The 67,127-nt window shown below is 36.8% G+C and overlaps 10 protein-coding genes and 4 non-coding genes across 27 annotated transcripts in view; 9 read left to right on the top strand and 5 right to left on the bottom strand.

The window, feature by feature from the left end:
• The window catches only part of LOC126634157 (APO protein 4, mitochondrial), a 4,709-nt gene extending 10 nt beyond the window's left edge, over nucleotides 1-4,699 (top strand). The window contains exons 1-7 of one of the 7 annotated variants that reach the window (XM_050304645.1): nucleotides 1-154; nucleotides 411-481; nucleotides 577-641; nucleotides 735-803; nucleotides 2,198-2,352; nucleotides 2,911-3,207; nucleotides 3,545-4,699. The exon at nucleotides 1-154 is cut by the window's left edge and continues 8 nt beyond it. In XM_050304645.1, the coding sequence (XP_050160602.1) occupies nucleotides 2,954-3,207; nucleotides 3,545-4,322 (1,032 nt within the window). In that variant the 5' untranslated portion in view covers nucleotides 1-154; nucleotides 411-481; nucleotides 577-641; ... (1 more) ...; nucleotides 2,198-2,352; nucleotides 2,911-2,953 and the 3' untranslated portion in view covers nucleotides 4,323-4,699. The other 6 variants (XM_050304648.1, XM_050304644.1, XM_050304646.1 and 3 more) reach the window with 6 other exon arrangements.
• Nucleotides 4,700-13,104: 8,405 nt separating this feature from the next.
• LOC126582936 (peroxidase 27-like) lies at nucleotides 13,105-15,094 on the top strand. Its single transcript, XM_050247176.1, has 4 exons — nucleotides 13,105-13,331; nucleotides 13,505-13,693; nucleotides 14,036-14,201; nucleotides 14,307-15,094. Exons 1-4 carry the CDS (start codon nucleotides 13,110-13,112, stop codon nucleotides 14,711-14,713), a joined length of 984 nt encoding a protein of 327 aa, XP_050103133.1. The 5' UTR covers nucleotides 13,105-13,109; the 3' UTR covers nucleotides 14,714-15,094.
• A 2,352-nt stretch (nucleotides 15,095-17,446) lies between these two features.
• LOC126634279 (peroxidase 3) lies at nucleotides 17,447-19,151 on the top strand. The gene is made up of 4 exons (XM_050304785.1): nucleotides 17,447-17,738; nucleotides 17,842-18,033; nucleotides 18,139-18,301; nucleotides 18,595-19,151. Exons 1-4 carry the CDS (start codon nucleotides 17,529-17,531, stop codon nucleotides 19,008-19,010), a joined length of 981 nt encoding a protein of 326 aa, XP_050160742.1. The 5' UTR covers nucleotides 17,447-17,528; the 3' UTR covers nucleotides 19,011-19,151.
• Nucleotides 19,152-19,906: 755 nt separating this feature from the next.
• LOC126584055 (small nucleolar RNA Z157/R69/R10) lies at nucleotides 19,907-20,005 on the top strand. The gene has a single exon (XR_007609973.1). It is a non-coding gene; the product is annotated as a small nucleolar RNA Z157/R69/R10 (small nucleolar RNA).
• Nucleotides 20,006-20,196: 191 nt separating this feature from the next.
• Nucleotides 20,197-20,284, top strand: LOC126584057 (small nucleolar RNA R11/Z151). The gene has a single exon (XR_007609975.1). It is a non-coding gene; the product is annotated as a small nucleolar RNA R11/Z151 (small nucleolar RNA).
• Nucleotides 20,285-20,378: 94 nt separating this feature from the next.
• Nucleotides 20,379-20,492, top strand: LOC126584058 (small nucleolar RNA Z152/R70/R12). The gene has a single exon (XR_007609976.1). It is a non-coding gene; the product is annotated as a small nucleolar RNA Z152/R70/R12 (small nucleolar RNA).
• Nucleotides 20,493-20,582: 90 nt separating this feature from the next.
• Nucleotides 20,583-20,706, top strand: LOC126584067 (small nucleolar RNA snoR80). Its single transcript, XR_007609984.1, has one exon. It is a non-coding gene; the product is annotated as a small nucleolar RNA snoR80 (small nucleolar RNA).
• A 382-nt stretch (nucleotides 20,707-21,088) lies between these two features.
• LOC126634662 (uncharacterized) lies at nucleotides 21,089-24,424 on the bottom strand. Its single transcript, XM_050305199.1, has 9 exons — nucleotides 23,921-24,424; nucleotides 23,791-23,838; nucleotides 23,611-23,670; nucleotides 23,452-23,535; nucleotides 23,250-23,354; nucleotides 22,619-22,732; nucleotides 22,422-22,522; nucleotides 21,828-21,939; nucleotides 21,089-21,589 (listed from the first exon to the last, which is right to left on the bottom strand). Exons 1-9 carry the CDS (start codon nucleotides 24,422-24,424, stop codon nucleotides 21,458-21,460), a joined length of 1,260 nt encoding a protein of 419 aa, XP_050161156.1. The 3' UTR covers nucleotides 21,089-21,457.
• Nucleotides 24,425-24,537: 113 nt separating this feature from the next.
• LOC126634661 (zinc finger CCCH domain-containing protein 13) lies at nucleotides 24,538-29,749 on the top strand. 3 transcript variants are annotated; one of them, XM_050305197.1, is made up of 11 exons: nucleotides 24,538-24,681; nucleotides 26,127-26,237; nucleotides 26,468-26,501; nucleotides 26,709-26,832; nucleotides 26,939-26,995; nucleotides 27,513-27,610; nucleotides 27,724-27,795; nucleotides 27,903-28,117; nucleotides 28,514-28,710; nucleotides 29,037-29,246; nucleotides 29,445-29,749. In XM_050305197.1, exons 1-11 carry the CDS (start codon nucleotides 24,552-24,554, stop codon nucleotides 29,487-29,489), a joined length of 1,293 nt encoding a protein of 430 aa, XP_050161154.1. In that variant the 5' UTR covers nucleotides 24,538-24,551; the 3' UTR covers nucleotides 29,490-29,749. The 3 variants fall into 3 exon arrangements, with proteins under 3 accessions (XP_050161154.1, XP_050161152.1, XP_050161155.1); XM_050305195.1 differs by having other exon boundaries at nucleotides 26,709-26,838; XM_050305198.1 differs by lacking the exon at nucleotides 29,445-29,749 and having other exon boundaries at nucleotides 26,709-26,838; nucleotides 28,959-29,106.
• Nucleotides 29,750-29,911: 162 nt separating this feature from the next.
• LOC126634660 (histone-lysine N-methyltransferase ATXR2) lies at nucleotides 29,912-33,957 on the bottom strand. The gene is made up of 14 exons (XM_050305194.1): nucleotides 33,701-33,957; nucleotides 33,548-33,633; nucleotides 33,027-33,340; nucleotides 32,763-32,875; nucleotides 32,621-32,652; nucleotides 32,183-32,328; nucleotides 31,833-31,920; nucleotides 31,550-31,598; nucleotides 31,399-31,453; nucleotides 31,148-31,217; nucleotides 31,001-31,070; nucleotides 30,515-30,591; nucleotides 30,316-30,372; nucleotides 29,912-30,208 (listed from the first exon to the last, which is right to left on the bottom strand). The coding sequence occupies exons 1-14, from the start codon at nucleotides 33,864-33,866 to the stop codon at nucleotides 30,086-30,088; spliced, it is 1,446 nt and encodes a 481-aa protein (XP_050161151.1). The 5' UTR covers nucleotides 33,867-33,957; the 3' UTR covers nucleotides 29,912-30,085.
• Nucleotides 33,958-39,892: 5,935 nt separating this feature from the next.
• Nucleotides 39,893-43,721, bottom strand: LOC126583141 (peroxisome biogenesis protein 22). Its single transcript, XM_050247436.1, has 8 exons — nucleotides 43,421-43,721; nucleotides 42,464-42,697; nucleotides 42,326-42,373; nucleotides 42,008-42,064; nucleotides 41,804-41,905; nucleotides 41,570-41,635; nucleotides 40,417-40,518; nucleotides 39,893-40,291 (listed from the first exon to the last, which is right to left on the bottom strand). The coding sequence occupies exons 1-8, from the start codon at nucleotides 43,523-43,525 to the stop codon at nucleotides 40,187-40,189; spliced, it is 819 nt and encodes a 272-aa protein (XP_050103393.1). The 5' UTR covers nucleotides 43,526-43,721; the 3' UTR covers nucleotides 39,893-40,186.
• Nucleotides 43,722-45,694: 1,973 nt separating this feature from the next.
• On the bottom strand, nucleotides 45,695-47,130 carry LOC126583157 (cyclin-U1-1). The gene is made up of 2 exons (XM_050247459.1): nucleotides 46,450-47,130; nucleotides 45,695-46,153 (listed from the first exon to the last, which is right to left on the bottom strand). The coding sequence occupies exons 1-2, from the start codon at nucleotides 46,848-46,850 to the stop codon at nucleotides 45,841-45,843; spliced, it is 714 nt and encodes a 237-aa protein (XP_050103416.1). The 5' UTR covers nucleotides 46,851-47,130; the 3' UTR covers nucleotides 45,695-45,840.
• Nucleotides 47,131-47,262: 132 nt separating this feature from the next.
• LOC126583156 (uncharacterized) lies at nucleotides 47,263-53,189 on the bottom strand. 5 transcript variants are annotated; one of them, XM_050247454.1, is made up of 14 exons: nucleotides 52,994-53,189; nucleotides 51,973-52,104; nucleotides 51,712-51,854; nucleotides 51,363-51,401; nucleotides 51,134-51,226; nucleotides 50,924-51,040; nucleotides 50,375-50,470; nucleotides 49,959-50,072; nucleotides 49,673-49,726; nucleotides 49,393-49,440; nucleotides 48,663-48,813; nucleotides 48,130-48,295; nucleotides 47,810-47,879; nucleotides 47,263-47,718 (listed from the first exon to the last, which is right to left on the bottom strand). In XM_050247454.1, the coding sequence occupies exons 2-14, from the start codon at nucleotides 52,052-52,054 to the stop codon at nucleotides 47,461-47,463; spliced, it is 1,431 nt and encodes a 476-aa protein (XP_050103411.1). In that variant the 5' UTR covers nucleotides 52,055-52,104; nucleotides 52,994-53,189; the 3' UTR covers nucleotides 47,263-47,460. The 5 variants fall into 5 exon arrangements, with proteins under 5 accessions (XP_050103411.1, XP_050103413.1, XP_050103412.1 ...); XM_050247456.1 differs by having other exon boundaries at nucleotides 52,000-52,104; nucleotides 52,994-53,188; XM_050247455.1 differs by lacking the exon at nucleotides 52,994-53,189 and adding an exon at nucleotides 52,729-52,941.
• Nucleotides 53,190-56,371: 3,182 nt separating this feature from the next.
• LOC126634202 (putative zinc finger protein CONSTANS-LIKE 11) lies at nucleotides 56,372-60,997 on the top strand. Of its 2 annotated transcripts, none has more exons than XM_050304698.1 (5): nucleotides 56,372-56,661; nucleotides 57,920-58,819; nucleotides 59,577-59,765; nucleotides 60,435-60,772; nucleotides 60,871-60,997. In XM_050304698.1, exons 2-5 carry the CDS (start codon nucleotides 58,136-58,138, stop codon nucleotides 60,995-60,997), a joined length of 1,338 nt encoding a protein of 445 aa, XP_050160655.1. In that variant the 5' UTR covers nucleotides 56,372-56,661; nucleotides 57,920-58,135. The 2 variants fall into 2 exon arrangements, with proteins under 2 accessions (XP_050160655.1, XP_050160654.1); XM_050304697.1 differs by having other exon boundaries at nucleotides 59,544-59,765.
• The last annotated feature ends 6,130 nt before the right edge of the window (nucleotides 60,998-67,127 follow it).

The raw sequence follows: 67,127 nt of genomic DNA, 5'->3' as shown, positions 1-67,127 counted from the left end.
TCGTCGCTCTCTCTTCGTTTTTCAGTTCCTTTTCACTGCTTTTAGTCGAATTTTTTCCCCATTGCATTTGGTTCCCTTCTTTTCCAGCCGTTCGCTCTCTCTCTTCCTCTCTTCTCTCTGCGCCTCGCTTAGTCTCAGAGTGGATAGTTTTGCGGTGAGTTCTTCTAATCTCGCATCTGTGACTGTTTTCTTCTGACTGTATAGATTGTGTTTCCTTGATTTTTAAATGGTAGAAGCTTTTTGGGTTCAATTTAAATGGGTTGTTATCAACCATTGAATTGCTTTTTCGCTTTCTTCTCTGGGATACCTCGACTTCATTGGTTTTTAGCCCTCTATTTTTCTTCGTCTTATATTTTGTTCTCTGTCGCTCTGCCGATTCATCGGTTTCTTGCTTTGTTCTTCTTTGTCAGAGTTCTTAATTTCTACCCGTTTTTAATTCGATTCGAATTATTTGTGGGCTGATCTGATTGACCATTTTGAGGTAAGTTTTGTGTGTTTGTTATCGCGTGTGGTTTCGGTTTCGTGTGTTTCCTAGTTTTTTTTGCATGTCTGATGTCGTTTGGTTCTCGATTTCAGAGATTTTTCCCCATTTTTTATTCGATTGGAAATTGGTTTGGACTGATCTAATCCGGCGTTTCGAGGTAAGTATTGCATGTTTATCAGTCTATATGGTTTCGATTTTCTGTGTTTGGTTTGATAGTTTCTCTAAATGTCTGATGCAAATTGGTTTTCAGTTTCTGGAAACGGTGCCTTTGAAAATTTGGGAGTTTCGATTTCGATTTCCCAAGTTCTCTGTGTTGAAGGTATTTGAATGTGTTTTAATTTAGTTTCCTTTGTTTTGCTTGCACCTGGGTTTTATTTTTAATTTTGTTTTGCTTATTTGGAAAGATTTTCTGTCATGTTTTTTCTATGTGTTTCGGTTGTGGGTGTGTTCATAGTATTTTTCTTTGTAGAATTTCAGGATTAAACACCGGTGGATTTAATCTTTTTGCTTAAAATTGCTGCTGTTGTGATACAATAAAATTTATATTCACAATTTCCAATTTGACAAAATACTTTATTGCCCTGTGTTATTTTTTGTGATAAACATATGAAGACACAAAAACAACCACACATGCCTTACCCATTTAGATAAGCATTTGTATCCATGTTTACACATCTATCTTAAATGCTGTCTTGTAAAATCCAGTGGTTAATTCCAAGTTTACCATCTAATGTGCCATTAGATACTTTTTTTTTTTGTGAAATTGGATACTTTGTTTACAACTTAATAATTTGATTGCCCCTTTGGTTGCATAAACTCAGTAAAATTTTGAGGTTTTAGACACTTAACTGCTGAATCTCTACGGTTTCTTTTGTTTTGTTCAATTGTTGTCACTATTCTAATTGGGTAATTTAAGGTTTTTTACTGTGTTTATTTATTTACTGATTAGTTAGTGGGTCTAAACTCTTAATTGAATTGAGGAAAACAGAGAACTAGCAAAGCTTTGTAGAGAACATGCACCAGTTTCCTGTCATCCTATATTTATTCCTTCATTTGGGTAACACTATGAAATAAAATTTCAAAAATATGTTAATTTCACGCTTTTGATTCGAGTTTAACAATAACATTTACATTCACAGTGTATCTTTTGCTCAGTGGATAAACAGCTATAAATGAGCTTGACTATGTCAAATTGAATGTTTTAGTTCCCACCACCTATTTGATCAAAGATAGTGTCAAAACTCCTGCAATATGTGTTCAAGCTCTCCCCCTTCTCTTTCTAATTTATATTGTTTCCATACGCTGAAACCATAACACTAAATTCCCAATTTATTGCCCACAATGATGTGTCTTATATCTCATCGAGAAGCTCTCAAGTCCACTGCACTGTCCAACTTTTTTGCCCACTTCAGGTACTGCTTTTAGCATCAAAATCCTATGTATGTCTAACCTTTATTCGCATTTTCAGTTGTTTTAGTGAAATGATGTGCATGAATTAATACAACATAAACTTACATAGTTTGTGAATTCAACCATTGAGGCTTCTAACTGGGTTTTGATTGTTTCACTGAACTTTTATACGTTTCAAATGTTTAAACATTGACGCTTCTAGCTAAATTTTCATTGTTTGGCTAAACTTTTATGCTTCATGGTGCCTGTGAAATATAAGTTCACCATTGGTACATAATTAAGATTTGATTTGATATCATTCAGGTTTGATTCGTTCAACGCTCTTGATTGTTTTTTTCAAGCCAACTACTACATTTTCCAACAAATTTACAAAGAACAACCAAGCTGGATTACAGCCAGATTCCGTCAAATTATATCACTATTGGTATTGCAGCTGCCCACCTTACAGAAATTACAAGGTTTGCTCCACTCTATTCTTCTTTGATACATTTCATTCAAATTCGTATATTTCGGTAAGAAACAAACTTTTATCTATTCCTTGAGTTAGGCAGAGTTGTAAATATAACTTTCTACATGTTGTATGCTGTTTAAAAACCCGCAGCATCGCGCGGGCACCTTTACTAGTGATATTCTAAACTACAATGATTTATGTGGAAAAGGGATTCAAACTCGGGCGGCTAATGTGGTTGCTTTCTGTTCTTTTGGGCAATATGGGTTGTCTATGGATTTTGTTCACCGGAGGATTTCATTTTTATGATAATGAGTGGAAAATTCAAGTAGATAGTGATTCGAACTCGAGCGCATGCAGGGGATGGAACCGTTGGAAGGCGTTTTTTTTTTTGAAGCAGTGGTTTTGGGTTGATTAAAGAGTTCTTCTTTGGTTGTTAATGTAGCTGTTTTCTGTTCTTATGTAAAAATATTGGTTTTGCTCTAAAAGAATCTCTGAATATGTTGTACTTGTTGTTATGTTTGCTGGATTGACTCATGGGCTTTTTGTCTACCCTTTTGTGGAGCAGATGTGATTTATTTGTGTAAAATTTTTGGCACCAAAAAGAAATTATGGCACTGAGGAAGAAATTGTGCGAGAGATCCAATTTCAATGGCAAAATTATGGACAGCTTTGCAAGGTATTACAGGTCAAAGATGGACTTAAGGAAGCTAAAGCCTATGATTCAAAAGAGAATCCAAAATCGAGCTAAAGATTACCCAGTGCCAGCCATGGTACCAGTTGCCCAGGAGGTCCTTGATTCCCGGAGGCTTGTTTTGCAAGGTGTCTCTACTCTCCTCAAAATGGTACCAGTTTTGGCCTGCAAGTAAATCCCTCATCTGCCAAGTATTTTTTTACTTGTAAAATAAATTCTTTTTAAGCTTTGAACTACTAGGCACTCTATTGTTCCATCGCATAGTTACTGACATGTCCTGGAATAATACCGACTTTGAAGCTCTAGAGTTTATGTTCTGTATTTCTTGTTTAGGAATAATTAGACCACTTTATCTGCATGTTCCTGGCTCCTGAGCTCCCTAAATGTTATTTTTAGTAGCAGTACAAGCTATGTTTTCCAAACTAGATTTATCTAATTGACCTTCCGTTCTCCATACAGCTCTTTTTGAACAATTTCTGTGACTCAACGAAAGACCTACTTTTTGCAGGTTCTGTCCAGAAGTATATATAGGTGAGAAAGGCCACTTAATTCAGACTTGTTGTGGCTTCAAACGTCGTGGCAAAAATCGAGTTCATGAATGGATAGTTGGTGGTTTGAAAGATGTGCTTGTTCCAGTAGAGACATTTCACCTCAAGCACATGTTCCAGGATGTTATAAAACACCATCAGAGGTTTGACTTTGAACGTGTTCCTGCAGTTGTCGAGCTATGCTGGCAAGCAGGGGCTAATGATGGAAATCATTTAAATTGGAACTCTGAAAGTGATTGTGTTGGCGTTGATGGAGCTGAGTCTTTGTCATCTGATGAACTGATTCTGGTTGCCAGTGGAACTTTGAGGGCATGGGATATACTTAGAAATGGCGTGGAGAAGTTGCTGATGGTTTATCCAGCAAAAGTCTGTAAACATTGTTCAGAAATTCATGTTGGGCCATCTGGGCATAAGGCTAGGCTTTGCGGAATTTTTAAGTATGAGAGTTGGCAGGGAACCCATTTTTGGAGGAAGGCGAATGTAGATGATCTTGTACCTCCAAAGACTGTATGGCGGCGGCGTCCTCAGGATCCTCAAGTACTTTTGAATGAAGGGAGGGGATTTTATGGGCATGCTCCGGCAGTAGTAGAACTATGTACACAGGCAGGTGCCATTGCACCTCCAAAGTATCACTGCATGATGAAACTGCAGGGTGTAAGTACCACACTTGGAGATCAAAGGTTGCTCCACCCGAATGATCAAATGAAAATGCCGGTTGATTCGAAGGTAGAATATTGAACCTAGCAGAAGCTCCCCAGGACCGTTGGATCACAGATGGGTGTAGAATTGCTTATAGCTGTAATGCTTGATGATCTGAAATGGGAAAACGAAACACCTCAAAAGCTCCCTTTAGATGGTCTGTTCTTCAATCTTGAGAATGATTGTAACATCAGATGACTGACAACGGAGTTCAAGATGGGTCGCAAAATCAACTGAACGCGTATTGCCCCTTTCAGTTGGAGCATGAAAGAGCTGATCGAATTTGTAGCTTTGCTTTAGCAATGCACGCAGAAACAGGAACGTGGAAATTTAATTAAGCTTTTCTTGTATTTAATGATGTTTTTAGATGGGTAATTCAACTTAATAAATCATTGGAACGCTTATTACTTATGCTTCTCTGTAGATCTTCGGTACTATGACTAGTTTACGATTGATTTTCAGCTATAGGATTACTGTTCTTGTGCATATCAATGTTTACTGCGATAGACTGTCCCCAGATGCCTCAGAAGCAATTGCCTCTACTCATCGACTGTGCTCGAGTCTTCAGTTTCACCAGAATGCTCATCGCATCGAGCAAACTCGAGGCAGTTTGTACCACAAGACTCAATCTCCTCGACGGAGGGTCGCTCTTTATTTCATTCATGGTCTTGAGGAACAAAAGGATCTCGGAAAATTGACAAATGCCGTACTCGCTCAAGTTGCGAAATTCGTTTTCCAACTCGATTCCACAGAAAAAAAAGTGACATTCTTTTGATGGGTGTGCCATCACCCGCACACAGTTTCTGTTCTATTCTATTCAATATGATACTCCTTTTCGATGATTCGAATCAAACTTTTGACCTAACTTAATCCGAATTTATTCTTATGTTCAAATAACTTTTAAAATATGCAGTCTTGGTTATATCAAATGATCATATCAGCGTGTCCGCACTCTTGGGTTATGTCAATTGACCATAGCAGTGTGTCCGCCCTCTTGCACTCATATTCAAATCTATCTCCAGGTACATGGATTAGAATATTACCTTATACATTATAGAAAAATTTATTTCAAAAAATACCAAGCAGTTGAAACAGAACGTACATGTAGTGTATACTGTTTGAAATGGTACCAGGCATATCGATTAGGTTGAAAAAAGATTTAAACTTTGAGCAAGAGTTTGAAGAAATTTGTTTCTTTCAAGAGAGAGAAGGAAGAGCAAGAGTCTATGTATTTCATATATCTCAAAATGACAGATTACTAAAGACTATATCTTTTTACCAGCCGGTCTAAAACAGATCCTACATCTAGGGACCTAGAACTCCTCTCCAACCATAAATGGTTATTGGAGGATATCATCCATCCACTTGGAAGAAGATGGGAAGACTCAGATCAATTAACAAAACAAAAGAAAAACACCAGCTGTAACTTTCTAAAACTGGAAAAAAGAACTAGCCGTTGAAATTCAATGGCTCCTCCTGATTTAGTAAAGCCTTCATTTCTTCACATTTCTCAGCTCCTTTTTGATTTCATCTGCAGGTTTAGCTTCTGCAGGGTAACTTCTAAAGCAAGAATGCAGCTTAATTCTCAACAGCCTCTCCTAAGCTGCTTACTGGCTTTACTCCTAACTTCATCCTCAAGTAATTGAATCGATCTTTAGGCAAAGCTTTTGTAAATATATCTGCCAACTGCTCTTCACTTCTGCAGTACTTCACATCAATGGATCCTTGCTGCAATGCTTCTCGAATGAAATGATATTTCCTGTTTATGTGTCTGGTTCTCTGATGAAAAACAGGATTTTTGACCATTGATATTGCAGACATGTTATCACAAAACAATGGTGTTGCATCAGCTTGCAATTCACCAAAATCATCCAAAACAAATCTTAGCCAGATGGCTTGAGCTGTTGCTCCTGCTGCTGAGACATACTCAGCTTCTGCAGTTGACAATGCAACTGTGTTTTGCTTGACTGAGGCCCATGAAAATGTACCACTACCAAAACTGAATGCATACCCGGATGTGCTCCTACTGTCATCTTCACTGCCAGCCCAATCTGAGTCACAAAATCCAATCAAAACAGCACCCTGGTCCCTTGTGAACTCAATGCCATAACTTAGAGTTCCTTGAATGTATCTGAGAACCCTTTTAGCTATTCCCATATGTTTCTTTGTAGGGCCATGCATGAACCTTGATAGCAAACTAGCTGCATACATTATATCAGGCCTAGTTGCAGTTAAATATAGCAAACTGCCAACTATTTTCCTGAATAAACCTTCATCAGTTAACTCACTTCCATCCACCTTCTTTAGTCTCTCACCAGTGGGAAGAGGGATTGACACTGACTTACAATCCTCGAGACCAAACTTTACAAGTAAGGACTTTGCATATTTGCTTTGATGAATAAAAACCCCCCTTTCAGTTTGTAGAACTCCCATTCCCAAGAAATGATGTAAGAGTCCTAAGTCAGTCATCTCATATTTCTGCATCATGTCTCTTTTAAACTCACTGAGCAGTGTATTGCTACCTCCAGTGTATACTATATCATCAACATATATAGAGACTATGATCATATTTCCTTCATCATCAGTTCTAGTGTATAAGGTAGCCTCACTTATGCTTCTTTTGAAATTGCAGTTTGTGAGATAAGTGTCAATCTCACTGTACCAGGCTCTAGGAGCCTGCTTCAAACCATAGAGAGCCTTCTTCAACTTATAGACCTTGTGACTTGCATTTTTTACTTCAAAACCCTCGGGTTGCTCAGTGTAAACCTCCTCCTCAAGCACTCCATTTAAGAAGGCTGACTTAACATCTAGTTGGAACAATTTCCAACCCTTTTGTGCTGCAAGTGCAATCAAAGTTCGAATTGTATCCAACCTTGCCACTGGGGCAAAGGTTTCATTGTAGTCAATACCAGGTTTCTGAGCAAACCCTTTTGCCACAAGTCTAGCCTTGTGTTTTTGAACTGATCCATCGAGATTCAGTTTGGTTTTGAACACCCATTTGACTCCTATGACAGGCTTGTCTGTAGGTCTTTCCACCAGCTCCCAAGTTCCATTTTTCTCAATAGTTTCAATCTCAGCATTCATTGCTTCCTTCCATGCATTGTCTTCAATAGCTTCATGATAGGTTTCAGGCTCAATGATGGTCATGTTACATCTTGCATAAATGTCCTCCAAGCTTCTCAGCTTTACTGGTGTATTGCTTGGTGTTGAGCCTTGACTTGTACTGACAATGTTGCTTCCAGAAACATGTTCATCATCTGAGATTAATTGAGTAGGATTTGAAGAGTCAATACTATGAGGTTCATGAAAATGTTCTTCAGTTTCTGTCATCTCAGTGTTTTCATTTCCAATAGTGAGAGGTATGTAGACAGATTCATCTTGCTTGCTTTGCCAGTTCCAGGTCTTATTCTCATCAAACACTACACTTCTTGAGAGAATAATCTTCTCTGTTTGAAGATTATAAATCCTGTAACCTTTCTCACAACTGCCATACCCCATAAAAATTCCTTTGCTTGCTTTGTCATCAAACTTCTGTCTAAGCTTGGATGGAATGTGACTATAACAGATACATCCGAACATTCTCATGTGTTTTACACCTGGCTTTCTTCCTGTAAAGGCTTCAAATGGAGTCTTGCCCTTTACAGAGATTGTAGGACATCTATTTTGCAGATATACTGAAGTTCCAACTGCTTCAGCCCAGAAAATCACAGGAATGTTCTTCTCAGCCATCATAGATTTTGCCATTTCACAAATGGTTCTATTTCTTCTCTCAGCAACTCCATTTTGCTGAGGAGAATATGCTACTGTCAATTGCCTCTCCATTCCAGTGCTGGAATAGAAGTCTGAGAATTCATGGGATGTATATTCACCTCCTCTGTCACTTCTCAGCTTCTTGAGCTTAAAACCACTTTGTAGTTCCACAAGGACTTTGAATTTTTTAAACACATTGAACACATCAGATTTGTTTCTAAGAAAGTACACCCAACACATTCTTGAGAAATCATCTATGAATGTTATGAAATATCTGTTGCCACCAATGGATTCATTCTGCATTGGTCCACAAACATCTGTGTGTACCAGTTCTAATGGATTACTAGCTCTCCAAGCTTTCTCTTTATCAAATGGTTCCCTATGCATCTTCCCAGACACACAACTCTCACAGATTTCTTTCATTTCAGATAGTTCAGGCAAACCAAGCACCAACCCTTCTTTCTGCATTCTTTTCAGACTTGCAAAGTTCAAGTGACCTAGCCTTTTATGCCAGATCCAAGACTCTTCTTCAATTGATGCTTTTCTGGCCACTGGATTTATAGATTCAAGAGACAATGGAAAGCATCTGTTCCCTGTCATTACTACCTTGGCTACCACATTCTCAAGGTTGCTGTCATCGAAGATCACAGCCATGTTGCCTCCAAACAGAACATAGTAGCCGTGTTCCATCATTTGACCAACACTCAGCAGGTTTTCATCTAATCCTGGAACCAACAGGACTTCATTGATGTATCTCTTCCCATGCTTTGTATTTACTACCAGTGTTCCCTTGCCTGTTGCTTGAACCAAATCTCCAGTCCCCATTTTAACTCTACAAGTAACTGATCTGTCAAGATTCAATAGAAGAGACTCTTGAGAAGTCATGTGATTGCTGCAAGCGCTATCCACAAACCACACAGATTTATCTTGTTCTATTGATGCTGAGTGACAAGCATAGAACATTGTACCAGTGGTTACATCTTCTTTCTTGGCACAGTTAGCCACTTGTCTGTTGTTATCACAGTCTTTTGCCATATGACCAAACCTATTGCACTTTCCACACTTAGCTTTTCCTTTATATCTACACACACCAAAATGGTATTTCTCGCAGACTTGACACTGTGGTTTCACACCACTTTGACTATTACTCCCTTGCTTGTTCTGTGGATTGAACTTATTGTTCCAACTTCCTCCAGAGTTGTTGTTCCAGTTTGATCCACTGGTATTGCTCCAGTTCCCATTCTGAGACCAGTTCTTCCCCTTTTTATATTGAGTCCATTTTGAGTTTGTCTTATACTGAGAGCCTTTGAAATTTCCATTACTGCTTCCGTTTCCTCCAACCTTGAGACTGCTGAATGCCATCTCTGTACCAGTGTATTTATCTCTTTCATCATGCAAGTCTTCTCTTTTATCATAGACTTTTACTGAGGCTAGGACTTCTTCAACTCTAATACTGTCCAGATCTCTGGTTTCCTCAATGATTGACACTATGGACTTATATCTCCTATTTAGACTCATCAACAGCTTTTGAACAATCCTTTTTTCGGTTACATCTTCTCCTAGAGATTTCAGGTTGTTTACTATCTTAAAGAACCGAGCCAAATAGTCATCCAGAGATTCAACATCATTCATCCTTAAATATTCAAAATCTGCTCTAATGGCTTGTAATTTCACAGCTCGTACCTTTTTATCTCCTCTGAACTCTCTTCTCAAGATTTCCCAGGCACCCTTTGCAGTCTTCTCATTTCGGATTCTGGGAAAAAGCTCATCAGTGATTGCACTTTGGATGAGACTCAACGCCTTGGCATTCTTGATCCTCTCCTCTTTTGTAACAACAGGAGCTTCAACCGGAATGTTTTCCGTCTCGCTTTCTCCTTCTTCCTCAGAACCTTCTTCTCTGGGAGTTTGTTGTTCAGGTAACCCAGCTTCAACCACATCCCATAGATTGTAGGCTATGAGAATGGTTTCCATTTTAATGGCCCAAAAATCGTAGTTTGATCCATTAAATTGTGGTGTTCGTAAATCACCACCAGATGTGCTCGATCCAGCCATTTCTTGAGCTAGAATACGAAGAGTCACAATAAAAGAACCACCTTTAAGGTTTTCTGGTTTTTTTTTTTCGGAGTTGGATTTCTCTCACAGTATAACGCCCTTTCTTCGGAATCAGACCAATAGCTCTGATACCATGTTTGAAATGGTACCAGGCATATCGATTAGGTTGAAAAAAGATTTAAACTTTGAGCAAGAGTTTGAAGAAATTTGTTTCTTTCAAGAGAGAGAAGGAAGAGCAAGAGTCTATGTATTTCATATATCTCAAAATGACAGATTACTAAAGACTATATCTTTTTACCAGCCGGTCTAAAACAGATCCTACATCTAGGGACCTAGAACTCCTCTCCAACCATAAATGGTTATTGGAGGATATCATCCATCCACTTGGAAGAAGATGGGAAGACTCAGATCAATTAACAAAACAAAAGAAAAACACCAGCTGTAACTTTCTAAAACTGGAAAAAAGAACTAGCCGTTGAAATTCAATGGCTCCTCCTGATTTAGTAAAGCCTTCATTTCTTCACATTTCTCAGCTCCTTTTTGATTTCATCTGCAGGTTTAGCTTCTGCAGGGTAACTTCTAAAGCAAGGATGCAGCTTAATTCTCAACATATACTACGAGCCTACGAGGCTGTCACCACCCAAGAAAACTAGTAAGATCTAGCTGGTAGAACATGTCTAACTCTCTACTGGATGAATTGTAGGATCGCAGAGCTTAGACATCGTCAAATACTTGAAAATACATATTGTCCCGTTTACAGTTTCATTCGAAGAAGCTGGACCTTGGCTGGAGGTAGCAGAAACTTTGTTTATTTTTGTAGTTCCTCAATGAAAATTATATTTTTGTGTGTATTTTTTGGGTCATGATTGCCACTCGTCGCCCTCTGTGAGACCGTGTCCAAACTCCCATACAACTTGAGACATTAATAAGCTTGACAACGCGGTAGGACGAGCACGACCTTGAGACAATGAGAATCTTGCTAGTTCAAATTCATGACTACGTCTTTGTATGTTGCATTATCTTATATATATATATATAGCTGTATCCTACCGGTTTTGACTTTTATTTATTAAGCGAGTAATTTCTTTAAGGAAGTAATTTTCGCACTCAATTTTTACCTTTTTAATTCTTGTTCTATTTCAGTTAGTCAGCTTTATAATCAGAAATAAGAGGAGAATTGTCGAAGGAGAAAAAGACCAAAATAAGTGGAGGATCACAAAACGAAAAATTGAGAGTGTAAAAATTACTACCCTTAATCTTCTCGACAAGATACTTGATTATTAAGAATTTTTTTTAGATTCGACAGAAACATGTTGAACTAGTTTATCACTATATTAGAGAGATCAATTTGCAGTTAATCATATATATCCTTGCCTAATTAAACTCGTTTTCAGCTCGAGGGATCACGTTAAGGACACCTAATATATATATATATATATATATATGATCATCAATTGTCAAAGTAAAAAACAGAACAATGCCATTGTATACATCATATTTTATTATGTTATACTGTAACAAGTTAAGAGTATTAATAATTAGTTAGTGATTGAAGAGTCATGGGCCATTTATTTTTTCATGGGCAATTTTTTTTTCTTAAAAAAGAAAAAGAGAATAGTTGGTGGTGTTGCTAAGGCAATCTACTTTTTTGGAGATGGAAAAACTTACAAAGGCATTTCAATCATCCTATCTGATAACCATCATGTAATTCACCAGCGCCAGAATCAAACGCACGACATGTATATGTGTTCAGAGAGCTTATTAATGATCAAAATCATAAGGAATTGATTTTCACACACTATTTTTAGATTCTCATGCACTCATTTTTATTTATGGCCATCAAATTGAACAAATCAAACAGATCCTGATTAAACAAGAGTGTATAAAAGGCTAAAACAAGTATGAAATTACTTTCCAAACCATATATTTGTTTGATGATTGTCATCAACCTTCATTTGCGTCATGGGAAATTAAATAGTGTCTAATGCAAATTGTATTATTTAATAATGCGGTGCCTTATCTGAAAGCCCTAAATCATCTGCATGAAAGAGCTAGCTGCACAATCATAACCTAACTCTATACATTATTGTTTAATTTGATTCTAATACTGTGCAAGCAATCGATTTTTTAACATGTGGGCGGTTCTTAATGCTTTTGAATTATTCTCGGGTTTTTTCCCCGATCAAAGGCATTCTGTTTGAAACATTTAACTTTATATTTGGGAAATGACTTACACAAACTCGTTTTCTTCTTCTGCACAATTATATTTATTTTTGGCACATGATTTTTTTTGTCACTTAATTCAAAAGTCAAAATAGCTAAGAGTGTACAAGTGAAAAAAATAAGAGTATGAAAATTATTTCCCATTGAGTGAAGGGATGCTTTCAAAAATCATCTCAACCTCCACTTAAGAAGCATAAACAAATCTTCATATGATGGTATCTCTCAACGAAAACTGCTCAATTGACTGAATGCTAAGATTTGCCTGTAAATTAAAAACTGACATATACCGAACCGACTTATTAAAATACAAAAGAAAAATATATACATACATGTCAAATTGTGATTGGTAAAGAGAAATTGCTCCTTGCATATAAGGAGCCAAGTATTGTCTCTCTTTAACTGTAATTTCTGTTGCCTTCAAGTGACTGCGAAAGAAGTTGTTCACTTCTATATGGAAGGTGAAGATGAAAGCTACAAACACATTAGATGGTGGTGCAAATAAAATATTTTATGAGTTTATAAAGAAAGCAGAAATTAGGGTATTAATTATTTGTCAACTCGTTTTTTCGGTTCTTATTATTATTATTTTTTCCATCATTTGTCAACTCGTTTTTTCGGTTCATATTATTATTATTTTTGTATGAGGACGTTGTCAACTCGATTGTTTGCTGAAGCCTTAACAAACGTTTTAGATAATATAAAGTTCATAAAATAACTTAACGATGACAAGTTCAAAGGCCTAAACATAACTATAAAAACCAGACATGCCTAGCTTCAATTCCATCCATCTCTCTAAAGACAATGGCTTTTCAAAAGATCATCTCAGTCTTTCTTCTTCAGGTTCTGCTTGTTTTGTTGGCCTTAGACTCGAGCAATGCGCAGAAATTGAAAGTCGGGTTCTACTACAAAACATGCCCTGATTTAGAGGCTATTGTGGCAAGGACTACTTATCAATACATATCTAGGGCATCAACTCTTGCTGCTCCTATTCTAAGGATGCATTTTCATGATTGTTTTGTTAGGGTAAGTGATATGTCGTTTGGTTGTGTTACTTGTCTCATGTAATCCATCAAGTCCTGCTAATGACACAACAGTTTCTGTTGAAAACTGTCCTTCAAATTATTTTTTAATTGCACAACAATTGCTAATTACCGAATTTTGCAAAGCAACTAATTCCTTTAAATTTTAATTTTCAGGGATGTGATGGTTCTGTGCTATTGAATTCCACACCAAACAGTCAAGCTGAGAAAGAAGCCATCCCCAACCAAAGCTTAAGAGGGTTCCATGTCATTGATGCAGTAAAATCTGCAGTAGAAAAGAAGTGTCCTGGTGTCGTTTCTTGTGCTGATATCTTGGCCTTAGTAGCTCGTGACGCAGTTAGAATGGTAATAAATTAAACTCAATCCACATAAATCAATAGTTCTTAAATGTATTATTAGATTAAGAATAGTTATTCAATGTATCATTAGATTAAGAATGGATGTCTGTTCTTTAATTAAGAAACGGACATCATGTGTAAGTGACTTGTAGTTCAAGGGCTAATTATTAGGGATTTTTTACTAAACCCCAGATCTTAGGTTCGATTCCTTTATCTCTCGCTATCATTGCTTTCATTTTTATAAATAAAAAGAATAAACATCAATCATGCTTCATGCATGCACATAAGATTTTTAGCTCTTAAATAATCATATATTTGGCTTAAAATGAATGAATATTTTTTTTTCCAGGTTCATGGTTCATTTTGGGAGGTTCCGACTGGACGAAGAGATGGAAGAGTGTCATTAGCCTCAGAGGCCAATAGAGGCTTACCTCCTCCTTTTGCTGACATAACTCAACTCAAAGCAATATTTGCAGCCAAGGGTTTAAGTGCTAAAGACCTAGCGGTTCTGTCAGGTGAATATTATTACGTTTACATGCAAGTTTTATTTATATATTTGTTTTTGCTTCATGAAACCCTAATCAACATGATCTGATCTCACTTTTCTTCATTGTTCTTAGGAGGACACACCATAGGCACATCTCACTGCCCGTCCTTCACAAATCGCTTGTATAACTTCACCGGAAAAGGCGACACAGACCCGAAATTGGACAAAAATTACATAGCTCAGCTGAAGACAAAATGCAAGCCAGGGGACACGACTAGCCTGGTTGAGATGGATCCTGGAAGCTTCAAAACGTTTGATGAAGATTACTACACTCTAGTAGCTCAAAGAAGAGGACTTTTCCAGTCTGACTCAGCTCTTCTTGATGATACTGAGACAAAAGCCTATGTGACAAAGCAAGCCACAACTCGTGGATCCACCTTTCTAACAGATTTCGGTGTCTCAATGGTGAATATGGGTAATATTGGAGTCCTCACAGGCAAAAACGGTGAAATAAGGAAGCAATGTGCTTTTGTTAATTGAAGGCAATTAACTTCTATATACATTGGGAAATGATTTTTGTGCACTTATTTTTCTCATTTGTTTTCTCCTTTGATTTCTACAATTCGAAAGCTAGAATAAGAAAGGGTGAGTAGAAAGAGAAAAATAGTTTGAGGAAATCACTTCCCGTGGACATTTTTATTCAGCTGGTGATTTGAATTTGCAATTGTGAGTATGAATGTTTGCATAATTGATAATGCATGTATGTGTTGTGTGTTCCAAAAAGGGTTGCAACCAAAATTGGTTAACAAGTCGTGTGATGATTTTGGACTGCCATGGTGGGAGCCTTTCAACACCATATCCTGTAAATGTTTTATTATTTCGTTTTTATAAATATTTCAAATCAATAAGGCTTGAACATTATTCGATTGAGACAGAACATTGGTTTCTATACAAGAAGGGTCGGGCATAATTGATGGCCAACTTTCATCAACGTGTTCTGTTGTGCTAATTATTATATCATATGGTCCGGCGTTCACCAATTAGATATGGGATAATTTAATATCACAACTAGAACATTTACACATTGATAAATTAAAAAAATAAACAACTAAAATTCATCAACTTTTGAGAAGAACATGGATTGCAATTCGAAAACTGAAAGAGAATAAGCTTGCTGTAATTTGTATGGGAATTGTTATTAGTACTCCAAAAATCTCATTTGGCATTCCAAATTTTCTATAATTAGAAAGAAAAATAGACTTGTGAATAGTGTAAAATGAAAATTTTGAAGTGCTAATAACAATTCCCTTGTGTATATTCATTCATTTGTCTATTTCCATATAAAACTAGTGACACGAGAATATCTCCACCTAGATAGAAATAATTAATAAATTAAAACAAAATTTCCTTCAAAAATACATAATAACAAACCTCTTTCTATGCATGAAAGTAATAAATTAGAGCAATTATTATTCCTTCAAAAATCATAATATACTAATTTATAACCAACTCTTGTATGTATGCTTAAAAGTCCTCACTTTTAGTACTACTTTTTTTAACTTTAATTTTCATTATTGAAACCCTAAAGCGGATTCTCGTAAATTGTTTTCCAGTGAAATGTCTAAACCCCTAGAGATACATCTTTCCATGAAAGGATTAAAGAGCTACAGATATGCTAGATTTTACTAATTTGCCTTGCATTGTTACTCCGATAGAATCTTAGGCCCGAAACTTCATAGAGATATGGACAGGGATTAAAGAAGTGACTTCAGCGATTGCCCCAGCTAGCATATATAACTAGATCCAGGCTTCGTGCATTTACCCGCATTTCGCTACATCTAAACCGTTATAACAATCTATCATTTAAAACATGACATGTCAACCTAAAATTGAGTTCAGTTTTTCTTTTAAAAAAAAAATATTCATAAGGACGTTTATTATTTGCAGTTTGTGTATCCTTTTTCTTGCGTTAACGACTTTGTCTTTCTGTGAATTTCTGCGCTCCCTTCATTGTGGCTCAATAGAAAGTTTCCCATGATTAATCCAATTGCAAGTGAAAATGTAATTCTATCCAGATGCGTAGTCCCCTGTGTGTTCTTTATTCATAAATTGTTTTCGTGCATGTTTTGGAGAGGAAGCAAACTATGCAACTGCTTGTAGTGGCCAGCTCCTCCATCTCCTTCTCTCTATGATCTCCTTATTTCTGCTTCTTTCACATGATGTGACATGACATTGGAGAACCAGTAAGGCCTTCCTTCCCAATAAATAATCAAGGCCCTCTTTCTATTCGAAACACACGCGGGAAAATAGGCGCCATGATTAATTAAAAGAAAAAGCCTATGTTTACTTGATTGAATTTGAAGATTCCTTCAACCATGAGCGAATTTCCAGTGAGCCACAAACAGGAGACGGAACACTAGTGAAGAAGGAACACGACGAAGATGCACAAAAGCAACAATTGATGAAGGGGAACAAAACCTAACTTCTCAGTTTGAAATACTTTTTAGAAATTGTTATTGACACTTTAAAATTTTTATTTTAAACTTTAATTTTTTATAATCAGAAAGAAAAATATGTTTGTGAGAAGTGCATAATTAGATATTGAGACACTGAGGAGGCCTAAGGTTCATCAGCTCGACTCGATTGATTTGTTCTTTGCCATTTTGTCATTCATTGCTTAATATATATTTTACTTTCTGTAACAAGGGCAGATAGCCAATCATTGATAAGAAAATTGGATAGGTTGGAAGAATGATGAAATTAAAAACGCCAGTATATATATATATGTGTGTGTGTGTGTGTGTATAAAAGCCGTCATCATTGAATATTAAAATTTTTATGTACAAAGTTAATCCAATTTCCATATGATGATGACATTGTTAAATGATGTTGTGAAACCGTGTATCATAATATGGGTAAACGACAATCAGACCGAAAAATTGATACTCATTTGTAATTAAGGCACAATTAGTTTAATCTCCAACTACCATGAAAAATGACATGAAATTTGGTGGCAACGAGACCAAAAAAATATGTGCTGTCACACGCTAGCTTCAAACATAATCCATCACCAAAGTACAAAAACATTCCAGATATGGGATTTTCTTTACTTGTCTTACGAGGAACAACTTTAACTGCTAGTACTAGTTATAATATTAAGGAAAGGATATAGAATCGCCAAAAAGCATGGTAGTTGGACGTCACCTTGCAATTTCTTATCTTGCACTAGGCCCACAAAGTTGAAGTTGGGGGTGGAGGCCTATAAATTTCAAATCACAGTTATGTAATTGCCAACACATTCAAATCAAGTTTCTTCCTCTAAATTACTACAAGTTGAAGATCAGTTGCAACGAAAATGGGGTTGATTCGATTTTCTGGGATTTTGGTTTCATGTCTTCTGGTGATCATAGGCTTCAGTGAAGCTCAGTTGCAATTGGGATTTTATTCCAAGAACTGCCCAAAAGCAGAGAAGATTGTGAAAGACTACATCGAGAAGCATATCCACAATGCACCCTCACTTGCAGCTGCTCTCATAAGATTGCACTTCCATGATTGCTTTGTCAGGGTATGTGACCATCTTCTTCTCTTTACAGACCAACATTCTCTGCAACTGTATTAATAGGGTTAGAATTGTAATTTGGAACTAATGAATGCTTGTTGCTTATTAGGGTTGTGATGCATCCGTTCTTCTGAACTCGACTTCAAGTAACCAAGCTGAAAAAGATGCTCCCCCAAATCTAACCGTCAGAGGATTTGACTTCATTGACAGAATAAAGAGCCGACTTGAAGCTCAATGCCCTGGAGTAGTTTCCTGCGCAGATGTTATTGCTTTGGCAGCAAGAGATTCCATTGTTGCAACAGTAAGACCTACCATCAAAGTTCAAAAACCAAAATAATCAAATGTAGTCCCAATTCTTCATTAGATTTTCATCTTTGTTTATTTATTTTCTTGGCATGGTGTGTAGGGAGGTCCAACTTGGAAGGTTCCAAAAGGTAGAAGAGATGGGGTGATCGCAAGGAGGGCAGAAGCCTTAGCCAACATCCCACCCCCATTGTCGAACTTCAGCACTCTCCAAAGAACTTTTGCCAACGTGGGTCTTGATTTGAAGGACTTGGTCTTGCTATCTGGTAAAGCTAATTCTTGAAATATACAGGACAATGTTCTCTTATCAGACTTATGTTGTCACACTATGAATCAAGATCACACATTATAAACGATAGTTAACTTGATCAATAGGTCAAATTTTATAGTCTTACTAACATACAATAACTAGTGGCATTAGTTGCACGGAATAAAATGGATAAAAAAAATCAATTAGTAGTTAATAGGTTGCTAAAGGCATATCAGTGGCTAATGGGCTTATGCACCTAATCACACCACATGGGTTAATTTGCTCCTTTTTTTTTTTTTTTTTTTTCAGGTGCTCACACAATTGGGGTCTCTCATTGCCTATCATTTTCAAACCGCCTTTACAATTTCACCGGAGTGGGTGACCAGGACCCGGCTTTGAACGCCCAATACGCAGCCAATCTCAAGGCCAACAAGTGCAAAACTCCAACTGATAACACCACAATTGTTGAGATGGACCCTGGAAGCGTCCGTACTTTTGACCTAAGCTACTACACACTTTTGCTCAAACGGAGAGGGTTGTTTGAATCCGATGCTGCTTTGACAAGCAGCTCAACCACTCTTAATTATATCAACCAGCTGCTCAAAGGTTCACCGCAGAACTTCTACGACGAGTTTGGAAAGTCCATGGAGAAAATGGGTCGGATTAACGTTAAGACTGGATCGGCTGGTGAGATTAGGAAGCAGTGTTCAGTTGTGAATAGCTAGAAAACGGAAATCTTTGGTTAATTTTCAGTGTTTTTTTTTTTTTTTTTTTGGTGTAATAAAAATGGCAATTTTCGTGAACTGCATGCATGTAATGCTTTCTGATATTATATTGTTTTGTATTAATAAAGTTGAGGCTTGTCATTGTCTTCGTGTACGTAAATACCAAATCATTATAAAAAGGGGATACTAGGGAGAATAAGGTCTTTGTATCTTAGTCAAACCACAAATTGTGACTAATCACTACTTCAACGACGTGATTTGTTCACTACTTTAATGGCTAATCACGAAAAAAAATATAACTTAGTATTGTTTAGCCATAATAAATTTAGAATTTTGGTGAAATGACTATGCATCATTCTATATGCTTAATCTGGTAAAGACTTCTTAAACGCTAGTTAGTAACTTAATACGACGCTAATTAATTACATGTTTGGGCTCATTTCCACAATAATTTCCATTATATGACTTTTTTTTTTATTTGTATGTATAGATCATTGTTAAAAAAATTCGTCCAAATCGAAAAACATTTATACAGCCATTTGATTATTACAGTGAAATAATATTTATACTATAATTTCACAAATAAGAAAAATACGAATGCTAGAACTGACACTGGGCTTTTAGGTTTCGGTTAACTTAAAATGGGCTTGAACTCTTTCATTTGGCCCATTTTTGGTATAGCCGTCAAAACCCTAAACCCCACCCCTAATTTCCATCTCTCACATAAACCCTAAGCCTATATATACAACCAACTTTCATCTCCTATCTCTGCAACCTCCCATCCCTTCGCTTCGCCTCCGCCGCCATTACTGGCCGAAGTTTTCTTAGATACCAAAATCTGGGGTTTTGAATCGAATTCGAATTTGTGCAATTCCTCTGTGTTTCTGTCAAGTGAGAAGTGTGCGGTGATGAGGCAATTTTGTGGACTAGAGTTTATGATCTGGGTTCTTCTCCCAAAAGTTTGATTACAAACCCTTGGCTGTCTGAGCACACCTTCATCTCCTCTCTTCTTTTCCCAATCCAATTTCGAATTTAAAAAATTGCTTTTCAAAGATTACCCATCTCATCTTTTTGGATTTTATCAATAACCCATAAATTTGTTTTGTCTAATCCTGCAAAAAAATTAGGGTTTTTGGTATGATTTGTTTTGTCTAATCCTGCAAAGTTAGGGTTTTTGGTGAAATTGGGGCTTATGATGATAACATACAATTATCTTAGCGGATTTCAGTGAGCCCTCTTGGTCAATGATCTGATTGTTACACACACTGAGGCTCAAATTCAATTTTTTTGTTTTTTTTTTCATATAATTTTTTTTATTTTAGATTAATTAATTTTGGAAATTGTGAATGTTTTGATTGATGGGTTGTGGTTGCAATGATGAGATTAAACACTTGGACGTGTTTTGGGCAGTGGACGAGGCCTCTTTTGGGGTTCTTGCCGTGAGCTCATCTAACAGAACGACTTCTCCTTCCACTGAGCTCCCACTCCCCCACATTATTTTTGAATTTATATTAAATATTTTTGTTAATTTTTGGATGAAATTGTAAGAAAGATTTGAAACTTGCGTCCATTACCAATTCTAGAGGATTTTCTGGTTCCTCCTGATGTAATGGCTCGGACGCCAAATTCATTATTGTGGCTATTCTGATCAGTGGATTCGCAATGCCATTGGATCCGGGAAACTCCACATACATTCATACATCCGAAAAAGTGCTTTTAGTGATTAGCGAAAGTGCTTTTAGTGATGAGCGAAGTGCTTTTGCATTCTTATAAAAGAACGATGAACAAATTATCCTGAACAAATCAACCAATAAAAGTGCTTTTGACTAATGGTCTTAAAGATTTTAACTTTGTAAACTGAGAGGGGCTTTTCTCCTTTTGTACATTACCAATAGAAGGATTCAAAACAAAACTCGGTGTCCTTGATCTTCATTTTGGCCAAAACGGTGTAGCCAGATGGAAGTAACCGAGAAGTTTACCGTCCGGTCGTAGTTTTTCGTCGACAAATCTGCTTACCGAACCCCATCACCGGCGATTAAACTTGAGGTTTTAGGGCCGGACCGTGAGACGATTGAAAATTTTGGACCAAAAGTTTAAGAGCCATGGTAATTACTTGAACTTGTATTTACAAAATCAGAAAAACATTCTGTTGATTGAAGGGCAAAAACGGCTTAAAAGTACAGGTAAAGCAACACAAACTGTATAAAACGAAAATAACAAAGGCAGTTGCCGGCCTCCAACGGGCAACTGCGAAAATCCACACCAATTGATTGGGAGTAAAATGGATGGATTCAGATATTTGGTGGGAGGAAAAAAAAAAGGCTCCAACTTCTAGTACGTTTTCCCTCGGGTAATTGGTAGTATTGCTCAACAAAAAAGAATCACATGGTGTATATTGGCTGACCTTCAACCTCTCATTCAGTTGTTCAGTATCCATTTTCCGAGCTTTACTTCCTCTTGGATGCGAGATAGATGCCTGATACTATGGCCGCCCCAGTTACCGCGACACCCAAAGATTTAAGGATCCTCGCGGTGGTAAAAAAGGACTTTTGTGATGGAATTACCATAAGATCCTTCATCTGCAATACATGGTAAAACACAGAGCACCGAAGTTTAGAGACTAATTGTAGGAAATACTTGTCAAAAAATGCAAACACATACTTTCTATTCTAGAAACCATCAACGATAAATCGGATCCAGAAAGCAAATCTAAGGAGCATTATTGGGAAAGGAACTGATTTTCCTGTACAATCACTACCGACGAGTTGGGATAAGATACAAACTATAAAATTTATTCAAAAGGAAGGATTCACCAACCACAACAGGCTGCTGCCAATGCTTCTTAATTCCTTGGAGGTGCCCCTTTCCCACTACTGCAACTACTGAACGATGCTCGCTGGCAATTCTCAGTAATGTAGACGACATGTACCTAAATATTCAACAATTAAAATCAAGCAATCAGATCAACAAAACAATAAGACTCCACAAAATTCAGTTATCTAAGGTCTTTGGAGGTGTCCTATGTTTTAATTGAATAGGTGCCCTGACAGATAATATTTAAGGCCGTAGGAGAACTGAATGTGGAAAATGTCCACAAATCAAAATGAAATTTGTTTATCTACACACCCCAACCTCCACAAGCATATATAGAGCTCGTACTTAGATCATACAAGAGTGTATATACAGCCAATAATCATCATCAGCGCCGTTCCTTTGTCTACATCGAATTTACTTTCAGTGTGGACATAAGAACTTGTTTAATAACTAAACCTCTGTGATGAAGAAAATGTTCACTATATAAGGGCAGAAAAGAAACAGAAAATTGTGAAAGGACAAAGGTATGCAGATGTGGCATCATCTTTTGATCTTTGCATTAGTTTGATTGAATAATTAGCTCAGAAGAATACTTACTGATCTCGCTCATGTACGAGTGTTTCCATTAGAGTTGGGTACTCCTTGCTCATCTCTTGAATCACAAGAGTAAGCATGTCAACATCATCCATTTCCTTAAGCTGAATATACACAAGAACAAATCATTAATCCCAAGAAACTAAACATTAGCAGAATGGAGGAGTAGTTGTCTTTCAACAAATCAAGTAGATGTTTACCATACTATTAAGAGCATCGGGACTTGGTAGAAAGACAGCTTGAAAAAGTAAGGAATATAGCAGTTTTATCTTATGCCAAAGTGGCATCTTTGCCCACGTCCTTCGCAAGGTAATCTGTTTTCAGTCAGTGTAAAGTCATATATCAAAGTAATTCTTCACCAGGAAAATTATACAAAGTCTGAAATACGGATATATAAGTATGGAAAGCCAGCTTGAAAAAGATGAGTTATTATAGCAGGGTCGGCGTAAAAGAGAACCAAGAAACATAAAAGTAAGACAATTAACATGCAAATATGCAATAGATACTAGAATTTTGAAACTGCCACCAAATTTGCAAGGAATGGACTTGAAAGAGAACTTCGGGCATAAACTTTCTGCAAGTCTGGTTTACGGGTTTCATCTAGAGAGCATCTTGTCAACAAAAAAAGCAAAGCTATAGCATTCGATTGGAAGAAATCTCATCATAATCAGCCTTTAAAATGAAAATGCACTTTCATTACACATCAAAATTACTTGTGCAGCTGATAAATGTTTCTTCGGCCGAAGAGTGGAATGTAGCCAGGGGTGCATTGGGCAGGCTGCAATTGATAGATATCAGAAAACCAAAATGATAAGGTATAATGTATTATACCTGCACGGGGCGATCACCAAGTATCACCCTACCGCCATACTTCATTGCTTCTTCATATGCTACACGAAACTCAGCACCAGGAAACACCTCAAGCCTACTTGAAACCTAGCAGAAAAATGACACGAAACATTCCACCGCTTGAATATACTGAGAACATATGGAAATTATGCTTGGTATAGTTGGATCAAAGATGAAAACATGCCTTTGCAAGGAACCAGCTGTAAACAATTCCAAAGGCATTGTGCTTTTTCTTCCACATTTCAATCATTTCTCCCATCGTCGGTACCTGATGAATTAAATGCATTGGTAATCATGTTTGGTTATTCAAAAACTAACGCCGAACCAGAACATAGACTCAGACCTTCAAATTCTGAGGGGTGAGTGCCGCCACTCGACTCGAGCACAACTCCAAGAAGACAACCTACATTCATCACACGAAAATTCGTTAACTGTATTATAATTTAACATAATTTCATGACACTGTTGTCAGAATTAACTTAATATAAACCTTATTAAGCAAGTTTCAAAACGGATTATGCACCTCTGGTTTCAAATAGCTGATCACGGCTTCAACTTCTCTGCACGACTCCTACAAACCACACACAAAACCAAAGACCAAGGCTTTCAATTCAAATTTTCTCACCAACCAAACAGGAATTGAATTCTCTTACCACCGAAACGTGTGCCGTTCCAACCAGGTGCACGTCGCAAACGCCGCCCTCAGCCGTGGACTCACAAGTGAGCACCACCACGCTCCTCGACAACTCCTCAGGAAGAAACCTCCTCTGTTCGAAACTCTCAGCCACGGCGGTCATCGAAATGCCGTCGTCGTACTCATCCCTCGGCGCATCGACGCCTACGATGCTATCGGACAAATCCTCAGTCGTAGGGTTCTCGATGTGGACAAAGTTTTCGGCTGACGCCGGGTTGGGCAAAGGTGATTCCGCGTCCATCAGGGGCCGTATCGGTTCGCGCTGACGCGGACCGCCGTCGGTGGCAGAGGAAGCAAATCTGAGATTCCTGACGGTGGAGAATTGCGCGAGGGAGTTAGGAGAACGGCGGAGAGAGAGGAAGACGCGGCGGGACTCGGGCGAGTAGAGTGAGGCGACCAGGCGGGTCGAGCGAATCATAACACTTTTGTCAAGGACAGAACAGTACGCTACCGGTGAATGCATATGTATGATCTCATGGAGACACGTGTACGGTCAATGATGAAGTAGTATTGTATGTATATATAAAGGGCTTCCCTTTCTTCCTTTCTCGCAACTTAGCTCTTACGCTTCCGATATTCTGATTGGGGAGATGGCGGATAGGAAGCTGTTCAAGACGAAGCTATGCGTTTTGTATCAGAGAGGGCGGTGCGCGCGGCAGAGCTGCTCGTTTGCTCACGGGGAGGCGGAGCTCCGTCGCTTTTCGGGCGGATCCTTTCACGGTAATATTAATATTTGCTTCACGTTGGTTTTTTCTCTTCAGTGACCTACTCTGAAGCTCTGCTTATCTTATGAAAGTGGGTTTTTTTTTTTAATTTAATTTTTTTATTTTTGGGTTGAAGTTGAACTTGTAACTGTATTGGGGTTGCACAGAATTACAATTTACTGTCAAATTTTGATAATTTATAGTAATTTTTGTAGATTTTAAGTCATATGTTTGCATATTTTTCTTTGAAACTACATAATTTACTATAATTTTAATGAATTCTGTTTACTTGAATGAATTCAAGTGATTAATTGCTCTCTCTCTCTCTCTCTCTCTATGTTGAAATTGTCTTCTGTTTTATGATCATCTAATGCAATCCTTCCCATGTTTGAAACAATGATGTGTCTGCAATTCGGATAATATATTATTTTTCGTTCGATGGAGCAAATGGGAGCATGTATGTTTACAGACTCGGGAGTCGGGAGTTAAAAGTACTATTCCAGAAAGATTGCAGATTTAGTCATTCAGTGGTTAGGGCTGCTATCAAAATCTCTTCTTGAGAGACATGTAGCGTTGTCAGAATATCAAGGCGTATGAAAATTCCCAAGTTCATGTCGACGAGCAAGGTTATTGTATTGATTCAGTATGGATTGTCCCTGGTGGTTTATATTGAAGCAGATTCCTATTGTGGTATTTCTGTGGGGAACCTTGTCATTATGTTGCATCTTCGATATGCTATGATGGATCATCAGCGTTACGTAGTTCTGGAATATATCTTCTTCTATAGAGTTAAGACACAAGATGGTTTGGTGAACATGCGTACTTTCTATTTGCTGCTTCTGCAGCTTATGGCTTATGAATTTCGTGGGGATTATGGTACTCTCTTTATTTGTAGTCTTGACTTGTATCTTCAAGATATTTCCGAGATGGAGAAGAATGCTATTTTTATGGAAGTTCTGTCAGAAGAAACTAAATGATTACGTGTGCTTCAGATAATTTATATCTGTATCCTTATATGAAACCTTGGAGAATCTCTTGACCTTTCTCATTGCAGCTTTATACTATTGTTCAGATAATTTATATCTGTATCCTTATATGAAACCTTGGAGAATCTCTTGAACTTTCTGATTGCGGCTTTATACTATTGTTCAGCAAGATGACGGGAATCCCAATTCTCCTCTTTCCAATGTTTCTCTGATATATGAAGGTTATCTATAAGCTCACACATGGGTTTACTATATCTATTTCTTATATAAGACCAGTAGTTTCTACTGTGTACCCCTTGAAACTGGCAAGGATTCAACATTATTGTTCATTATTATGTTACTCATGCTATTCCACGTGATGGTAAGCTTAGCCTCATTATCACATAAGGGGTGCTCTCCTTGTTTCTTTAGACAGACGAATTAGTAGCTAGTTATTAGATCTGCTTTACTGAAAAGTTTTCTTCACTCTCTGTAGGTGGGCGGGACTCTGGAGGCGATGACTTGAGGGATAGACTTGACAGAAGGCATTCTCCGCAGCGAAGTTATTCACCAGAGAGAAATATAAGAGGCCGTCATATACTTCGTGGTTAGGAAGCACTCTTACTTAACTCTTCTGTTGTATTGTTTTCCATATTTTTCTTTCTTTAGTTATGCCTTACAGTAACAAGTATGAGCAAAGTTTGGTGCAGCATCATGTAACTGTTAAGTCTGTTATCGAACTTATTTTGGTTTATAGTTCCTTTTTTTCACTTTTCATAAAGTCTGACTACTGTATTTTTTTTCCCTACAACTGTCTTGGCGGAAATGAAACTGCAGAATATAGTCCATCCAGGTCCCTTGAGAGAGAAAGGTAAGTTAAATAAATGGATCCCTTTGCAATTTTCTTTCTTTGTGAATGTCACACATGTTGAGCACTTATCCTTCTAATGATCTACTCTTTATAAACAGCACAAAAAAATAAATTAATTAATTAATTAAAAAAATATATATCTTTTCACTTTAATTTTTCCTGATCACTTTAGCGCTTATTTTTCATTTTAAATTCATTGGGGAGCAGAAAAAGAAGGAAGAAACACTTGGATGGCCAAAGCGATTTTTCTGGAAGTTTGAGAATCTCAAATGAGGCTGAAGATGAAGCTAAAGAAGCAAATATTAAACTTAGTTCGACGGGTGTTCTTGAGGTGCAGGTCTGAAATTCTGTTCAAAAGTTTTCATCACGAGTTCATCTATGCTTTCTAATCTTGATTGAGATTCTGTTTTGATATTCTTCCTTGGAATTTGGAGCAGTTAAAGCAATTGCAGTCAGAGATCGACATGCTTGATAACCGTAAATCTCAATTAGGGGTCAGTTCAAATTACCCAAACTTATGTTTTTTATTGGTCAACAAAATTGTGATTTTTGCCAGTTAATTTTCATTTATGTAAATGTGAATATGCCAATCTAATTTTCAATGGTCTTTTGGGCAACTTCTTTTGGACATTGTTACTGAAAATAATTGATAAAAAAAAAAAAAAAGGTTTGTCAAAATGATACCATGCTGTTGTAGCACTAGTCTGTAAAAAACAAAAAAAATATGTATTTGCATTTTCAGTCGTGCTGTTGTCTCTTGCAAGTTGTTTTAGGTGTATCTTCTTCGGTAGATATCACTTTACTTTCATTAAGATGGTGGGAATATAATGTTGTATTAAAGCTTTTCAGATGGTTATTGAGCACTTTTTTTTTTTGAAATATCTGCCTTTTGGTCTTTCTTTCTGTTTTCTCATTGCTATTAAACTGTCTGCTTATTTCAGATTGCTGCCATGATTTATTGAATGTCCTTTAGTTATACTTTTTGTGTGCAATGCGTTTGTTATTTTTCAGGTTCACCTGGAAGAGAAGTCTCAAGAAGTGGATAGTCTCACTTCTAAAATTAAGGAGCTTGAGGCTCAATTATACAAAGAGAAGGAGGAATGTAAGAGGTACTGAATAGAGTGTAAGGAATTTGTGTTGCCTGCTACAGGGTAGCGTGTTTACGGAAGTCTTACTCACTGATTGATCTTTCTTCCTCTTCTCCGGGATTTCAAAATTTCAGGATCTCCTACAAGGTGAATAAGTTTGTAAAAGCACATTCTCGTCATTCAAAGATACAAGACCAACTAAAGAGGCAAGTATTTTTTTTAATATTGTAAATACCTCTGGTTGCTTTGGCATTCAGTCATTATTGGAGTTTGTAGAGCTCTTGGAATTTGATAATTGTATTGAAATCTGTAGATCACAGGTCCGACTTAATAAGTTGGGAGATCAGCTTGCCTTAGATATTTATGGAACTGATGCCAATGAAGAGGATTCGAGCATTAATATTGTTAGTGATGGTGAGACTACTGGTTTTCCAGTCACCCCCCATAATGAGCAGCTGAATGATGCTTCTCCAAGCAAGAAAAGGCTGGATGCTATTAGGGATACCGCCAAAGAATCAAAACAAAGTGGTAGGCATTTACATTTCCATGTATGGGGTTTTGTGGATTTGATGAAATATATGGTTTGTTCTTCTCTCAGCTTTGAAGTTTTATATATCAACCTCTTTTTTGTTTGTTGAAAGCAGAATCAGTATAAATAAAAGCCCTTTAGAGTTTAGAGTCTCATCATTTGTGGCTAGTTTTGTTTATTTTCTGTGTGCACCATTCTTAGACATGTTTAGCTTCTTTTCAAAGAACAAATAGATTTTGCTAATTTAATGATTTTTAGCTTATCAGTTTTTCTTCAAAATTCATGTGCATCATTTGATTACTTGGACTTTGGACTATATTGTTGAAGTTGTTTCCGTAATGGATACCATGTGCGGTTTTTATTATGGGTGCTTACACTTTAGAGATGTGTACCAGCTCATCCAACAAGAGGACATCTTACAACATCTAGCAGACCAAAGAAGCTCTCTCGGTGGAGCATACACCCTACTCAATCAAATTTTGATAAGGAGGAGCCAGTGAACAATGGAATTGGCGGTCCAAAGGTTTTAGCTAAGGAAGGCAAACATGACAGGAGAAAGACTGCTTCCTCAGGCATCCTCTCTGCAGATAAGGTGCATCTTTGTACTTTCTATGGGAAATTTGTTTAATTGCTATACATTGGGCATAATATTTGCTGAAGCCAGCAGCTATATATTTTAGGCAATTTGAAATTCCTGATTCAGTTTAACTCCACTGACATTGCTGCATGCTCTCAATTAATTTAATTTTAATCTCACATCTTTTGTGTTAGAATGAGTTGCCTCTGAACTTCGTCTTCTTTTTCAACCCTGAACTAACATTTTTCCTCCTTGAATGAAAGCTACGCATGTATGCCTTAAAAAAAGGTGCAGCTGATATTAATACTTGCACTGAAATCTTTTGGACAACAAATGTGTAGTTAAAGAGTTCGGAGTCAGGACCTGTCGTACCCTCTACCAGTATGGCTGCCCACGCAGTTGACACAGAAGTTGAATTTGAACTGGAGGATAAAAGTGAGACAGTTGAGAATGGTTCTGCTAGAATTGAGGAAGGAGCTGCATATGAGAGAGGACGCTTTTCATTTCACCTTCCTCCACCACCTCCAATCCTTAGAAATAACCATTCGCAGGTCAGTATTTTTCGTGCGCTTTTCATTGTTTATGATTGCTTATTGAAGTTCATTGTTCATGCACCCTCTCGCGTGACATTCTGGCTTTCAACGCAGTGGATATCATCTGTCAAGTATTCAGATCATGCCGTGATTATATTTCATTCTTTTGTCAAATGTTCTTTTCAGTGTCTAACGGCATCTCATTTTTTAATGCAGTATGAGGGAGATGATGAGATCATAGATGTGCAGGGAGTTGAGTAGGAGATGGTGCAAGTATTTAGCAGTGAGAAGATAGATTTAGTTCAAGTACTAGCTGTTAGAGACTCGTGTATCTCCTACATCTGATGCCGGCTTTGCAAAGTTATGTATTTGGTGTACAAGCTTCCTCGTTGCGTTACACGGAGCCTATAACTCTACATATATATTTTTAAGGCTTGATGGATCAAGCTTGATTGCATAGCTCAGTGTAGTAACATACGAAGATATTCTTTCTTTTCGAAGATTATTTTCTTTTCTTTTCAGCGTTCGTCAGATTCTCGTTTTCTAATGCAGTTTTAAGGGGATGGGGATGATGGGATTATAGATGTGCAGGGAGTTGATTAGGTGACGCTGCACTTTCCCTCTCGTTCCCATATATTTCCGGTCGTCTTTCTTTTGCTGGGCAAGGATCCGTGCACTTAACATAAGCAGTAACAGGATCAGTTGAACCAAGATCGAATTCAGCACCATCTCTGGTGTATAAAAGACGAATCGAACGATGCTGAAACATAAATGGGAAAACGGGGAAGCACCAACGTAAAACCAGAAAATTAAATGGTTGATAAACAAGCAGTTTCATCAGCAAGAAAACCGGCGGATTAATCACACAATTTTGGCCCTTCTTCTAAGCATTTCGGGCACCTGCACTTAAAACCATAATCTGCAAGTAATGCCCGTCTCTCTTCGTAAGGAAGGTCTTCATCGACGTAAGAAATGGTAACCTGGAAAAATTCAAAGTAATCATCAGCATTTTAACACAAGTTCGATAAAAGGATATTGCGACCTTATAAATGGCATACTAGACCGAGTCGGAGATTCACTTTCGTACCTCTTCCCCCTTGGAAATCGGCTTAAGTGCAATTATCGTTGCTTGGCCATCTCGGTCCTGGTAATGGAGAACAAGCGTGAATGCAGACGCACAAAAATTAATTAAGGAATGCTTTAAAAAGCTGCAGATGGCGTTTGCTTTAAACCGTGGTTTTGCATGAAGATCTCAATTACTATATGGAACTTGGAAGTTTACGTACCTCCTCTCTTTTGAATGCTTTCGCATTGGGACTACAAGAATGATTCATACAACTCTGCAAAGGATAGAACGCTGTGCCTAAAACAAAATTGACAAAACATTGGAAGTTAATATTTCTCCTCGCCAAACCGAGAGAGACAAGTCCACATTTGTTGACCATTAGCTTTTAAAATAGTTTGCAAGGCAAATATATCAGCAACAAAATTAATATATCCAACAGGCAAAGAATGCATGCTCTACAAACACCAATGATCTCCTAGTAAGAGTAACAATAAAAACTAAATTCCACCATGACAAGTTCACGCTTACTGAACACCGTTAGCCCCAAGGAGGTAGTCCAGCCTCGAGAATAAATATGTGAGCATGCAGAAACAAGCATCGAGGTAGTCCAGCACCAAGAAGAATAAAGTACAAAATAACAGCTTGAAAGATTAACACCAAGAAGAATAACGTATAATGGTGAAGAAACTGCAAAAGAGCATGATACCTTGGCAACAAACAGAATAGTCATCACCAAGAGCATCCAAAAATGGTCGTGTAATACCCTCAACTTCTTTCTGTCATGAATAGCAGGAAAATGGCATCAGAACATCCAAATTTTCGAATAAATTAGGTGAAAAGTATGACTTCTAACCTTTTCAGGATTTGGAAGATCATCAATGTACAAAAAATAATCTTCCACTGGAGATGCTACAACCAAATCACTGAAACAAAGTGAAATAAAATTAAAAGCTTGATGACTCAAGCAAACTATATAAGCAATTTGACAAAGCGCATGAATTACTTCAACCACCATTGCTGGCACCATTTTGGATGCATGCACAGTTTATATATTCAATGGACGAGACAGAAAAGGGGATAAACCCTTGGTAAATTCTGACTTACAGATTATTCAACTCAAACATGGCAATTATATGCCCATAGATTTCGAGGGAGAATACTGGGAAGAGTCAAGGAGTTCAAATTTAACTGTCAGAAACAGTAAGCATGATTCTAATAAGAAAACATACGTCAAGTGCTAAAGTGGGTAGGATACTTGGTTTACATTCCTCATCAAAGATGGCTGCCTTCAGGAGTTCAAGTGACTGAAAGATTCAAATATACAGTTAGAACTTCAAATAACAGAATATTATACCAGAGGCATCAAAGAATCTAGTAATATTTTGGATCATGATGATTATATGAAATAAACATTAATTTGACTTGTTTGGAAGCTCATAATCCCTAATAAGAACATACACATTTTCAAGAGATGACAACAGAATATAGCGCTCAAACTAGAATTTCTAAAACAACCTATCTAGTGGAGAAAGTACTACCGTGAATGCCAACTCTCTTATCTGCATCCTAAATGCAGCTTCATCAGAAGGTTCAACGTCAAATGGCAAAGCAATGCAGTCCCACCACCTAAGAGCAAATAAAATGTGAGAAAAGGAGGAGACAAGAAACCGTCATGTAAACATTTTCAAAACCATTGCACACGTTTATTATGCAACTGATGCCACCTAAAGTGGAAAACTCATTAAAGTGATGTCGTACGAAGTGTACTAGTATTCCATACTTCTGCCCTATGCACGGAAAACATTTCTTCCTTTTCAAGGATAACATAAGGAGCACTTAAGATCGTTTACACAACAGCAAGTCTTCACTATATACGTAATATAGCTACCTTCTCTTGTGTCCCACTGATATTGGTTTCCAAGCTTTTAAGAGTAAAGATAGATGAGGGCTGCCTGCAACATTTGGTGTTTTCTCTCGGTCTTCAGAGTAAGCCACTTTCAACTTCCTGTACTTCAATATGGTGGAAGACACTGCCTGAAAATAAACCAAGGAACTTGGTCAACTAATTGGACTTATATCATATCATATGGTATAAGACTTATCGAGCGTGACAAGAACAACATGTAACACATAAGGTACCACGTACTTATCGTGACAAACTGAGACAGAGAAGTAATGCTACTACCCATGGCGAACCATCCCAAAAACATATCGTGACAAACTGAGACCAAATAGTCTGCAAGTATTGATCAGATAGTTTGCTAGAAGTTCAGACCCAGACAAATAAAAGATTGGAATTAGAATTGCTGTTTGTCATAGAAGGTACCTTCGCAGCAAGGAGGAATATATCATTTGTGTCTGGTAAAAGCAAAAAAAAAAAAAAAAAAAGGATAAAATTAGAAGACAATAGTGGGAAAATGAATAAGAAGGTAGAGAAGATATAACCTACGAAGCACAGCTCATCCTACCATTGGCATGCTGTATAAATTCTACAAGTGCCTCCCTAGAGATTGCTTCGGACCTCTCCCCGGTGCAAAGTAAGGAATGAGATAAATCCCAATCAGACTCTGCACATTGTTTGCTACAAGATATCGGCACACGATAACAAGTTATTTATTGGGTACTTGATTCACAAAGAGATAAACCAGTCCAATGAAAGAAAGTTCATTTATTATTGCAGTGCCATTGTCATAGTCCAACATGCTTCAAACATAAAAATTTGGCTTACCCACCTGCAGTAATAAGCTTCTTTACAGCCACCAGGACATGGAACAACCGGAGGCAGTGAGAACTTATCAGAGTAAGGCAACTTTAGACCACCATTCATTAAAGATTCAACAATCCCTTTCGGAAGAGGAACTTTCTCTTTGTAAATAGAACTGCTAGGCCCAGAGTCATCCAAGTCTTCATCTTCAGCTGAGTAGTCAGCTTCACAGCAATCTCGGCCGGCAGAAACTCCCAATTCTTGCAAATAGAGTCTCCTCCCAATTTGAAGCTCAACAGAGCCAACGAAACGGAAACAGAAACTGCACACCAAACAATCAATCTGCAAAACCCAATTGAAAAAACACACTGAAAACTAAATTAAAATACCCAAAAGCAAAAGATAAAGTCCTTCATCAAAGAAACTCCCAATTCTTGCAAATCAAGTCTCCTCCCAATTGCAAAACAAAAAACAAAACAAAAATGAAAATTGAAAAGACCCAGGATCAAAAATTCAAACTTTGGATCAGAGAAAGTTAGAACTCAAGACCTTGTTGGAAGAATGCTGAAGACCCACAAGCATTTGGTCCTTGAGAAGAAGCTTTCCTTCTTTCAAGTCCGAGTCCGCGTACACACCTGAAGATCAAAGAGCAGATTACAGATCGAAACGAGTGATGGGAAACTTGTAAAATGGGGGTTTTACCTTTCCCGAGCTCTCCGTTTTGTTTGACTGTGATGCCATTGCATTGCCTGCTGCTGGATTGAATGAGCTCGTTCAAGTACTCCTCGACGTCGGCGGGTGAAGGAGGTGTGAGAAGAGCAGAGATTTCAGTGCCCAGCTCTGCATCGATCGGGCAAACGATCTCCATCAAAACACACACAGTAGAAACAAGCGAATTGCTCGCTGAATGATAAATTGCTAATGGCGGCGAAAGGGGACGACTTGCGCCTTTTGTCCTTTTGTAAATTAAAGGCCAATTTTATATTTGACAAAACCCAGTTTTTTCTTCTAAATATTACCGATCAAAGGAGTCAAACTCAAATTATCCAAGCAAAAGTAATCAGGATTACTGATTAAAAACAGGTTTTTTCTGAGATTTGAAATCAATAAACGTGGTTCTGAGATTGTACATCATCAATTATTTTGATCATTTTATACAAAATGATTTGACAAAAATTAATATTCTTATTTAATTAATATTTTTTTTAAATAATCAAAATAATAAATGGTGGACAAACTCTAAAAATATTCTAAAAAATTAATCAAGATATGTAATTGATCTGTAATGCTACATAGCACTAAGTAGTAAAAAATTAATAGTTGAATTAAAAATAGAAAATTTAAATAATTTTATAAATAAAATATAACCGCTAACATCTGTAACATTGTCACACCACTAAAATGCGAGGGTTGATATGACTGTTTCATTTTATGTGAAAAAAAGGGGATATATTTGAAAGAAAAAAACACCTTTCTTTCATTTGCTTTGCCGACTAAATTAAGATATTTTCTTCACTTTATTATAAAGCCAAATTATGATTGTTGTTAATGCACAAAATTCGGAGGATCTTGGATCAACGTAAGTCTGACCGTGAATCACACAAACGCTCAATAACACAAAGATGTATTGTGGTTTACCCCCAATATTTGGGCTACGTCCACATTGATGTTGTATGTATGGATTACAATAGATCAACAATGCAATCATTGCCATTTTGCTCTCTATTTGGCTGGGAAGGTATTGCCCTCTATATTGTTGTGAGGGTTGAATGTGAGACTACGTGGATCTCTTTAGTGAAGGTGAGGCTGAATGTGAGTCCCCTCTTAGTGAAGGTGAGGCCTTTTTTTATAGAATAAGGGTTTTCTCCTTTCTTACATAAATCATGGGTTTAGGGATGAGGCCCAAAGATGAGGTTCAATATATGGTACCAACAGGAGTCCCTCAAGTCTTCAGTCAAGAGAGTCTTTTAGCTGGAGACTTCAAATTCAATCCATATACGGGCCGAAGTGGCTAGATGTCTTGAACCAGTACCCAACACAAGGCAATGCTCAACATAAAGCAATACTCGGCTAGAGGTATCACACGTTACGAGACTGCTCGGCTGGAGGCGATGCTCGTTGCGAGGCTGCTCGGCTGGAGGCGATGCTCGTTGCGAGGCTGCTCGGCTAGAGGCTATGCTCATTGCGAGGCGGCTCGGCTCGTAGTATTCCTCATTACAAGTATCTACTTTATGTTGACATGCACTCATTATGAGTTGATTCTCGACATGATTCGGGTCCGCTTGTCGGATTTGCATATTGGGTTCTTTTAATCAGCAACAATGTTGATCAGTGGATCTAGTTGCTCAATAATTCATGACAATAAATGACAATATAAGTATGACAGTATAATGAATAAATCAAATTGATAAAGTTTGTCAAGGCAAAATATTGTACTATATGCCTTCTATAAATAAATAATTTATTCAGTCGTGTGGTAAATCACATGTTGTATAAGTGACATAGTTTAATGGCAGTCACAATATTCTAGGCCATGAATAAATATTGCACATGTACTTGGGTATATGTCATTGGGTAATAAATAATATATATATATATATATATATATTATTGTCATTCAAGTTGTTGATATCCAATTTGGTCAGATGAGGTGATAAAATAATTATATAATGTAAATGGTGTAGTGGGTGTACAGACTTTGCCACGTTTTATGGTAGTGGTCATAAAGTGATCAAAGTAATGATAACCGTTACAAACAATAATAATAACAAAGTAATGATAATCGTTACTTTGAAAACTTGGCTACTAGCAAGACACCTCATTCGTCAACTCTCTCGACCGGAGACTTGGGGGACTCCTACCATATGCTACTGCACCTTGATACTCGGAAGTCTCACGACCACTCAGTGACTTGGATTTTTTCAAGTCTCCAACCGAGAAGTTTTCCTCACTCGGGAAATTAAGGGAGCACTATTTCAACCTACATGCTTCACTCACAAAGCTTCAACATACAAGTTTTAACAAAAGGAAAAATTCAAAGAACTTAGTGAAGAAGGCTTTGGTGTATTTAACACAATACGTTGAAATGAAGCAAAACTTATTTATTGATATCTCCGATAAGTTACAAATATGTACATATACATGAATCAAAATAAACAAACAAGAGGGAGCCTTCACAAAGGTTGCTCAGAATAAGTCTCAGCAGTCGGCAGGGCCCCAGAAAGAAAAGGCACAGAAGGGTGATCATTCGAAGCCTCAGTATTGGGCAAAACCCCAGAAGGAGGAGGCACCTGAGGTTGATCATTTAGAGCTTCATTACTCGGTACAGCCCCAAAAGACGAAGGTAATAAATGCCTTTGGAACAAACCCACAAACCTCTAATGATCAAGTAAAATCTGACCATCAGATTCCTGTAGCTGGTCGAGCTTCATCTTCATGTTTGTAGCATAGTCATGTGCGAGCATGTGCAACTGTTTATTCTCATGCTTGAGCCCTTTGATTTCCTGTTTGAGACTTATCACTTCAGCCGCCAATGATTCAACTTGGCAGGTTCGAGTAAATAGACGTTGGGCCATATTAGACACAGAACCTGCACACTAAACACTGAAAGCCAGAGAATCCTTAATAGCCAACTCATCAGACTGTTTGGAAAGTAGTCTGTTATCTTTGGGAATGAGAAGGTTCCTTGCCATCACCGCAGCTGTCATATCATTCTTCATCACAGTCCCTAACGGTAAGATGACAAGTAGGGGATAAGAAGAATGGACGTCATATGTTGTCTTGAGAAGGCATGGCCGCCTCTTCACCAAAGTTCAAGTCAAAACGACGGTCGGATGGGCCATACATTCTTAGAAATGATGAAGGAGAAATGAGGTGTAATAAATCTCTAAAGTATAAAAATAAAGGCAAAAGTCCTACAAGTAATAACTCTCTGAACGTACTTTTTGCACACAATTGGTGCCCCTATAAAAGAAAGGGCAACATGACCGTTGGTTCAAAAATCGAAGAGGCACAATTTTTCGGATTTCGAGAAGCATATTTTCTTGAGTAAAATATGTCGACAATCCCCATACGCAACATCAACTCCTCGGGTACCACAGATAACTTTGCCAAAGATCTCTGACAAAGTTTAGGCACATAAATTTTGAAGGTCCAGCTACCCTACTATTACCCACAAGGGTAAAGGAACAGCACCACTGCTTGATAACTGGAAAGTCCTTATGTGTGTCAACCTCCGTGCTCTGTGGCAAGGCATACTGGCAAAAATGACAAACCTTTACTCACATTCGAGAAAACACTCCCAACAAGATTACTTGCTCAAAAATCGAAGAGGCACAACTCTCTGAATCTCGAGAGCCAGACTCCCAACAGGATTATTTGCTCAAAAATCGAAGAGGCACCGCCCTCCGAATCTCGAAAGCCAAACTCCCAACATGATTACTTGCTCAAAAATCGAAGAGGCACCGCTTTCCGAATCTCAAGAGCCAGACTCTCAACAGGATTGTTTTATCAAAAATCGAAGAGGTACCGTTCTCCGAATCTCGAAAGCCATATCCTCGACAGGATTGCTTGTTCGAAAACCGAAGAGGCACCGCTCTTCGAACTTCGAGAGCTAGATTTCCTTGGATAAAACTTGTCTGCAATCTTCACACGCAACATCAGCTTTCCATATACCACAGACCATTTTTTCAAAGTGCTCTGACAAAGTTAAAACACGTGAATCTTGCAGCTCCCACTACATTGCTATGACCAATAAAGGTAAAGGAACAGTATTACCACTCGCTGTTGGGACAATTCCTATATATGTCGACCTTTATCCTCCACGGCCAGGTAGATCTGCAAATAAAAAAAAATGCTCAACTTTTCTTCACATCCGAGAGAGCACTCTCAACAGAGTCTCTCGAAATACTCAGCTTCTTTTCCCCCGGATAATGCCTTTGCAAACAAGCCACACAAGAGCAAGAGTATCTCATATCATCAGGGTTAAAAGCAAGAATATCCCATATCAAGCTTTTTCCCTGTCTTTTCCTTTGGCCTTGTTCTTACTTGCAAGACAATGAGAAAGAGAGCAATCAGTCAGCACTTGGAATAAAGCTTCCAGTCAGGAACCTCTTGCCTGGAACCTCTTGCCTGATTACTTACCTGTCATTGCTCTCGAGTACTCATCTTCAACATCTTATGCTTCCAGAAAAGATACCACATATACCTGAGGAATAGATAGGGCAAGTGAGAATGATACAAGAAAGCATGTGGAGACAAGAGTAACATAACACGTGCCGATACATCCACTACTTTGTCAACAACAAAAGTATCTCATATCATTATGGTCGAACGTACTCTAGATTTGATGGACTTGTTTTGACCCTCAAATTCTTGAGTCGGCCTTATATTCTGGAGGAAACCAGAAAACCCTCCAGCCCAATTTAAGAATAAGTCTGTGGAAAATTACTTCTTCAAAAGCAAAAGTATCTCATATCATATCTTCTCATTTTTCTTTTCTTTATCCTTTTTGCTGCCTGCAAGATAGGGAGAATGAGAACAATCATTCGGAGCTCGAAATCAAACTTCTGATCTGGGACTGCTTGCTTGGAACTCTGATTGCTTATCTTGTCTGTCACCTCTTTCGGCAAATCTCCTAGCTCGGTGACTTAGGGGACTCATACTACAAGTAAACTTCAAGTCAAATTGATACATTACCTTGTGCATCTCCACCGGTTAAAGATACCACCCCTGGATGGAGGGAAAGTACTTCCAGAGAAGATGCCATATCTACCTATGAGACAAATAAGGCAAGTGAAGACGATACCACACTTCGGTACTTAGAAGTTTCGTGATTACTTAGCGGCTTAGATCTTGCAAGTCCCCAACCGAGGAGCTTCCCTTACTCGAGAACTTAGAAGAGCATTGTTTGTACCATACTATCCCGAAACTACTGAGCACCGGTCAACGTTATACCGTCAAGGACTCAGAAGAGTTTCCTTCCAACTAGAAGGCAAATCACAGCGCGACACGTGTCGACATCAGAAGTCAATCATAGCGCGATACATCTTAACATCAGAAGCCAATCACAATACAAGACGTGTCAATGTCAAAACAAAGTTAGAAACTCTTCTATAAAAGGAGATCATTCTCCCACAATATTTCCTAATGTCATTTGTACTAAATCATTCATTAGTACTCACTAAATAAGAGCTTGAACCTATGTACTTGTGTAAACCCTTCACTATTAATGAGAACTTCTCTACTCCGTGGACGTAGCCAATCAGGGTAATCACGTAAATCTTGTGTTTGCTTCCCTATCTCTATCCATTTACATACTTATCCACACTAGTGACCTGAGTAATCTAACGAATGTCACAAACTTAACACTTTCTGTTGTACCAAAGTCCCTACTGATTTTGTGCATCAACAATTGTAATTTGGAAAAACTTTACTTTGGTGTATGGAGTTTGCAATTTAGGGCTAGTTAAGTACATTTATGACTGAAATTGTTTTTAAAGAAAACATTTTGAGGTTCCAATAGCACTTGATTGAATTATGTGCTTCTTCTTGAAAAAACTTTAAATATTTTTCTATAATTCACTCTCGTTTTACTAAGAATTGGTTCAGAAAACATTTTCAACAAAAGAGTTTTTAGTACTAATTTGGTACTGATGTGCTTTTATAAAAAGCAGGTATAAAAAAAAGCTGAGCTAAAAAAGATGTTTGGTAAACACTTAAAAACAACTTATTTTCACAGTTTTGGATAAAAAAAAACTAAAAACTTGAAACAACAAAAATAAGCTTAATTCTTACAGCACAGCAAAAATAATTTTTTTTCAAAGCACAGCTGTACCAAACTAGACCTTAGTTATTTTAAGAGTACTTTCAAACTTCCAACTTGCACACGGATAGTAAATTAAAAATTCATGAAAATTTCAAGTCGGAGTTCCGATATGATCCAATCTATTACACAAATTTCAAACAATGGGATTGTCCCTTGAAACAGTGCGGTGATACAGAGCAAGTCTATCATCTGACTACCAACGACGGGATACAAAAATACACCGACATAAAGACCGACGTTTAGCATTGTCAAGCTGCAGCCCGAACTTCAAAAGTACGATCGACACAAAACCCGAATGTGGGGAAAAGAAGACCCTAATAGAAACCTAAACATTATATTCTTATCTTTCGTTTCTCGGGGCGTCAAACACGTCCAAAGAACTGTTCCAAGGATGGGGAGTTGAAAGCATTAGAAGCAGCCCGTTCCGTTCTGGTAGGAGATATGTGAAGCTGATACTTGATAAACCTCTGTAACCAACAAATAAAGGAATAACTCAGATGACAGCCATGGAAATGACGCGTATGCATCAGAACATGGGGAATGAAATCGAAGAATGTTGTGTAGACAAACTAGGTAAGTAATAAGAATATACCGATAATTGGAATATGATGTCAGGATTGGTGTCGATATGCCAATCTGGTTCCAATTGCCGAACAAAAGAGGTCCGTCCATTCTCTGTGCTACAGAAGAGAACCTGCAATCAAATCACGAGACTGTAAATAACGCAAGAAACAGAATGAAATAGCAGCATCCTGGCAAGTTGAAATGTATGGAAACTACTGAAAAATTGAAAATATCAGATGGGCATCTATATTTTGTCATGTTCTCTAAACGCAAACTAGATTGACAAGCTAGTATCCTAGTAGTGAGAGTATATCGCACAGTTCACTGCGCCATGCAAGACTAGTCATAGTAAGTTCATTTATCAATTATAACAAAAACACTTCCAAAACTGACTAGAAAATAATAAGACAATCAGGAAAGCACATCTCAATATACTTGAAAAATATGCCTATTGGTTGATTCATTCAAGAACACAACTCAAACCACAGTTAATTCGAAATTTGAGCAACTATTGGGCCTTCCTTCCAGGGTTGACCCCTAAGCTTCTGCAAACCACAATCTCCGTACGTTATAACTCTTAGGGCTGGTTTGGTATTGCTGTGCTTTGAAAAAAAACTACTTTTGCTGTGCTGTGAGAATAAGCGACTGTGAAATAAAGCTGTAGAGTGTTTGGTAAACTTTTTTGTAAAAATGCTTTTGAGAAAAAAAAGCAGTATTATAGTGTTTGGTAAACTTTAATGTAAAACAGATGTGAAAAAAACCAGTTTTTCAAAGCTGGGTTTTGCAGCATCTTGTTTTTGGTTTTTTTTCACCCAAAACTGTAAAAAAAACTGAAGCTGAATGTTTACCAAACACAAAAAAAACTCCCAGCTTTTTTCAGAATCACCTCAGTACCAAACCAAGCCTTAATCTCATTCGACCCACACGGAAATGGTGAAATTCAGGATTACAAGTACTGGTGAGTTTCCAAGATCATGTTTCATTCCACAAGCTCTATTGTATTCCTTATGGGCTCAAATAAAATTTGTTTGTTCATGGTTGACATTAGAACGAAAAAAATGACGAGAAAGCCAAAAACAACTACATGCACACATAAACCAACAAGAAGCAAGTAGAATAACCAAAAGAGTTGGTGGGATTTTTAAAAGTTAACTCATAATGCTATCAATCCATATACCTACCTTGTCTTTGACCAAACCTCCAGATGTGAAAATCCCAGCATCTTCCAAAGCCATTAGAACCTTTTTCTGAAAGCAATAGGCAATATCGTTTCATAAATGGCAATGAGAATGAAAAGAAAAAGGTAAATACCATGAGCAAAGAAATGAAGTAAAACAACAATCTAGGAAACCTATTAAACTCATACAAAATTATAGAGCACAAGTAAAATGATTGAGACAGAGGCTTGCACGCACTTCACTTTCATCATCAAGAACTCTTTCCATGAGATACAGATCACAAAATTTTGTGATCTCCAAGAGTACTTCCAGCACTGAGTACCTCACAGTAACTTGTTTCTGCCAGGAACAATGTAAAAAGGCAATGTTAATCCTTTTTTGGTACCAATTTCTAGCAGCAAATTTACGGAAAGAATGTTGCTGGAAAGAAAATTAGAACACCTGAAGTTCCTCCGGGGTACTTTCCTCAAGGATTACTCCGAGTAAACGACAAGTTACCTACAGATAAGCTTAAAGGGTCAATTTGTTGATTCAAAATCAATAATTTTCTTGCCTAAAAAAAAATCAAACAGATTCTCAGTATATTAAATTACTCCACAGTGTATCAAATACCAGCTAAATAGCCACTATTGAACATTTGAAGCTTGGCGGTTTTAGTTGTGAAGTACAGCAACATCTAAAAGTAAAACCTTAGGTTCTGTAACTTCACCATGAATTTTTCACAACATGCAGTGAGACGCTGAAAAGCACTACACTTACCTTTCTTCCTTCACTCAGTTTCTGCCGAACTATTTGCCCCAAAGTAGGCTGTAATTAAAAGAAACGGCTTCAGTATAAACCATATTAATACAAAGGGGTACCCAAACCCATACGGCAGACTCATAACTTGACAGTTACCTTTACTGGCTGAAAAAATTCATCAACAACGTTTTGGGTTCTTGAGTCCTCTGAAGATGAAACTCCCGGAGTTGTCAATGTTGCATTTGAATTTGAACTGATGCCAGAACTACTCGATGCAGGTGCCTGCCGCTTGGGTTGCCTTCTTTGAGGTCCACTCGGTGGTCTCAGCAGCCTCCATGTGAAAACTATTGCGACAGCAAAGCCCGCAATTGCCCCAATAGAACGTGAATTCTGACACCATATAAAATTTCTTTAGACAACTCAACTTTTGCATTCCCATTCCAGCACTACTTTGATACTTCTAGACAACCCATCACTTGACAGGGTTCGCATTAGCTTCACCTATCTCATGAGTATCTATCTCTTCACCTTAGTCAATTATACTCATAGCATTGACAATCAGTTCAAAGGCAGTCATTGTCCAAAAAGTACACTAATGCGGTAACTACAGGTTCCTGAGTACTAACATACATGACCACGGTTCTTGAGAATACTACAAGACACGGCGCAGACAAAGACACAGACACAGTCGCGGCTGCATGCATCACAATTCTTAAAATGGAGATAAAGTAATGAAGATTAAGCTTCACTAAGTCATTTGAATTGAAAAATCCAATGGCCCAACTCATAACAACATCAAAATGTTCACAAGTACATATCTTTTTTCCCTATACTACAAAATACCAATATGGTCATATCCCCAAATTCCTCTAATTTCCAGTTATGGACCATTTACACACCAAATTTTCTCAAAAAACCTACATCCCAAATCAATCCACATCAAAACAAGCACCCAAATGGACCCTAATCAAATGAACAAACAAAAATTGGAACATAATTGAAAACCCCATGAAGCAATTGAAGATAATCGACAGAAAGGAACAATTTTTGACGGGAGATCCGTGAGAAAATTCGAAAAGATAACGAAACCAGGCACAAAATTGAGGTGCGAACCAGATTGTGGAGGGAGATCGGGAATAGACTGGACATCTTGACAGTGAGATAAGCCCCGAAGCGCTTGATGAGCTGAAGCAGCTCTTCCTTTGAAGACTCGGCCATGACTTTAACCAACGAGAATTCGTCGTTTTGAGAAGCAAGTGTTGGTGAAGAATCAGCTTGAAGACCTCAGGTCCTCCTTCCCATCATCGAGCATGTATCTCTGGAATTTACAGAGAGCGAAAGCTTGTGTCTTTCGTCAATGACGAAAGTGAGAGAAAAGAGAGAGGCGTTGCTGCGAAATTGTGGATTTTTTATTTGGGAACTTTAACAAAAAGCACCCGCTACTACTGTTTACTTTAACGAAAAACCACATTTTTACACTAAAAAGTCAATCCTGGTACTATTTACTTTACCCTTTATTTTATCTTTATCATTAAAACTCAAAGTTTTCAAGCCCTTTTCATTAGTTTTCCTTTTTTATTTTTATTTTTTATCTTCTCCTTTTGTGTTTAAGCTCTCTTTTTTTCAATGTGTAATAAAAAATAAAACTTCCTTTGTTTTATAGGCAAACTTATCAACGAATCACAAAAGTTAGACGAAGGGTATTGAGATATAACGTTGGAGAGATTTGCAAATGGCTACTTAAATCACAAAAAAGTTTGATACGTGAAATGCATCACATAAACTTTGTAATGTTTGACATATGATATGCATTTATGGTTTAAGTTTATTAAGCGGTCATTATTTAGTGAACTTGTTAATAGACAAGCACATGCATAGCACGAGACAATGTTAACTTTAATCTCTATAGTGGTTAATCAAAATACAAGATGGTTGAATACGAGATTTTTATCATTATATTAAAGTGTCGTTCAGATATGAAACGATATACATTGTTCTTTCATGATAATCACTGTTTAGTTCACTTTCCAAACTATTAGAAACTTTGTTTAAGGACTAAGTGACTTGAAATACAAGTCTCTCTCTTTAATCTCATTTATGACATTGATTTCATACCTTAAATCCTACGGACTCATTTATAGTATATTATCTCTATAACAAAAAGTCAAAACTCATGAATGAATGAAACTTGCTCGTTTAGATTCGATTCTTGCCAATAGCAAATTTGAACTCATTATTGTTAGCACATTGTGAGGCTAAACTCACATTAATATAGATAATATCGTTTATTCACAAAAAAAAAAAAAAAAAAAACTCTTTTGTTATTTAATTAATATAGAGTTGTTACAATATATGAATTGTCGTCAATTTATCAAACGACACAATAAATCAAAAACTGAAAATTGCATAATGAATTTTTATCTATACTCATTTTTACCAAATTGATGTCTGGGTTTAGTGTAATTAGGGTTTGTTCTTTATAAAGAGTATTTATGCAGAGACATTGAGGGTTTTTTCAGGCGTTTACAGCTAAGAAATTGGATTTGGATTTCCAGGCTCAATTTGCACATGAATTATGATTTTATCTTTTCCCTTTATCTTTTCCCTTTATCCATAGTAAACTTAAAATTTGATTCGTTCACCAATGGTATTTTTTTAGTACAATCATATATTTTACATTAAAGTAGAGGGAGTTTGGTAAAACCATATTTGATATTGAATTCGTCATCTACAAGATTCGAACTAAGACCTCTCACTTATATATTCACAAATGTCATCTAACATATGTGAGAAGAGGCGGTGATGGAATGATGATTCATATTAAACTAATTCATATTTACATATCAATCTCATGATCGTTAACAGAAGAGTTTATCCTTTTATATACAAACATACAAAATACAAGTACATAACCAACTGACCACCCTGAAAATTGAGAAAGGTGCACATCACTTTGTTTACATTCACCACAAGGACTTACATGATACGGGTTTCGCTACAGTGACGTTTTGTACCAATTAAATGAAAACATGTATATATTTTTGTCCATGTTCTTGTTTTATTGGCACAAGATATCACGTAGTGGTGTACCTATTGTACTATGTAGGTTGTTCTTCATTCAAAATTAATATTACAAAAAACACATAAAGGTGATACTTCTAAGATATTGGCTGCACAAAAAATAAGTGTTGCCTTGTACTCAAGAGAATTGAATTTAGGCCTTCATATATTGTTAGCTACATTTTCTAAATTTGGAATGGATGTCAAAATGCCTTAATTAGAAGGGGTTAAATCCGTCAATGGATGTCAAACTACCTTGGCCTTCATAAGATCTTACTTACACTGAAAATACAACTAGCAATATTTCAAGCCAATCACATATTGTAGTTTGTATTAACTTTTCCGCATAGCAGTGTCTTATTAGTTTTGAATATTGTCACAGTTACATTTACGATGCTCGGAAGTAAAGTAAAAAAAGGGTAAATAAAGGAAAAAGGTTAACCAGGAGACATGAAAAAAAAAATCAATCAGGGTCAGTCCACAATCTGAGGAAGTGAGGAACTCAGTGTAACTTCTGATATCTGAGGTGGTAAGGAATTACTCTCTGCATTTTCTGGTATTTCAGGTACATCATCCACACCGTTGAGGACTAACAATGGCCTTTCAATCATTCGGCATGCCCCGTTCTGCAAATTTTCTTTCTCCAAGTGGAAGCAATAGCTCTCGAAATCCCTAGAGCTCACCGTGACCCCGAAATCCAACAGGAAAAGCAACTCCAGTTCTAGTTTGTTTAGTTCAGCATTGCTCACTCCTCCGACGCGGGCGTAAAACGCATTGTTGTAGTGCCTGCATGTGCAAAATTTTGTAAACAGAAGCACAAACATAATCAAACGTAGAACCTCGGGCATGTGTTGCGAGGGAAGAACTGAACACAAGACCTCGGGAGCAGAGGTGAATGCTCGCTCATATATATACAGTTGAGCTACAAGCCTCTTACTCGCACGTCTTTTTCTTAGAACTACAACAATTGGTGTCAATCTGAATCAAATGAATAAAAAATTGGAAATTCCAGCAAATCTTTGACACAAATCAAAATCCCCCAGTTCATGAAAATTAAAGACGATGCAGGTATAAATACTTACACATCATCGAGCATCTTAGAAGCAACCATAACGCTTGTGACCAGCAGCCTATGCACGTTCAAGGACAACACAAGAGAGTCAGGGTGCTTATGAAGCAGCCTATCTATATACGCATATCCAACCACAAAACATGATGGACTGCAATCTGTGTACTTGTACAGCCTCTCCAAGTACTTGGGTATGCTTATGCTCGGGCGCCTCACGCCGTGAAACACATCCAAGCTCCTTCCAATCCCCGCCGAGCCACAGCTCCGCCCATTGATTTGTTGGCTCAGGTCATCTGCGAGCGTGTTATTTCGAGCCACCAGTTTTTCAAGAACGAAAGAGAGTATGGTTAACACTCTCGGGATGCTTGGATCCGGCAGGCTATGGCGGTCGGTGAAAGCGCCGGCGGCTAACATTTGGACATTAACTCATGACGGTTGGTGGTCTCAGGTGGGAAGTGTGTGGGTGGTTAATACTTGAAGAGGGTTTGGTCTTGCATGTGTGCATATTATCTGGGTTGAGGGGTAAACGAATGACGAATTGGATCTTTGCCACGTGTGCATAACACTCTGGAGATGAACTTTGATTGGCCAGCACCAAATGCATGAAATATGTGGTGGAAATTCTTCAACAGCAGCACCATTGCTGTTGGCTCAAAATTTCATACTTTCAGATATCGACGAGGAGTCAAAAGACGCGAGCGAGCATAGCCACATTGATTGGATCGGATGTGCTTTCTCAGTACATCCTTCTCCCTAAGCTGAATTAGTTTAAAGTAGAAAATCGCTTGTACAAAAATATCAAAAAGGAAGCGTTATACGAATGTCGTTTCACAAAATGAGGTGCCGTATATATTCTCTCCTTAATGTTGCAATGTTGAACAGCCTAATCAATTTATCAACAAGGAACATTTTTCATTTGTTCATGTAAGTTGCAATTGAAGAAACAAAGGGCCCTCTAGGGGCAAAAAATTATACAAAACTAGGGATGGCGAGGATTTGGGGAAGGCGATATTTGGTCGATGGTCTATACGCTGTGGCCATTAGAGACGAGTAATCTGTCTTCCTCATTTGGATTGTCGGCCATGGAAAGCTGAATGTTTGATTTAGAGCTCATCTTGTTCACCTCGTTTTCTACGCGGAAGAAAACCCATTGGAAGCGGCGGAAAATCTCCAAGGCAGTGATTGCGAATACGGTAAGGTAATTGTGGCGGAGATGGGAAGAGAGCTTGTATGTCCAGGTACAACGCAGAATCAGGTTGCTACCTATCACCCAGAAGTAAACCTGCAACCCAATTCACATAATGATTTCAACAGCAAACAATGAATGAGGATTGCTCTAGAGACGTTAGCTCTAAGGACGAGTTAAATCTTACCCATTTCCGTCCATGTATGAGGTTTGACAAGAATTGTTGCTTGCTGATCTTGAAAATCCGAGTGAAACCACTGAGAAAAGGGAAAAAGATATTTAAAGAGCATGACAAAATAGTATTCAGGATGCAGCAAGTTCTAAGCATGAAGAATCCATGTTCTCATATGCCCCGTAACACCTTTTCACTGATTTACAAAGAAGCAAACAATCGTCAAACAGCATGGAAAATTAAGTTTCCCATTGTATGATCATGAGTTCATTCTAAATCTGGTTGCGTGTGGAGTGAATCTGTGGTAATTGTATGAACAAAAACATTTCACATACCTTAAGTCCCAATCTCTAGTCACGTCCCAGTAGAACGAGTACAAAGAGTTCAAAACACCTGAGAGAAGCCAGAGGGGCCGATAAAAGGTCGTCCACTTTTCAGGGAAGACATGATATTTGAGGGCTGAAAGAAAAATCACAGGTACTGCAGTAGAATACTTCAAAGCTGAAACCAGAAGCAGATAAAAATTAGTAGTGTAATGAAGCAACAAATCCATCAATAATTCATAACAAACCGGCAGGTATTCAGAAACATAGAAATAGAGATTATAAAGTGAAGCAACACAGATATTACAGAGACCTTTAATGATCTTGCCAACCGCACTTAAGAGAGCGGGCACAGAATAAGAATTGCAAGATCGCACGCTAAAATTCGCATGCACCACAGAGTCAAGATAGCTGGATGTTTTTACATTATATGATGGTTATCTCTAATAGGAAGAAATATGGCCAAACAAATTGAGGAAAGAATTTGAGGCCAATGAGAACCATTGAAGGAAATACATGTAAGAAAGATGGCCTAGTATGCGTACCATTTAGAAGGGTTGTTTTCTCCCCAGTATCCTTATATTGTCGAAGGCATTGAAACAAACGAAAAAGGTAAGGCAAAACAAGAACCACAGGGATTGCAACAGAGTGACTTCCACAAACTGAGTCAGCTTCAAACCATGCAATAGTGGCAACCTGCTTTCATATAAACCTCTTAATAAAATATAGGTGAAGTAGCAACACTTTAACAAACAAAAGTGAAACATGAACTGAAGGGACACAGTCAGAGTGTCCGCCACAAGATCTCTTGAACAATGCAACAGAACAATTTAAAATAAATACATAACAAATTATGTGTATTAGCACATGAATCTCCTCATCACTTTTTTGACATATTACTTTGTGCAACTTCAATTACATATTTGTACTTGAATGTATTTTTTCGTGGCACCATAGTTTTCTCAAAAGCATAGGAAGAAACAAGTAAGCAGTTTGGTTGATGCAATTCCTCCATCACTGCCATTTGTTTTAGCAACTTATACTATTGTCTCCTCAGTCGTCACTAAGAGCTTCATGGCAACGACAGAAGATGAAAGATGGATGCTCAAATTTTACTATACCCAAAGTTAAAGATGCTCAGCATAGGCTACAAATTTTCTTATGCACTGAAATGCATCTTACAATCTTTTAGAATAAGAATCAATTTTTTGGGTGATTAGCAAAAAGAGAAAAGGACGTAGAAGAAGAATCACAATGAAAAGGTGAAACCCTAACCTGTCGATGGACCATTCGACATACTGATCGCTCCAAATCTGAAAGCACCTGCATAGGAATGACAAACACAATTGGAATCAAAAGGCATGGTGACAATCAGATATCATAGATGCCAAACTATTTCTTGATTCTACACTCCTATTAGGTTAACCACAGTAAACTTGCACACACACTACACAACAATCAACAAGTTTAATATGCTTTTTTAATCACAAAAATTGCACTCTAGTACATGCAAAACCACTTGTATAATTGTAAAAGTAAACATCAGGATACATACCTTAGACATGGAGGTCAAAATATCAGCCAGGAAAAAGTCAGAAAATGATATTGCCTGTTTTCACCAAATAAGTAACATAACTGTAATTAATCATAATATAGACAAACAACAATAATCAATAAATGAGACCAGAATATATATCACTTCTAGGCAACTGAGCATTAACTAAATGGGAGAACTGTACTTTCTAGTGTGTATAGTTCTCCCAATACTTTCGAGTAAGTAGAAAACAAAATCAAATAGATGGGAGAAGGTCCACAGTTAGGTTTGAAAGAAACAAACTTGCCTGTAATGGGAGAACTATACGCCAAAGAGTCCTTAACAAGTAAAAGCGAGATGACAAATAGAAAATGTCAAAAGGGAATATCAAAAGCATTGCAACAGCAGCATATAATAGTACCTGCAGAAGAATGCAATTAAAACTTAGCCCAATTACAAGATACTAACAGATGGAAGAGAAAAAATGGACAATAGCATTGTCAGTATGATAAATAATAGTACGTAGACCATAATCTGAACAATCATAATTATATATCTGCACTGTTTATTCTATAAAATGAAATACTTCATTTAGGCTTGGAAGCTTTGGTCATTCAAACTAGTGAACTATGGGTTTTTTTTTTTTTTTTTTTTTTTTTTTATCACAGACAAATGCTATCTTAAATAGGTACTTCAAAATCTATATGGATGCATCTATTACACTGGTTGTGATGCAGCAAGTGACACTTCTCCATGCGAATAGAGATAAAGATAAGCTGTCATGCTTGTCGGCACAACAATTGTCATCCATGTCGCACACTGCAAAAAGCATACTGAATGGTAAGAGTGAATCAATGAAACAGGGAAGTAAAGAGAATTAAAAAAATTCAATGTCCGATATGTCAAAAGTAGTTAACCAACAGCATTCCATAAAGAAAACATGCTACCTCCCATTAACAGGAACAGCTAAGATGAAATAGGCCATCACACCATTACTTTTTTCCAATATATATATATAGAGAGAGAGAGAGAGTATGGACTTCAAACTTTTAAATTAAGAAAAGTTCTAAAAAAATGCCATTAAACAGTCAAAGCAGATGAAAATTAAAATTCCGTATATTGTTTCCATAAGGAAAAAAATATACATTGCAATTTCCAAGGTTTATGTTTGTGCAGCACAACCTTTAAAGTTCCAGATGAAAACAGAAACAGAAAATAACTCCATAACAATTAGGCTAATAGTTCAAGATGACCGAGTTGTTGCACTGGTACCTTCCATATTTCTCTGTGGGTCAAATGATTTTGATCAAGATCAAAAATTTTGGCATAGTTTACATTGCCTTGAGCAAAAACCCATAGATTGACTCCCCAAAACCAAACCATCATAGTCTGCACATGTCAAAAACAGACGAAAATGTTTCAATAGAAGGATAAAGAATGTTGAAGTATGGTAGGATAATCAATTCTGATAAGAAAACTAACCACAAGAAGTAGAGGATTATAATACAAAAATGCCTCGTATAGAAATAAATCTCGCAGATCCGCACTCATCCTCATGACAGAATCCCATCCAACCTGTAAATTTGCAGTTAGTTTGGTAACAACATCCTTGCAGCACAAAACTAACGTATTTTTGGTTCTTGTCGATTTTTTTGGTAATAAAATCAGAAACCTCACACCAGCAGTAAAAATAGAATTGTGAAGAACTGACCTTGCAACAAATGAAACCCCAAGCAAAGAACAGTAGGACCTGTACATAAAACCAACTTAGGAAGCCATGAAACTAAAGCCAAGAAATAGAAGATGTAAATATATATGACACATGCTATTGAACTGAAACCCAACACAATTGTAAAGCAGAGAAGAAATGATCCACTTCTATCCAACTTTGGTGAGCCAGGCCATCCATTTCACAATTTTTCAATACAATAAATAATGAAAAATAAATTGAAATTCCCTCCTTCTACCAAGTTGAGAATTTTACAATTATTCAGCAAAACTACGCAGAAAATAACTGGAAACGTAATTCAGAAAGACTAAGAATATTATCATAACGAAACCTTAAATCTCCATAACATAGCTGGAGATGGCATTATTGCAGCAGTACTCCTTGGTATGCTTGGCATGCTTCCACCCTTCATATCGTTTCCCTCTATCAGACGCAAGAAACCCTCCTCTGCACCATTTTCAAGCTCACTTGTACCTGAAAGATTTTTTTCTATAAATATAAAGCCGTGACAAGAGAAGAAAAAACAAAAGCCCCCCCATGGTAGATATATCAATCACAACTCATAAGTCATAACTCAAACACTTAATTGTACCCAGATCAGAGACAACAGGTCTGCTACCCGACTTTCTTAAGTGAGGACTATTGGAAGGCACTGTCGCAACACCTCCAAACATAGATAAAACTAGCAACTAGGAATTTTCCCTCCGCTAAGCCAGCCAAGAAACTGCAGCAAATGAAATCACAGAGAAATTTAAAATTTCATTATAAAGTGACCAAAAGAATTCGGAAAACCATTGTCTTAAAGTTTGGGAAGGTGGGATATCAAGCATAACATCTTTCTAACTAATGATTCATAGATGCAATAGCTTCATTCTAAGATCCCGGACGCAGTCTAAACTGCATAGCTCTGATATGTACAGTAACTAATTCAGCTGAACAAAAATCAAAATTCAAAGCCACGCATCTGAGCAACAACATTAAGATCTTAACAGTGAAATAAAAGTATGGACTAACAACGATCAGCATTGATAACCACGAGCTGGTGACCGAGTGGTAAATGACGGATTAAGAGGCTTCCTTAAAACTAAAAGCTGGAGGCCTCGGGTTCGAAACCCGCTGTCGGTGTGGAAGCCAGACTTGTACCCAGATGGAGAACCATGGTTGCCACCGGTTGTTCCCCTTTTGGAAAAAAGAAAAAGAAAAAAAAAACGACCAGCATTGATGGGCAACTAAAAATCCTATCTTTATGAATAACAAGCACCAAATTCACCATTTAATTAGATGCTAAAAAAACTTATACAAATCCCATTTCGTTAACCAACTAAACAATCAGAATTACGCAAACCACCTTATAAAAACTTCTGAATTCACCAAAGCACTTGATGAATACAGCTTCTCACAACCCAAATCCAAATTCCCCCAAAAATTCAAAAAACTCAGATGAACCAATCGATACCCAATTCCCAAAATTCAACAGAAAGCAATGCAAAACACGCAGAAAACACCAGAACGAGCAAAAGCAGAGAGGTGGGATTGAAACAGTTGAACAGGAATCAGATCCAAACGGAGATTAGAGAGGGAGAAAAAAATGGCTTTGATTAAATAAACGTTACCTTGCAATGCGAACCTTTAACGGGTTCGCTGGATCTCGAACCTGATCTGGTGCAAAAGGTTGATGGGGTTTGAGTGAGGACCAAGCAGGAGGAGGAAGACGTAAAATGGTAATAGAATTTAGAATTTAGAATTTAGAAATTAGAAAAGGACCTATTTTGAAATTTTAATAACTCAAGGGGAGTTTAGGGATTTAAATTGTTGTTTAAGGCATATTTGGTATCGAAATCAAAAACGTATTTATTGGTCCATTTTATTTGAGACGATGAAAATGAGAAGCATCAAATTGGAAAGAGATGCCCTTCCTTGTCACCTTCTTCTTGAAATCAAATATTCTGCAATGATTTTGTGTGCGGTATTTTTGTGACATTTATTATTGATTAACGTATTTTAATAAATTTAACCCTTATTCTTCTTAAAAACATGTATTTACTGATCGGTTTCTAGTTTTATTTATTTCATTATTTACCAACATCATAATCCTCGCTTAGTGTTACTTTATTTCATTTGTAAGCAATAGATAGATTTTAGATTTAACTGTCTTAAGTGATTACTTTAATATCAATAAATATTGACCTAATTTTTGGTTCCAAATTCCCCTTCCCACCAACCTATGACTAGCATCAGAAAAGAAAAATCCTTCCCTCACTTTGTTGGCATAAAATCCCTGGTCAAAAAGTAAACGCAATAAATATACCAGATTACAAACAATTAACAAGACAAGCCCAAAAATGCCGAAAACTGGAGACTACTAGATGCAGTCAACACGCCAAAACAGCGAAGTATTTTATTTTTTCGGGTAACACAACCCAACACGATCAATTGATCAATTGATCAAATGGGTGGTATAACATAAGCACGACACACAATTAGTTTGAGAGAAATTTTCTTTTTGTGAGAGAATTATTTTACCACCAATTGGCACTTAGTTTAATGGTTTCACACTTGATTGAAAAAACGTCTACCATTTCAACTCTTATGAATGCAAGAACTGCACATATTCATATGTTGTGATGGGTTCTTTTTTTTTTTTTTTTTTTTAATAATTGGCTAGTGGTTTTGCCATGTGAGTTCAACCTTCCGAGAGTCGTGATGAATTCGATATTTGTAATCAAGCGCATACTCAACCTCTCAACCTTGATCGAGTGTGTTGTAACTCATCTGAAGTTTGAGATAACCAAGGGTTATAATTATATGTATCATCAAGCCATCCCAACAATGTAAACATCATTCCTAAACCAGTCCAGTCTTCACGCTCACAACATAAACTTTTTCTTCATTTTATTTTATTTTATTTTTTGATCAATTTTTTCTTCTTTTTAATTCTTCATCGCTGGCATTATTCTTTCAATATAATTTTTCAATCTGTTTCTTTATAATTTAGGGATTTAAGGGTTTAGGAATCTTTGACATTACAGTCCTGTGTGGTGCAAAATATATGTCAAGAAGATTTGCTTCAATTGGTTGTGCTTTGATATTAGTGTTATTAAGGTTTTGTAGATCGCTTCATTAATACAAGTACATACATATATACACACACACACACACACCAAGAGTTAATTTGGCAATGAATGATTGGAATTATATTTACAAAGTTGATCATCGATTCAATTTACGTGAACCCTAGCATATTGACAAAATACAAATGTAAACCCTAGCACAGCTTACGACTATGCAGGGTGCAGCAACCCAAAACTGCATGCATTACATGTACTAAGCGTTACAGAATTAATCAGTGTAACAAATTGCAAAGCACTACATATTGAACAATAAACAAATTAACTAGTAACCTACATCCGTTCAACTTCATAACGTGAGACAGAATTGAATTACTCGATTAATTACTTATACGAAAAGTGATTACCGATCGAATTTCAGTGGTATACGTAGCTATATAAGTTGACTCCACATGTCCACATGATTCCCACCACTCTACCCCAATAAGCAAGCAAGCAACAATGTGGAAGTTGTTGACAATTTTGGTTGTGGTTCTTCTGGCTGCTGTAGCAGCTCGTGCTGAGGAGGCTCACTTTGGGCCTTGTGTCATCGACAGAGACTCACCATGCAATGGGAAGCAATGGGGGAGGCGGGGAGGAAGGGATTATAACTTTGGTGTTCCGGCACACACGGTTAACTCCGATCAACCAGCATCTAGCCCCGATAAGCTCAGTTCTGATGATTTTGTTGATACTCATTATCATATTCCAAAATCAGAGCCACCATCATACTTATGATCAACAACTTCTGAAAATAAAAATACATTTTCATTTTCTTACTTTTTTTCTTGGAAGGTCTTAAATAACTTTTTTCGTAAATTTATAGTGAGTGTGGTCCATGAATAAAGAAGATGAATTTGTTGAAGTTCCATGTATGGTGGTGCCTATGGTAGGAAGGTTTTATTTGTGAGATGTAATATTATCATTATAAACTGATATTTATAGGAATGCCATGTTATTTACATAAGGAATAACGTTCTTTGTAGGGGTCTCTTCTTTATATACATTATTTAGCGAGCACCTTGTTTATCATATTTTTTTTAATTAAGGAAAACAACTTACATAATACTTAAATTGTCACATAGCGTCTCATGCAATAAAACAAGAACATTTGAACAAAAGTTTACAAACGTCATTATCTCATTGGCACATAACGCCACTGTGACAATGTACTCGTACCATATAAATCCATCTACTAATAAAAGTGCATGTATATGTGAGATCCAAGCGAATTAGAGTGGTGATTGGTGAGTAAATGCAAGAATATATCTACGTTGCAACACTCCTATACCAACGTAAATCACTCCATGGAACCTCACAACTATACCCCAAAACACAATTCATCGTTACCATTGCATCTCTAGATCTCTCCTACGTATGAGTTGATAAATACCAAATAAAATGTTCAGTGATTACCAAAACAAAAATAAATAAATAAACAATGATTTTTATTTATTTTTTGTGAAAATAAAATGATCTATAAAATGCACAAAAACACCTAAAGATATGCCCCTAAAGTCTCAATGAGCCAAGACCACAAATGGTGAAATTAACATATAAGATTTCACAAAGAGAGTTTGATTCCAGGAGACTCCAACACATGTCACTGCCATATCCACAACCTTATACATTAGAATATTCAAAATGTTTTTCTTTTGAAACAAGAATATTCATATAAACTTAAATGTCTAAGTTTCACATAATTGTTCATCAATGTTATTTGTTCTTAATATAATTATGTTTTTTTTTTCAGTGAGTATTCTGTTTTATCTAATATTAATACAACTAAAACTGCGGGGAGCCTCACAAGTTCCAACCAACCCCATCGAAAAATTTGATTTACTAATTAATTACTCTGCTTACCTAATTAGAGTAACCCTAGGCCTCAATCTGAATACACAAAAGCACAACTGGTGTTTCCAAGAGCTAAGAATAGGCCTTACCGTAAGGTCTTTTTGGCTTCGATACTTAAATCTCTCACCTAGAAGCAACAGAAAGCAGCAGAGTTATGAACAGCGAAATCGAGAGCAGTAGTGATCGAAGCTTCAACCAAGCTGTCGTCAACATTAAGTTTTACAGAGGACTCCCCAAAAGGTTCGACCCAAAGTGGAGCAAGAGCTTGTTGGGTCCTAAGGTCAATTGTTGAGGTTAATTGGCAGAAACCAAATAAATGGGTGGGTGTTCATTCTCCTTATTAACTGTGCTTCTCACTTTAATTTGTTTATTTCAAGGATTATGAATTTTGTACTTTTGAGTTATAGAGTAAATAATGATTAACATATTGATTTGAAGAAATATCGATTTTGGATCGGATTTCATGCAGCCATCAAATAAAACTTCGAGATAACATTTGCCATCTCATTGAAGATACTTTCAGAGTCTGTTTGATTATGGTTTTAGTTTGTGTTTTCCGATCAGAACCTTCTGGTGGACGGAGCCACAGTTGTGGATGTTCGGCCCATGGTTGATCAGTAAGCTGTGGCCTTTAGCACAGTACCTTAATTTTTCACACTGTGGCGAACCAATCTATGGCCTTTGGTGGGGTTATTTTTTAAGGAATGATCATTTGCTTGTATATACTTTAGCTTTCGGTTTTTGGCCCGATGAATTCGCAATTTTGTTTTTCAAAAATTGATTATTTGTTTCATTAAATATATAAGTTTTTTTTGTTGAAGTTAAAAGGACGAATAGATTGAGAGAATAAAGCTGCTTAAGATTGGATTCTCCATGTTAATAACTTCTTAACTCATAAAAGGTCTCTCCTAAATCCTCACTTCACATCTGTGATCTTTGTATTCCGAGCTTCGCTGACTTGTCGATCAGCTTGTGATTGAATTTCTACACTGGCCCACACCTCCTTTTTCCACTTATTCATCCCCTTTGCCAGGCCCACATATTGCCACGTCTCAACTACCCAGAAACCCTAGGACCGGCTTGAATATATACAAACCCTAAAGAACCCTAACTACCTTTTACTTACTCAGCTGATGAGCTGCGTCAATGTCAAGGTTTTGAGTTCTTATTGCTACTGCTACCTTCTCACCGTCGACACTTCTTGTTTTCAATAAAAAAAAAAAATCATTTTAATAATCAACAAATTTTGGTTTTGATGCACTTACTGATGGAATGCATGTTTGATCCTGATTTTGTTTTGATGGTTTCGGCAGGAATTCGCTCCATTTCCGGCCAGTGAGCGCTTATTGCAATCGCTCTAATTAGTTTGTTCCAGTTATGATATTAAAAAGCAAACATAAAATTAATATGTTTTACATAATATTTTCGAAGTGAAATTAAAATTGATTGTAACCATAATCACTACCATTGTTTTGGAGCATAGTTACTCAGGTCACTGGTTAGATATTTGTATTTCTTGATCTGTGAGTGTTGTGTTGCTGATATGTTTTTGTTTTTTGTTGTTTGAAAATGATGAAGGATAAGAGAAAGCCTTTTTGTGGTTGGAGCTTAAAACCATAAACGAGACGGAATCCCGCCATGATCCATGATTTCCAGTCATAGATCGTAGCTAGGAGGAATAAGCAATAACAGTAAGAAGGGTAGTATTAGTAGGTTAATTAGAGAAGACGAAAGCTATTTATCTTCATATTTATATTCAGTTCACATATATTTATCTCCACCAATAAAAAAACAATGGAGCCTCTATGTGAGTTTTGTGGGATGGCAACGGCAGTTGTCTACTGTAAAGCGGATCTGGCTCGCCTTTGCTTGTACTGTGATGGATGCGTGCACTCAGCTAACGCTTTGTCACGCCAGCACCCTCGTTTCCTTCTATGCGACAAGTGCAATGCTCAGCCTGCTATCATCCGATGTATGGATGAGAAGACGTCCTTATGTCAGAGCTGTGATCACTGGAGTCATAACAATACTAGTATTAATGGAATTACTACTGCTTCAGCAGGAGGTGGGATGGGGGGACATAGGACACATGCATTGACTTGTTACACGGGTTGCCCTAGTTTGTCTGAGTTTTCGAGAATTTGGTCGGTTCTTGAAGGATCTTCTTCTTCAGGTGGTAATTTTGAAAGTAGTAACTGGGATCAGTCACTTGGATCAGCTGTAGTGGCAATAAATCAGGATCAGACTAATTACATTAGTAATAATGGTTTGGAAGGTAGAGATAATAATGACAGATCATTTGGGGTGGTTGTCACTGCTGGCAAGTTGAATGGAGGATCATCATTAGATCAGTCTTGTGGCCGCAAGTTTGATCCTTGGATAGCCAGTAATTCAACTTTGATTCCATCGAATCCGAATTGCACTCCTCACGGGAAAGATCAAACACCTTTCTTGCCTCAGGAGTCTAGCCTGCTAAAGGTAACGTTCTGTACTAGCTAGTTATGGTATTTTAATGCAACTACATCTTTAATACAACTATAGATTAACATATTTTTGGTATCCTTCTTAAGACGGTTTGGATAATTGGATCTTATTAAGAATTAGATAGTTTCACAATCCCATATTGAATGTGATTCAATGATCTGAACCGACTATTTGTTAAGTCCCCATTCAGGGATCATATTACAAGAAGTCAATTAAATCGGAAACCATGTGGTCATCCAATTATGACCAAATAAATTGACGAACATAGTGTTTCCGATAAACACAAAAATGTTCGTATTGATTATCAAATGGTCAAGCGATTTTTCAATTTTTGTTGATTCTTTGCAGGGAAGATTCTCATATGAGGATATCAAATTAGACGGTTCGGATTACTGAAGCACATTGCAATGTGACCTCAACAATGTGATGTAATTATTTATTTATTTATTATAAAAAGGGATCCTCTTAAGAAGGGAATAGATACACAAGGGTTTGGGAGATGAGTAACAATGCAAGTCAATTTTGTGGCAGTAAGAACTTTAAGAGGGCCTCAAAAAGACAATAAATATAGTTGCAAAAACCATATAGAGGCACTTTTAAACTAGTTTTCTTCATCATTCTGTGCTATTTAATAAATTCCTTATAAGTGATTTGTTTGGGTTTTGCTTGTTTAAGCTTGATTAATGCATTGCTATACCACTTATCACATGTGCTTCAGGGTTGTACCAATTTTAAAGATCTTGCAATTCAGGATAGCAATGTCCTATGTGATGGCCTCAATGTTGATGATGTTCCACTGAACTTTGAAAATCCTGATGGGATATTCTGTCCACAAGTTCCTTCTCCATACCAGTTTGAGGATAGAGAAATGGATTGCTTGTTAATGGAGAAAAGCTTATCAGTCACTGAGTCTAATGGTCCTAATGAGAATGCTGCACAGGTGCTCGCATACTCCAAATTAATTTCAGATTTTCTCGTGAAATCATCTTTCTTTTATTATATGATGCCTCTGATTTGAGATATGAAATTAATGATAATGATTAGTTAACAGAAATTGGTCAAAATGATAGTTTTTCAACCCTTGCTGAAATGGTCAATTCTCAAATAAAAGTCGTCAATATACCAACACTAGCTATGTTATTAATATTTGATCAATATGTTGTTAATATTTGATTTTAATCGGTTCAACAGTTGAGATTTGATTCCAAATATTAATAGCCAACTTTACATTACTCAATGGTATCTTAGGAATGAAATGATTCTGTTGACACAGGATATAAGGTTAATTTCGTGGTCCATTTTTACACATCACTTGGTGCAGCTCTGATTTGATAGGTTAAAAACATGTGACTATTAGGAACTGCTAGTTACCATATTAACAATTATTTTTTATTTTTTATGATAGACTGCAAGAAATAAATATTTGTCTATGCTTTGAAGTTCAAGGAATGATTACTATGAGCTAACAATTTGAAAGAAAAAAAATGACTGAAAAGAAGATGTAAAAAATGACTGAAAAAGAAGAATTCTTTTCCTTTCGTTGCAAATCCGGTTGCATTCTGACTTGACCTGATTTATTCACAATGCGCATGATTATTGTTTTCCTTAGGCATCATCATCAGGACAACAAGACCGTGCAGCATTTCAATCCTCTTGTGGATCAGATACTGTTATGTCAGGCATGAATGGTAGTGCAAACTGCTTACTCATGAATCCTACTTGCAGCAGAAGCATCAACCTTGGATTTCCTGCCGCCCAACAAGTTCATCCGAGCATGTCACTTACACTGTCCAGCATCAGCAGGGAAAGCAATCCTGATTACCAAGATTGTGAATTGTCACCAGTCTTTCTAACCGGAGAGCCTTGGGAGTCAACTTTGGAGGCTAGCAGTCCACAAGCAAGGGACAAGGCTAAGATGAGATACAAGGAGAAAAAGAAAACTCGCACGTACGTGTCTAACCTATGTATATTAGAATGGCATATGCACTATTTAAGGCATACTTGCTTTACATTTACTTAGAGTTTTTTGTGTTTTTGATGTGTAGGTTTGGTAAACAAATAAGATATGCCTCTAGGAAGGCCAGAGCTGATACCAGAAAACGCGTCAAAGGAAGATTTGTTAAAGCTGGCGAAGAATATGATTACGATCCCCTTGTGACAAGGAGCTACTAAGGCATATATCAGCAGAAAATCTCTATTTCTTCAGCTGCAAGGCAAGGCCTTATTGGATAAAATAATCCACCTACATCCGTGCGCGCATCATGTTCCTAGTACTGAGATGACTGTGATTCCATAATCATAGAAAAATAAACCCCACATTTTTTTCCTATGAATTTGCTTTGCATAAATATTTTGAACTCAATCATGTTTTCAATAATGATTATCTGAGTCACCATTTCTTTAAGTTGCACAAATCATTCATTGGCGTTTCTAAATGAAGCCTTAAGTTCACAACAATTAAGAGCATCTGACAACTACTTGGATCAAATTGGTAACTGACTATATACTATATATTCAGTCAAAGAATTTAGCGAAGAACTCCGCAAATTCTACGTCCCTACAACGTACCTTTGCTGCAAACATCCCTAACTACAACTTACATTTTGCAGCAATGGTCTCTGTCATTGTAATTTCCAAACTATTATGAGACAGTGGTATACTATATCAATTGTGTATTGGTAATTGGATATCAGGATTGCATACTAAAAACCTCTCATCTAAGCCATATATATCTACACTGGTTTTTCTTAAATGCAAGGCATCTTACCAAGTAAACTTTTGCACTTTAGAAATAACTGAGCACAGCCTTGCCAGAACAGGCTACTCATTGTGGAGCACGATCATCATATAATGTTCGACTGAGAAGGTAGCGAGAGGTTTGCAACGAAAAATACTGCACAAATATGAACTAGTAAGTAACACCGTTCCAATGGCTCTAAACTTTTTCAGTAGCAATTTACAAGAATAGCTTCAAGTAAAACAATCAAATTGAGATACAACTCTTTTGTGTGAAGTATGATAATCATCTGAAACTGGTTGTACTTATAACCATTTCTTAATAAAAATCCGCTCCAACTTCTAGTTTTAGCAGAATTGGATGATTAATTTAATTAGGATGAATTTGAAAGGATGCTAGTAGGTAGCTAGGCAAAAGACGGAGCTTACATTTCTGTGATACTTACGATAATCAATAACTAAGAAGCATTATCTCAGTAATCTTGGTCCTCATGCCATTAAATTTAAGATTACAAATACATTAATAAGAATTTAAAGTTAATGATCTGACAAAAAAAAGGTGAATTCACAATTCCATAAATTCAGGACTCCATCTTCAATACCTCACAGACTATATTGGTTCTCTTATCAATTAACGATTCAAAAGACACAACACCACAATAGAATAAAATCATATAAAAAGAATAACTCAAGAATTAAAATGCATATCATAGAAAATTAAAAGAAGGCCTTTTCTGTTTAGCTGACCATGCACTGGTTTCTATCTACCCGGCAAAGAATGGTTGGAAACATCACCTCCACCGCAATCCCAACAACATATCTTCGAGTAAGATTCTGGCATGTCTTACACAACAAACACCTGGCATGCCTTAGGGCTAAGAAATTAGCCCCATGAACCCATCGGTCACATTTCCGGCACAAAAATGCATCATCTGCTAGGCAATACAATGAAGCCCTTGAGTTGCATAGTTCACAACAAACCAACCTTCTTGAAGGAATGATAATTGGTGACAGGCAGAAGCCACTCTCTTGTACTCCTTTGCACATTTTAGAAGCTCAAAAATAATTTTATGTGACAATGGCCAAGAAGTTGGAACCAAAAAAAGCCATTTATAAGATGAACTCTGTCCTGGAATTTCAAGTCTCCAATGACAACCATGCATGCTCGACTAGATGACAAATGTATCATTGTTATTCCTTTACTTAAGTTCCACACAAAACTTGGTCTATAATTATTTGTAAAATAGGGCTATTAGATTAACCAAGTATACCACTAGTTTTGTCAAAATAAAAACCACTAATTTAGGAAAAGCAAAAGATAAACATGATTAAAGTATAAGGAAGCTTTATGAGATGACTTGGTGCGAGGTTTTGAGCCATAATTTTCTTGGTGGGTGGTTAACCAGTCAATTTGATTACCAAAGAAGAAAGCATTTGTTTATATTTGTATGGACTAGAATTAAAGCCTTTTCAAATTCGACCAATATTGTCATAGAGGTTGTATATATGCATGGAGAAAATGTCTTTGTTCATGTATTGTTTATGGTGTTGACACATTAATCCACTTGTACGGTTGGAATTGAAACCTTCAACTTCTTATATGACATGATTGCCATATAATCCTGCAATAGATATACTGATCAGTTTGTTATTATTAATAATTGGACTAAAAGGACTTGGTTTGGTGTGGTTTTATCAATCTCAAAAGGCACTTTGTTGTCAAATATTATGAATGAGGATCCTCTCCGGATCCTCTTTGTGAGGATCCTCTCCGGATCTTCTTTGTGAGGATCCTCTCCGGATCCTCTTTGTGAGGATCTCAGGGATCCTTCAATCGTGTCCATTCATCAAATATCGTACGGTTAGAAATTATTGCAAATTCTTTTATTTAAAATTGAATATAAACAATATATGAAGAAAACTGGCCGCACAATGTACGATAAATGGACACGATTGGAGGATATCCGGGATCTTTACAAAGAGGATCCGGAGAAGATCCTCATTCAAATATTATGTCCACTTGTTTGATAAACCTTTTAATTCACCAAATTAATTGTGTTAAAAAACAAAAAAAGGTGATGGATGCCACCAATAGTATGGGTAATAATGTTTGAAAAAAAATTGGTTTGGTGCTTAAAACATATGAAGTTAAAAACATTTTCATAAAGAGTATCTATATATATATATAACTGTTCACACATAATTGGAAATAATAGAGGTGACAAATGCAATGTGTGTGGTTCAACTAGTTTGGTAGGGAATATAAGAATTTCAGTCAAACAAGAACGGGTTATATTAGCTTTTTTTTTCATATGGCAACAAAACTTTAATTGATAGTAATTCAATTTCTCTTTTCAAAATGAGTTATAAAACGAGCACTACAACTCAACGGTACAATTTTAACATTAAACCTCACACAGTTGGTTCTAAAGCTGAAGACTGATGACATCCTGGGACTGCCCAGTTTGAATTCAAGAACATAAATCTCATTAATAACTTGAGCTTTCTTTGCTTCAATGTGCTCATCCACTTTCTCAATGGAAATGAAGAATCTTGCTTCTATTTGAAACAAGAACATTAACAATATCATGAGTCTTATTTTGGTTTGCAACAAATAGCTTGAAGACGTTAAAGGTTTCTAACTTGATTGTCTTCTTTGGATCCTTGAAAAGGTTCATTAAGATTACTATGTTATTCCGTGACCACGCTTATTGAATCATTACATCGAAATTTGTACGATTTTGGCGTTTGGTGATACAATTTGGAGCCTCCAACAATTGTGACTGGTACTGTTGGAAAATCTGGATCCAATGCACAAAAGAACATAATCAATAATCATTCTACTAGAACATAATAAATGTAAAAGGTAAAAAAAATGAAGTAATTACTATAGCTTGAACTTTAAGTAATTATATGAGGTTTTCCATTTGCACTGACTTCAATAATCACATTATCAGATCCCTCACTGCCCAAATTTCTAAAAGCCACTCATAGTTTTCAAAATGGAATTCAAGAAAAGATGATAGTGCCTAGTCATAAGCTCCTTGAAAGTAGTTGCAGCATTCAACGATATGTCAAATTTGGAGTTTGAACGTTATAAAAAATTTCTTCATGTGGTCTGATTTCAGGACATACTTTGCAATATTCTGTTGGCAAATGCATGCTTTTGCAAATTTGAAATGACATGAGTCCCGAAGCCTTGAAAGACAAACACTGACGAGCCTGAAAGTGTCCTCTTGAAAAACTCTTGGGTAAGTTGTGCACAAGAATTTATTTGGTTCTGAATCAATCATCTCCATATACAACAATTCTTGTCTCTAATACTACTTATGTCAATTCTTCCATCTTTTACTTGTGCTTTTGTGTATCATTGTTTTGATGACTGAAAATCTAAAACTCATGCATGTGCTTTACAAGCTCTATAGGCGTTCTCACCTTTAGCTTGGAAAGACCATTCGTTGTTAATTTTATTGTCATCATAAGATATTCTTCATTAAAACCTCATACTGTGTTTCATACTTTGCATTTGTAATTCGACCTTAGAATGTTAGAGTTTAAGGCGAAAGCGGGAAGAAAGAGATGAGATTGTAAAATTTTAGAATCTACAATCCCACAGGTATATCAACTTAGCTTTCTATTTCAATGGTTAGTTTTCTCCAATATCTCAATGTATCTAAATTTATCCTCAGCAAATTTGATTCTTCACAGTTAAATGGTATTTTATATCTACAACAAGGTGTCGATAGAATGATGTTCACGTTAAATCCCTATTTACATGTAAATCTCATGATCATTAATTAAAAGGAGAATTGATCGTTTTACATAAAAACATGCAAAATACACCCAACTGACCACTCTGAAAATTGACAAATTGGACCTGTAATTTTGTCATATAATAAAGATGACCATTACGTGATATTTCAAGTTAATTATGCACTATTACAAATTTTATCTTTTTTACTTGAAAATATATGACTAACTTGACATATCGTTAATGAAAGTACATCATCCTCATTTTATATAAGTCTTTATCCCCTTGTTAAAAGAAGAATACTTATGTTCATAAGGCGTATGTAGTTTTGTATTCAATGTTACGTGAGACCATTTGTTCATGTAAACTCTAAATAATGAACAGTTTACGCTAAACACTTTGATCTGCTGGCAGATAACACGCTTATTTTACCACAAGTATTGAAAGTAAAAAAGCTAAGAAATTTGGGAATATAAAAAAGTAACGAATGTGAATCGGATCAATAGTTATCTTTGTTGATATAGAATACTTGCTTTGGAGTGTATACGACTACGTGTTATAGAGGGACTAACATTTTTTAAGGCCTGTTTGAGGCTACTTCTAGACTATGTTCGACAGAAAAACCTAAAGGTATTATTGTGCCATTGAATTGATTTATGGAGAAACACATGTCACGTGCTCCTTCAAAAAGTATTTTCAAATGCTTTTCTAAGAAATAGTATTTACGAGCACTTCTAACAGAAACACATACCCTACTTACATCAATACATATCCTACTTACAGCAAGACCTAAGATAGAAATAAAATTGGGCCTTAGCCCGCATGAAATATGGTATATCGGCCTCTCGAACAAAAGTCAAAAGCGTAGAAAGAATCAATGACTGAAAACGTTTTTAAAGAAAAATGTTTTTGAGTTTTAAAAGTGTTTTAAGTGTTTTCTATGAGAAGTATTAGTATATGCTTCTTTCATAAAGTACTTAGATATTTTTTTAAGATTTATTAGCATTTTTACAAAATACTGTTTTTAAAAACGTTTTCAGTCATTTTAAAGAAAAATGTTTTTAAAGAAAAATGCTTTTGAGTTTTAAAAGTATTTTAAGTGTTTTCTATGAGAAGTATCAGTATATGCTGTTTTCATAAAGTACTTAGATATTTTTTTAAGGGCAAAAGACTGTTTACTACCCTCATGTTCCGTGGTTTTCAACATTTAGTACATCAATTTTTTTTCGTCTCAGAGTCATACCTAAAGTGTAAATTTTGGGACAGTTTCATACATCCGTTAGTCAAACTGTTAAGTCTCCCGTTAAGTGATGACGTGGCGCATACGTGGACAATGACTGGGTGCCACGTGTCATTAAAAATATTAAAAAAATTAATTAAATAATTAAAATTTTAAATTTTAAAATTAAAAAAAAAAAAAACAAACAAACCAGCCATTTTCCCCCTCTCCCCCCGTGCCCCCAACCCAGAGGAAGAAGAAGGAGAAAAAAAAAATTGTCTGCCAACCCAGAAGAGGAAGAAGAAGGAGAAGAAGAAGAAGAAGAAGAAGAAGGAGAAGAAGAAGAAGAAAAAAAAAAAAAAACAGAATTTGCACCACCAGAAGAAGAAGAAGGAGGAGAAGAAAAAAAAAAAAAAAAAAAAAACCGTCTGCCAACCCAGAAGAAGAAGAAGAAAAGGAAGAAGAAGAAAGAGGAAGAAGGAGGAGGAAGAAGAAGAAGAAGGGGAAGAAGAAGGAGAAGAAGAAGAAGAAGAAGAAAAAAAAAAAAAAAAACCTGAATCGGCAAAGATGAATTCGTCCCCCCCCCCCACGACCCA

Source organism: Malus sylvestris, chromosome 9 (genome assembly GCF_916048215.2).
Source record: "Malus sylvestris chromosome 9, drMalSylv7.2, whole genome shotgun sequence".
NCBI classification, from domain to species: Eukaryota; Viridiplantae; Streptophyta; class Magnoliopsida; order Rosales; family Rosaceae; genus Malus; species Malus sylvestris.
This window is presented reverse-complemented; position numbering and strand designations above follow the sequence as displayed.

Excerpts from the sequence above, each read along its gene's own strand:
- LOC126582936 (XM_050247176.1), top strand. The coding sequence starts at position 13,110 with ATGGCTTTTCAAAAGATCATCTCAGTCTTTCTTCTTCAGGTTCTGCTT. Across the intron at positions 13,332-13,504 it reads TTCATGATTGTTTTGTTAGG|GGATGTGATGGTTCTGTGCT; the intron begins GTAAGTGATATG and ends TTTAATTTTCAG. Across the intron at positions 14,202-14,306 it reads AGACCTAGCGGTTCTGTCAG|GAGGACACACCATAGGCACA; the intron begins GTGAATATTATT and ends CATTGTTCTTAG.
- LOC126634279 (XM_050304785.1), top strand. The coding sequence starts at position 17,529 with ATGGGGTTGATTCGATTTTCTGGGATTTTGGTTTCATGTCTTCTGGTG. Across the intron at positions 18,034-18,138 it reads GAGATTCCATTGTTGCAACA|GGAGGTCCAACTTGGAAGGT; the intron begins GTAAGACCTACC and ends CATGGTGTGTAG. Across the intron at positions 18,302-18,594 it reads GGACTTGGTCTTGCTATCTG|GTGCTCACACAATTGGGGTC; the intron begins GTAAAGCTAATT and ends TTTTTTTTTCAG.
- LOC126634662 (XM_050305199.1), bottom strand. The coding sequence starts at position 24,424 with ATGCATTCACCGGTAGCGTACTGTTCTGTCCTTGACAAAAGTGTTATG. Across the intron at positions 22,523-22,618 it reads CCGATGCTCTTAATAGTATG|CTTAAGGAAATGGATGATGT; the intron begins GTAAACATCTAC and ends GTGTATATTCAG. Across the intron at positions 21,940-22,421 it reads CTCGTACATGAGCGAGATCA|GTACATGTCGTCTACATTAC; the intron begins GTAAGTATTCTT and ends TTGAATATTTAG.
- LOC126634661 (XM_050305195.1), top strand. The coding sequence starts at position 24,552 with ATGGCGGATAGGAAGCTGTTCAAGACGAAGCTATGCGTTTTGTATCAG. Across the intron at positions 26,996-27,512 it reads ACCGTAAATCTCAATTAGGG|GTTCACCTGGAAGAGAAGTC; the intron begins GTCAGTTCAAAT and ends GTTATTTTTCAG. Across the intron at positions 29,247-29,444 it reads TTAGAAATAACCATTCGCAG|TATGAGGGAGATGATGAGAT; the intron begins GTCAGTATTTTT and ends TTTTTAATGCAG.
- LOC126634660 (XM_050305194.1), bottom strand. The coding sequence starts at position 33,866 with ATGGAGATCGTTTGCCCGATCGATGCAGAGCTGGGCACTGAAATCTCT. Across the intron at positions 31,921-32,182 it reads TCAGTGGGACACAAGAGAAG|GTGGTGGGACTGCATTGCTT; the intron begins GTAGCTATATTA and ends ATTTGCTCTTAG. Across the intron at positions 31,454-31,549 it reads TGATGAGGAATGTAAACCAA|TATTCTCCCTCGAAATCTAT; the intron begins GTATCCTACCCA and ends GACTCTTCCCAG.
- LOC126583141 (XM_050247436.1), bottom strand. The coding sequence starts at position 43,525 with ATGGCCGAGTCTTCAAAGGAAGAGCTGCTTCAGCTCATCAAGCGCTTC. Across the intron at positions 42,374-42,463 it reads AATTTTTTCAGCCAGTAAAG|CCTACTTTGGGGCAAATAGT; the intron begins GTAACTGTCAAG and ends TTTTAATTACAG. Across the intron at positions 40,519-41,569 it reads GAGGTTTGGTCAAAGACAAG|GTTCTCTTCTGTAGCACAGA; the intron begins GTAGGTATATGG and ends ATTTGATTGCAG.
- LOC126583157 (XM_050247459.1), bottom strand. The coding sequence starts at position 46,850 with ATGTTAGCCGCCGGCGCTTTCACCGACCGCCATAGCCTGCCGGATCCA. Across the intron at positions 46,154-46,449 it reads TCTAAGATGCTCGATGATGT|GCACTACAACAATGCGTTTT; the intron begins GTAAGTATTTAT and ends TTGCACATGCAG.
- LOC126583156 (XM_050247454.1), bottom strand. The coding sequence starts at position 52,054 with ATGTTTGGAGGTGTTGCGACAGTGCCTTCCAATAGTCCTCACTTAAGA. Across the intron at positions 51,402-51,711 it reads CTATGTTATGGAGATTTAAG|GTCCTACTGTTCTTTGCTTG; the intron begins GTTTCGTTATGA and ends TTTTATGTACAG. Across the intron at positions 48,814-49,392 it reads GTCGAATGGTCCATCGACAG|GTTGCCACTATTGCATGGTT; the intron begins GTTAGGGTTTCA and ends ATATGAAAGCAG.
- LOC126634202 (XM_050304697.1), top strand. The coding sequence starts at position 58,136 with ATGGAGCCTCTATGTGAGTTTTGTGGGATGGCAACGGCAGTTGTCTAC. Across the intron at positions 58,820-59,543 it reads AGGAGTCTAGCCTGCTAAAG|GGTTGTACCAATTTTAAAGA; the intron begins GTAACGTTCTGT and ends CATGTGCTTCAG. Across the intron at positions 59,766-60,434 it reads CTAATGAGAATGCTGCACAG|GCATCATCATCAGGACAACA; the intron begins GTGCTCGCATAC and ends TGTTTTCCTTAG.